Raw genomic sequence first — 72,089 nt, 5'->3', positions numbered from 1 at the left:
GGAATCTAAAACTGGACTCACAGGAGTGGTTCAAATCATAGAAAGTTAGAGTGTCAGCCCTCTCGTACTTAAGACGGCACTGTGCCTTTTGTATTAAAATCGTGTGCAATTTCTGTGTTTCATTGTCAATAAGAAGGTCCAAGGGATTCAGTAAACCTGAAGTGAAGCATCGGAAACTAAAACCTGACTCACAGAAGAGGTTCAAATCATAGAGTGTTAGTCCTCTTGTACTTAAGTCGGTATTGTGCCTTTTGTATTAAATTCGGATGCAATTTCTGTGTTTCATCGTCAACAAGAAGGTCCAAGGGATACAGTAAACCTGAAGTGATGCAACGGAATCTAAAACTGGAATCACAGGAGAGGTTCAAATCATAGAAAGTTAGAGTGTCAGTCCTCTTGTACTTAAAACGGCATTGTGCCTTTTGTATTAAATTCGGATGCAATTTCTGTGTTTCATCGTCAATAAGAAGGGCCAAGGGATACAGTAAACCTGAAGTAAAGCATCGGAATCTAAAACTGGACTCACAGGAGAGGTTCAAATCATAGAAAGTTAGAGTGTCAGTCCTCTTGTACTTAAGTCGGCATTGTGCCTTTTGTATTAAATTCGGATGCAATTTCTGTGTTTCATCGTCAATAACAAGGTCCAAGGGATACAGTAAACCTGAAGTGAAGCATCTGAATCTAAAACTGGCCTCACAGGAGTGGTTCAAATCATAGAAAGTAAGAGTGTCTGTCTTCTTGTACTTAAGTCGGCATTGTGCCTTTTGTATTAATTACAGATGCAATTTCTGTGTTTCATCGTCAATAAGATGCTCTAAGGGATACAGTAAATTTGAAGTGAAGCATCGGAATCTAAAGCTGGACTCACAGGTGAGGTTCAAATCATAGAAATTTAGAGTCTCGGTCCTCTTGTACTTAAGTCGGCATTGTGCCTTTTGTATTAAATTCGGATGCAATTTCTGTGTTTCATCGTCAATAAGAAGGTCCAAAGGAATACAGAAAACCTGAAGTGAAGCATCGGAATCTAAAAGTGGAATCACAGGAGAGGTTCAAATCAAAGGAAGTTAGAGTGTCAGTCCTCTTGTACTTAAGTCGGCATTGTGCCTTTTGTATTAAATTCGGATGCAATTTCTGTGTTTCATCGTCAATAAGAAGGTCCAAGGGATACCGTAAACCTGAAGTGAAGCATCGGAATCTAAAACTGGACTCACAGGAAAGGTTCATATCATAGAAAGTTAGGGTGTCAGTCCTCTTGTACTTAAGTCGGCATTGTGCCTTTTGTATTAAATTCGTATGCAATTTCTGTGTTTCATTGTCAATAAGAAGGTCCAAGGGATTCAGTAAACCTGAAGGGCAGCATCGGAAACTAAAACCTGACTCACAGGAGAGGTTCAAATCATAGAAACTTAGAGTGTCAGTCCTCTTGTACTTAAGTCGGCATTGTGCGTTTTGTATTAAATTCGGATACAATTTCTGTGTTACATCGTCAATAAGAAAGTCCAAGGGATACAGTAAACCTAAAGTGAAGCATCGGAACCTAAAACTGGACTCACAGAAGAGGTTCAAATCATAGAAAGTTAGAGTGTCAGTCCTCTTGTACTTAAGTCGGCATTGTGCCTTTTGTATTAAATTCGGATTCAATTTCTGTGTTTCATTGTCATTAAGAAGGTCCAAGGGATACAGTAAACCTGAAGTGAAGCATCGGAATCTAAAACTGGACTCACAGGTGAGGTTCAAATCATAGAAAGTTAGAGTATCGGTCCTCTTGTACTTAAGTCGGCATTGTGCATTTAGAATTAAATTCGGATGCAATTTCTGTGTTTCATCGTCAATAAGATGGTCCAAGGGATACAGTAAACCTGAAGTGAAGCATCGGAATCTAAAACTGGACTCACAGGAGAGGTTCAAATAATAGAAAGTTAGAGTGTCAGTCCTCTTGTACTTAAGTCGGCATTTTGCCTTTTGTATTAAATTCGGATGCAATTTCTGTGTTTCATCGTCAGTAAGAAAGTCCAAAGGAATACAGAAAACCTGAAGTGAAGCATCGGAATCAAAAAGTGGTATCACAGGAGAGGTTCAAATCAAAGAAAGTTAGAGTGTCAGTCCGCTTGTCCTTAAGTCGGCATTGTGCCTTTTGTATTAAATTCGGATGCAATTTCTGTGTTTCATCGTCAATAAGAAGGTCCAAGGGATACAGTAAACCTGAAGTGAAGCATCGGAATTAAAACTGGACTCACAGAAGTGGTTCAAATCATAGAAAGTTAGGGTGTCAGTCCTCTTGTACTTAAGTCGGCACTGTGCCGTTTGTATTAAATTCGTATGCAATTTCTGTGTTCCATCGTCAATAAGAAGGTCCAAGGGATATAGTAAACCTGAAGTGAAGCCTCAGCAACAAAAACTGGACTCACAGGAGAGGTTCAAATCATAGAAAGTTAAGGTGTAAGTCCTCTTGTACTTAAGTCGGCATTGTGCCTTTTGTATTAATTTTGGATGTAATTTCTGTGTTTCATCGTTTATAAGAAGGTCCAAGGGACACAGTAAACCTGAAGTGAAGCATCGGAATCTAACACGGGACTCACAGGAGTGGTTCAAATCATAGAAAGGTATAGTGTCAGTCCTCTTGTACTTAAGTCAGCATTGTGCCTTTTGCAATAAATTCGGATGCAATTTCTGTGTTTCATCGTCAATAAGAAGGTCCAAGGGATACTGTAAACCTGAAGTGAAGCATCAGAATCTAAAACTGGACTCACAGGAGAGGTTCAAATCAGAGAAACTTAGAGTGTCAGTCCGCTTGTACTTAAGTCGGCATTGTGCCTTTTGTATTAAATTAGGATGGAATTTCTGTGTTTGATCGTCAATAAGAAGGTCCAAGGGATTCAGTAAACCTGAAGTGAAGCATCGAAATCTAAAACTGGAATCACAGGTGAGGTTCAAATCATAGAAAGTTAGAGAGTCAGCCCTCTTGTACTTAAGTCGGCATTGTGCCTTTTGTATTAAATTCGGATGCATTTCTGTGTTTCATCGTCAATACGAAGGTCCAAGGGATACAGAAAACCTGACGTGAAGCATCGGAATCTAAATCTGGAATAACAGGTGAGGTTCAAATCAAAGAAAGTTAGAGTGTCAGTCCTCTTGTACTTCGGTCGGCATTGTGCCGTTTGTATTAAATTCGGATGCAATTTCTGTGTTTCATCGTCAAAAAGATGTTCCAAGGGATACAGTAAACCTGAAGTGAAGCATCGGAATCTAAAACTGGACTTACAGGAGAGGTTCAAATCATAGAAAGCTAGGGTGTCATTCCTCTTGTACTTAAGTCGGCATTGTGCCTTTTGTATTAAATTCGGATGCAATTTCTGTGTTTCATCGTCAATAAGAAGGTCCAAGGGATACAGTAAACCTGAAGTGAAGCATCGGAGTCTAAAACTGGACTCACAGGAGTGGTTCAAATCATAGAAAGTTAGAGTGTCAGCCCTCTCGTACTTAAGACGGCACTGTGCCTTTTGTATTAAATTCGTGTGTAATTTCTGTGTTTCATTGTCAATAAGAAGGTCCAAGGGATTCAGTAAACCTGAAGTGAAGCATCGGAAACTAAAACCTGACTCACAGGAGAGGTTCAAATCATAGAAACTTAAAGTGTCAGTCCTCTTGTACTTAAGTCGGCATTGTGCCTTTTGTATTAATTTCGGATGCAATTTCTGTGTTTCATCGTCAATAAGAGGGTCCAAGGGATATAGTAAACCTGAAGTGAAGCCTCGGCAACAAAAACTGGACTCACAGGAGAGGTTCAAATCATAGAAAGTAAGAGTGTCAGTCCTCTTGTACTTAAGTCGGCATTGTGCATTTTGTATTAAATTCGGATGCAATTCTCTGTGTTTCATCGTCAATAAGAAGGTCCAAGGGATTCAGTAAACCTGAAGTGAAGCATCGAAATCTAAAACTGGAATCACAGGTGAGGTTCAAATCATAGAAAGTTAGAGTGTCAGTCCTCTTGTACTTAAGTCGGCATTGTGCCTTTTTTTATTAAATTCGGATGCAATTTCTGTGTTTCATCGTCAATAAGAAGGTCCAAGGGATTCAGAAAACATGACGTGAAGCATCGGAATCTAAAACTGGAATCACAGGAGAGGTTCAAATCAAAGAAAGTTAGAGTGTCAGTCCTCTTGTACTTAGGTCGGCATTGTGCCTTTTGTATTAAATTCGGATGCAATTTCTGTGTTTCATCGTCAAAAAGAAGGTCCAAGGGATACAGTAAACCTGAAGTGAAGCATCGGAATCTAAAACTGGACTCACAGGAGAGGGTCAAATCATAGAAAGTTAGGGTGTCAGTCCTCTTGTACTTAAGTCGGCATTGTGCCTTTTGTATTAAATTCGGATGCTATTTCTGTGTTTCATCGTCAATAAGAAAGTCCAAGGGATGCAGTGAACCTGAAGTGAAGCATCGGAATCTAAAACTGGACTCACAGGAGTGGTTCAAATCATAGTAGGTTAGAGTGTCAGCCCTCTTGTACTTAAGTCGGCACTGTGCCTTTTGTATTAAATTCGGATGCAATTTCTATGTTTCATCGTCAATATGAAGGTCCAAGGGATACAGTAAACCTGAAGTGAAGCATCGGAATCTAAAACTGGCCTCATAGGAGTGGTTCAAATCATAGAAAGTTAAAGTGTCAGTCCTCTTGTACTTAAGTTGGCATTGTGCCTTTTGTATTGATTTCGGATGCAATTTCTGTGTTTCATCGTCAATAAGAAGGTCCAAGGGATACAGAAAACCTGAAGTGAAGCATCGGAATCTAAAACTGGACTCACAGGTGAGGTTCAAATCATAGAATGTTAGAGTGTCGGTTCTCTTGTACTTAAGTCGGCATTGTGCATTTTGAATTAAATTCGGATACAATTTCTGTGTTTCATCGTCAATAAGAAGGTCCAAGGGATACAGTAAACCTGAAAAAAGCATCGGAATCTAAAACTGGACTCACAGGAGTGGTTCAAATCATAGAAAGTTAGAGCGCCAGTCCTCTTGTACTTAAGTCGGCACTGTGCCGTTTGTATTAAATTCGTATGCAATTTCTGTGTTTCATTGTCAATAAGAAGGTCCAAGCGATTCAGTAAACCTGAAGTGAAGCATCGGAAACTAAAACCTGAGTCACAGGAGAGGTTCAAATCGTAGAAACTTAGAGTGTCAGTCCTCTTGTACTTAAGTCGGCATTGTGCCTATTGTATTAATTTCGGGTGCAATTTCTGTGTTTCATCGTCAATAAGAGGGTCCAAGGGATATAGTAAACCTGAAGTGAAGCCTCGGCAACAAAAACTGGACTCACAGGAGAGGTTCAAATCATAGAAAGTTAGAGTGTCAGTCCTCTTGTTCTTAAGTCGGCATTGTTCCTTTTGTAATAAAATAGGATGTAATTTCTGTGTTTCATCATCAATAAGAAGGTCCAAGGGATACAGTAAACCTGAAGTGAAGCATCGGAATCTAAAACTGGACTCACAGGAGAGGTTCAAATCATAGAAAGTTAAGGTGTCAGTCCTCTTGTACTTAAGTCGGCATTGTGCCTTTTGTATTAATTTTGGATGTAATTTCTGTGTTTCATCGTTTATAAGAAGGTCCAAGGGATACAGTAAACCTGAAGTGAAGCATCGGAATCTAACACGGGACTCACAGGAGTGGTTCAAATCATAGAAAGGTATAGTGTCAGTCCTCTTGTACTTAAGTCGCCATTGTGCCTTTTGTATTAATATCGGATGCAATGTCTGTGCTCCATCGTCAATAAGAAGGTCCATGGGATACAGTAAACCTGAAGTGAAGCATCAGAATCTAAAACTGGACTCGCAGGAGAGGTTCAAATTAGAGAAACTTAAAGTGTCAGTCCTCTTGTACTTAAGTCGGCATTGTGCCTTTTGTATTAAATTCGGATGCTATTTCTGTGTTTCATCGTCAATAAGAAGGTCCAAGGGATACAGTAAACCTGAAGTGAAGCATTGGAATCTAAAACTAGACTCACAGGAGTGGTTCAAATCATAGAAAGAGTGTCAGTCCTCTTGTACTTAAGTCGGCATTGTGACTTTTGTATTAAATTCGTATGCAATTTCTGTGTTTCATCGTCAATAAGATGGTCCAAGGGATACTGTAAACCTGAAGTGAAGCATCGGAATCTAAAACTGGACTCACAGGAGAGGTTCAAATCATAGAAAGTTAGAGTGTCAGTCCTCTTGTACTTAAGTTGGCATTGTGCATTTTGTATTTAATTCGGATGCAATTCTCTGTGTTTCATCGTCAATAAGAAGGTCCAAGGGATTCAGTAAACCTGAAGTGAAGCATCGAAATCTAAAACTGGAATTACAGGTGAGGTTCAAATCATAGATAGTTAGAGTGTCAGTCCCCTTGTACTTAAGTCGGCATTGTGCCTTTTGTATTAAATTCGGATGCAATTTCTGTGTTTCATCGTCAATAAGAAGGTCCAAGGGATTCAGAAAACCTGACGTGAAGCATCGGAATCTAAAACTGGAATCACAGGAGAGGTTCAAATCAAAGAAAGTTAGAGTGCCAGTCCTCTTGTACTTAGGTCGGAATTGTGCCTTTTGTATTAAATTCGGATGCAATTTCTGTGTTTCATCGTCAAAAAGAAGGTCCAAGGGATACAGTAAACCTGAAGTGAAGCATCGGAATCTAAAACTGGACTCACAGGAGAGGGTCAAATAATAGAAAGTTATTGTGTCAGTCCTCTTGTACTTAAGTCGGCATTGTGCCTTTTGTATTAAATTCGGATGCTATTTCTGTGTTTCATCGTCAATAAGAAAGTCCAAGGGATACAGTAAACCTGAAGTGAAGCATCGGAATCTAAAACTGGACTCACAGGAGTGGTTCAAATCATAGAAAGTTAGAGAGTCAGCCCTCTTGTACTTAAGTCGGCACTGTGCCTTTTGTATTAAATTAGGATGCAATTTCTGTGTTTCATCGTCAATATGAAGGTCCAAGGGATACAGTAAACCTGAAGTGAAGCATCGGAATCTAAAACTGGCCTCATAGGAGTGGTTCAAATCATAGAAAGTTAGAGCGTCAGTCCTCTTGTACTTAAGACGGCACTGTGCCGTTTGTATTAAATTCGTATGCAATTTCTGTGTTTCATTGTCAATAAGAAGGTCCAAGCGATTCAGTAAACCTGAAGTGACGCATCGGAAACTAAAACCTGAGTCACAGGAAAGGTTCAAATCGTAGAAACTTAGAGTGTCGGTCCTCTTGAACTTAAGTCGGCATTGTGCCTTTTGTATTAATATCGGATGCAATTTCTGTGCTCCATCGTCAATAAGAAGGTCCATGGGATACAGTAAACCTGAAGTGAAGCATCGGAATCTAACACGGGACTCACAGGAGTGGTTCAAATCATAGAAAGGTATAGTGTCAGTCCTCTTGTACTTTAGTCGCCATTGTGCCTTTTGTATTAATATCGGATGCAATTTCTGTGCTCCATCGTCAATAAGAAGGTCCATGGGATACAGTAAACCTGAAGTGAAGCATCAGAATCTAAAACTGGACTCGCAGGAGAGGTTCAAATCAGAGAAACTTAAAGTGTCAGTCCTCTTGTACTTAAGTCGGCATTGTGCCTTTTGTATTAAATTCGGATGCTATTTCTGTGTTTCATCGTCAATAAGAAAGTCCAAGGGATACAGTGAACCTGAAGTGAAGCATCGGAATCTAAAACTGGACTCACAGGAGTGGTTCAAATCATAGAAGGTTAGAGTGTCAGCCCTCTTGTACTTAAGTCGGCACTGTGCCTTTTGTATTAAATTCGGATGCAATTTCTATGTTTCATCGTCAATATCAAGGTCCAAGGGATACAGTAAACCTGAAGTGAAGCATCGGAATCTAAAACTGGCCTCATAGGAGTGGTTCAAATCATAGAAAGTTAAAGTGTCTGTCCTCTTGTACTTAAGTTGGCATTGTGCCTTTTGTATTGATTTCGGATGCAATTTCTGTGTTTCATCGTCAATAAGAAGGTCCAAGGGATACAGAAAACCTGAAGTGAAGCATCGGAATCTAAAACTGGACTCACAGGTGAGGTTCAAATCATAGAATGTTAGAGTGTCGGTTCTCTTGTACTTAAGTCGGCATTGTGCATTTTGAATTAAATTCGGATACAATTTCTGTGTATCATCGTCAATAAGAAGGTCCAAGGGATACAGTAAACCTGAAGTGAAGCATTGGAATCTAAAACTAGACTCACAGGAGTGGTTCAAATCATAGAAAGAGTGTCAGTCCTCTTGTACTTAAGTCGGCATTGTGCATTTTTTATTAAATTCGTATGCAATTTCTGTGTTTCATCGCCAATAAGAAGGTCCAAGGGATACTGTAAACCTGAAGTGAAGCATCGGAATCTAGAACTGGACTCACAGGAGAGGTTCAAATCATAGAAAGTTAGAGTGTCAGTCCTCTTGTACTTAAGTTGGCATTGTGCATTTTGTATTAAATTCGGATGCAATTCTTTGTGTTTCATCGTCAATAAGAAGGTCCAAGGGATTCAGTAAACCTGAAGTGAAGCATCGAAATCTAAAACTGGAATTACAGGTGAGGTTCAAATCATGGATAGTTAGAGTGTCAGTCCCCTTGTACTTAAGTCGGCATTGTGCCTTTTGTATTAAATTCGGATGCAATTTCTGTGTTTCATCGTCAATAAGAAGGTCCAAGGGATTCAGAAAACCTGACGTGAAGCATCGGAATCTAAAACTGGAATCACAGGAGAGGTTCAAATCAAAGAAAGTTAGAGTGTCAGTCCTCTTGTACTTAGGTCGGAATTGTGCCTTTTGTATTAAATTCGGATGCAATTTCTGTGTTTCATCGTCAAAAAGAAGGTCCAAGGGATACAGTAAACCTGAAGTGAAGCATCGGAATCTAAAACTGGACTCACAGGAGAGGGTCAAATAATAGAAAGTTAGGGTGTCAGTCCTCTTGTACTTAAGTCGGCATTGTGCCTTTTGTATTAAATTCGGATGCTATTTCTGTGTTTCATCGTCAATAAGAAAGTCCAAGGGATACAGTAAACCTGAAGTGAAGCATCGGAATCTAAAACTGGACTCACAGGAGTGGTTCAAATCATAGAAAGTTAGAGAGTCAGCCCTCTTGTACTTAAGTCGGCACTGTGCCTTTTGTATTAAATTAGGATGCAATTTCTGTGTTTCATCGTCAATATGAAGGTCCAAGGGATACAGTAAACCTGAAGTGAAGCATCGGAATCTAAAACTGGCCTCACAGGAGTGGTTCAAATCATAGAAAGTTAGAGCGTCAGTCCTCTTGTACTTAAGTCGGCACTGTGCCGTTTGTATTAAATTCGTATGCAATTTCTGTGTTTCATTGTCAATAAGAAGGTCCAAGCGATTCAGTAAACCTGAAGTGACGCATCGGAAACTAAAACCTGAGTCACAGGAAAGGTTCAAATCGTAGAAACTTAGAGTGTCGGTCCTCTTGTACTTAAGTCGGCATTGTGCCTTTTGTATTAATTTCGGATGCAATTTCTGTGTTCCATCGTCAATAAGAAGGTCCAAGGGATATAGTAAACCAGAAGTGAAGTCTCAGCAACAAAAACTGGACTCTCAGGAGAGGGTCAAATCAGAGAAAGTTAGAGTGTCAGTCCTCTTGTACTTAAGTCGGCATTGTGCCTTTTGTATTAAATTCGTTTGCAATTTCTGTGTTTCATCGTCAATAAGAAGGTCCAAGGGATACTGTAAACCTGAAGTGAAGCATCGGAATCTAAAACTGGACTCACAGGAGAGGTTCAAATCATGGAAAGTTAGAGCGTCAGCCCTCCTGTACTTAAGTCGGCATTGTGCATTTTGTATTAAATTCGGATGCAATTCTCTGTGTTTCATCGTCAATAAGAAGGTCCAAGGGATTCAGTAAACCTGAAGTGAAGCATCGAAATCTAAAACTGGAATCACAGGTGAGGTTCAAATCATAGATAGTTCGAGTGTCAGTCCTCTTGTACTTAAGTCGGCATTGTGCCTTTTGTATTAAATTCGGATGCAATTTCTGTGTTTCATCGTCAATAAGAAGGTCCAAGGGATACAGAAAACCTGACGTGAAGCATCGGAATCTAAATCTGGAATCTCAGGAGAGGTTCAAATCAAAGAAAGTTAGATTGTCAGTCCTCTTGTACTTAGGTCGGCATTGTGCCGTTTGCATAAAATTCGGATGCAATTTCTGTGTTTCATCGTCAATAAGAAGGTCCAAGGGATACAGTAAACCTGAAGTGAAGCATCGGAATCTAAAACTGGACCCACAGGTGAGGTTCAAATCATAGAAAGTTAGAGTGTCTGTCCTCTTGTACTTAAGTCGGCATTGTGCCTTTTGTATTAAATTCGGATGCAATTTCTGTGCTTCATTGTCAATAAGAAGGTCCAAGGGATACAGTAAACCTGAAGTGAAGCATCGGAATCTAAAACTGGACTCACAGGAGTGGTTCAAATCATAGAAAGTTAGAGTGTCAGCCCTCTTGTACTTAAGTCGGCACTGTGCCTTTTGTATTAAATTCGTATGCAATTTCTGTGTTTCATTGTCAATAAGAAGGTCCAAGGGATTCAGTAAACCTGAAGTGAAGCAATGGAAACTAGAACCTGACTCACAGGAGAGGTTCAAATCATAGAAACTTAAAGTGTCAGTCCTCTTGTACTTAAGTCGGCATTGTGCCATTTGTATTAATTTCGGATGCAATTTCTGTGTTTCATCGTCAATAAGAGGGTCCAAGGGATACAGTAAACCTGAAGTGATGCCTCGGCAACAAAAACTGGACTCACAGGAGAGGTTGAAATCAGAGAAACTTAGAGTGTCAGTCCTCTTGTACTTAAGTCGGCATTGTGCCTTTTGTACTAAATTCGGATGCAATTTCTGTGTTTCATCGTCAATAAGAAGGTCCAAGGGATACAGTACACCTGAATTGAAGCATCGGAATCTAAAACTGGACTCACAGGAGAGGTTCAAATCATAGAAATTTAGAGTGTCAGTCCTCTTGTACTTAAGTCAGCATTGTGCTTTTTGTATTAAATTCGGATGCAATTTCTGTGTTTCATCATCAGTAAGAAAGTCCAAGGGATACAGTAAAACTGAAGTGAAATATCGGAATCTAAAACTGGCCTCACAGGAGTGGTTCAAATCATAGAAAGTTAGAGTGTCAGTCCTCTTGTACTTAAGTCGGCATTGTGCCTTTTGTATTAAATTCGGATGCAATTTCTGTGTTTCATCGTCAATAAGAAGGTCCAAGGGATACAGAAAACCTGACGTGAAGCATCGGAATCTAAATCTGGAATCACAGGAGAGGTTCAAATCAAAGAAAGTTAGATTGTCAGTCCTCTTGTACTTAGGTCGGCATTGTGCCGTTTGCATTAAATTCGGATGCAATTTCTGTGTTTCATCGTCAAAAAGAAGTTCCAAGGGATACAGTAAACCTGAAGTGAAGCATCGGAATCTAAAACTGGACTCTCAGGAGAGGTTCAAATCATAGAAAGCTAGGGTGTCAGTCCTCTTGTACTTCAGTCGGCATTGTGCCTTTTGTATTAAATTCGGATGCAATTTCTGTGTTTCATCGTCAATAAGAAGGTCCAAGGGATACAGTAAACCTGAAGTGAAGCATCGGAATCTAAAACTGGACTCACAGGAGTGGTTCAAATCATAGAAAGTTAGAGTGTCAGCCCTCTCGTTCTTAAGGCGGCACTGTGCCTTTTGTATTAAATTCGTATGCAATTTCTGTGTTTCATTGTCAATAAGAAGGTCCAGGGGATTCAGTTAACCTGAAGTGAAGCATCGGAAACTAAAACCTGACTCACAGTAGAGGTTCAAATCATAGAAACTTAAAGTGTCAGTCGTCTTGTACTTAAGTCGGCATTGTGCCTTTTGTATTAATTTCGGATTCAATTTCTGTGTTTCATCGTCAATAAGAGGGTCCAAGGGATACAGTAAACCTGAAGTGAAGCCTCGGCAACCAAAACTGGACTCACAGGAGTGGTTCAAATCATAGAAAGTTAGAGTGTCAGTCCTCTTGTACTTAAGTCGGAATTGTGCCTTTTGTATTAAAATCGGATGCAATTTCTGTGCATCATCGTCAATAAGAAAGTCCAAGGGATACAGTAAACCTGGAGTGAAGCATCAGAATCTAAAACTGGACTCACAGGAGAGGTTCAAATCAGAGAAACTTAGAGTGTCAGTCCTCTTGAACTTAAGTCGGCATTGTGCCTTTTGTATAAAATTCGGATGCAATTTCTGTGTTTCATCGTCAATAAGAAGGTCCAAGGGATACAGTAAACCTGAAGTGAAGCATCGGAATCTAAAACTGGACCCACAGGTGAGGTTCAAATCATAGAAAGTTAGAGTGTCTGTCCTCTTGTACTTAAGTCGGCATTGTGCCTTTTGTATTAAATTCGGATGCAATTTCTGTGCTTCATTGTCAATAAGAAGGTCCAAGGGATACAGTAAACCTGAAGTGAAGCATCGGAATCTAAAACTGGACTCACAGGAGTGGTTCAAATCATAGAAAGTTAGAGTGTCAGCCCTCTTGTACTTAAGTCGGCACTGTGCCTTTTGTATTAAATTCGTATGCAATTTCTGTGTTTCATTGTCAATAAGAAGGTCCAAGGGATTCAGTAAACCTGAAGTGAAGCAATGGAAACTAGAACCTGACTCACAGGAGAGGTTCAAATCATGGAAACTTAAAGTGTCAGTCCTCTTGTACTTAAGTCGGCATTGTGCCATTTGTATTAATTTCGGATGCAATTTCTGTGTTTCATCGTCAATAAGAGGGTCCAAGGGATACAGTAAACCTGAAGTGATGCCTCGGCAACAAAAACTGGACTCACAGGAGAGGTTGAAATCAGAGAAACTTAGAGTGTCAGTCCTCTTGTACTTAAGTCGGCATTGTGCCTTTTGTACTAAATTCGGATGCAATTTCTGTGTTTCATCGTCAATAAGAAGGTCCAAGGGATACAGTACACCTGAATTGAAGCATCGGAATCTAAAACTGGACTCACAGGAGAGGTTCAAATCATAGAAATTTAGAGTGTCAGTCCTCTTGTACTTAAGTCGGCATTGTGCTTTTTGTATTAAATTCGGATGCAATTTCTGTGTTTCATCATCAGTAAGAAAGTCCAAGGGATACAGTAAAACTGAAGTGAAATATCGGAATCTAAAACTGGCCTCACAGGAGTGGTTCAAATCATAGAAAGTTAGAGTGTTAGTCCTCTTGTACTTAAGTCGGCATTGTGCCTTTTGTATTAAATTCGTATGCAATTTCTGTGTTTCATCGTCAATAAGAAGGTCCAAGGGATACAGTAAATCTGAAGTGAAGCATCGGAATCTAAAACTGGACTCACAGGAGAGGTTCAAATCATAGAAAGTTAGAGTGTCAGTCCTTTTGTACTTAAGTCGGCATTGTGCCTTTTGTATTAAATTCGGATGCAATTTCTGTGTTTCATCGTCAATAAGAAGGTCCAAGGGATACAGTAAACTTGAAGTGAAACATCGGAATCTGAAACTGGAATCACAGGAGATGTTCAAATCATAGAAAGTTAGAGTGTCAGTAATCTTGTACTTAAGCCGGCATTGTGAATTTTGTATTAAATTCGGATGCAATTTCTGGGTTTCATCGTCTATAAGAAGGTCCAGGAGATACAGTAAACCTGAAGTGAAGCATCGGAATCTTAAACTGCACTCACAGGAGACGTTCAAATCATAGAAAGTTAGAGTGTCAGTCCTCGTGTACTTAAGTCGTCATTCTGCCTTTTGTATTAAATTCGGACGCAATTTCTGTGTTTCATCGTCAATAAGAAGGTCCAAGGGATACAGTAAATCTGAAGTGAAGCCTCGGCTTCTAAAACTGGACTCACAGGGGAGGTTCAAATCAGAGAAACTTAGAGTGTCAGTCCTCTTGTACTTAAGTCGGTATTGTGCCTTTTGTATTAAATTCGGATGCAATTTCTGTGTTTCATCGTCAATAAGAAGGTCCAAGGGATATCCAAGGGATACAGAAAACCTGAAGTGAAGCATCGGAAACTAAAACTGGAATCACAGGAGAGGTTCAAATCAAAGAAAGTTAGAGTGTCAGTCCTCTTGTACTTAGGTCGGCATTGTGCCTTTTGTATTAAATTCGGATGCAATTTCTGTGTTTCATCGTCAATAAGAGGGTCTAAGGGATACAGTAAACCTGAAGTGAAGCCTCGGCAACAAAAACTGGACTCACAGGAGAGGTTCAATCATAGAAAGTTAGAGTGTCAGTCCTCTTGTACTTAAGTCAGCATTGTGCCTTTTCTATTAAATTCGGACGCAATTTCTGTGTATCATCGTCAATAAGAAGGTCCAAGGGATACAGTAAACTTAAAGTGAAGCATCGGAATCTGGAATCACAGGAGAGGTTCAAATCATAGAAAGTTATAGTGTCAGTAATCTCGTACTTAAGCCGGCATTGTGCATTTTGTAATTAATTCGGATGCAATTTCTGGGTTTCATCGTCTATAAGAAGGTCCAGGGGATACAGTAAACCTGAAGTGAAGCATCGGAATCTAAAACTGCACTCACAGGAGAGGTTCAAATCATAGAAAGTTAGAGTGTCAGTATTCTTGTACTTAAGTCGTCATTCTGCCTTTTGTATTAAATTCGGATGCAATTTCTGTGTTTCATCGTCAATAAGAAGATCCAAGCGATACAGTAAACCTGAAGTGAAGCATCGGAATCTAAAACTGGCCTCACAGGAGAGGTACAAATCATAGAAAGTTAGAGTGTCAGTCCTCTTGTACTTAAGTCGGCATTGTGCCTTTTGTATTAATTTCGGATGCAATATCTGTGTTTCATCGTCAATAAGAAGGTCCAAGGGATACAGTAAACCTGGAGTGAAGCATCGGAATCTAAAAGTGGACTCGCAGGTTAAGTTCAAATCATAGAAAGTTAGAGTGTCAGTGCTCTTGTACTTAAGTCGGCATTATGCCTTTTGTATTAAAATCGGATGCAATTTCTGTGCTTCATCGTCAATAAGAAGGTCCAAGTGATACAGTAAACCTGAAGTGAAGCATCGGAATCTAAAACTGGACTCACAGGAGAGGTTCACATCAGAGGAACTTAGAGTGTCAGTCCTCTTGTACTTAAGTCGGCATTGTGCCATTTGTAGTAAATTCGGATGCAATTTCTGTGTTTCATTGTCAATAAGAATGTCCCAGGGATACAGTAAACCTGAAGTGAAGCATCGGAATCCAAAACTAGACTCACAGGAGAGGTTCAAATCATAGAAAGTTAGAGTGTCAGTCCTCTAGTACTTAAGTTGGCATTGTGCCTTTTGTATTAAATTCGGATGCAATTTCTGTGTTTCATCATCAACAAGAAAGTCCAAGGGATACAGTAAAACTGAAGTGAAGCATCAGAATCTAAAACTCGGCTCACAGGAGTGGTTCAAATCATAGAAAGTTAGAGTGTCAGTCCTCTTGTACTTAAGTCGGCATTATGCCTTTTGTATTAAATTCGTATGTAATTTCTGTGTCTCATCGTCAATAAGAAGGTCCAATTGATACAGTAAACCTGAAGTGAAGTATCGGAATCTAAAACTGGACTCACAGGAGAGGTTCTAAGCATAGAAAGTTAGAGTGTCAGTCCTCTTGTACTTAAGTCGGCATTGTGCATTTTGTATTAAATTCGGATGCAATTTCTGTGTTTCATCGTCAATAAGAAGGTCCAAGGGATTCAGTAAACCTGAAGTGAAGCATCGAAATCTAAAACTGGAATCACAGGTGAGGTTCAAATCAGAGAAAGTTAGAGTGTCAGTATTCTTGTACTTAAGTCGTCATTCTGCCTTTTATATTAAATTCGGATGCAATTTCTGTGTTTCATTGTCAATAAGAAGGTCCAAGGGATACAGTAAACCTGAAGTGAAGCATCGGAATCTAAAACTGGACTTACAGGAAAGGTTCTAATAATAGACAGTTAGAGTGTCAGTCCTCTTGTACTTAAGTCGGCATTGTGCATTTTGTATTAAATTCGGATGCAATTTCTGTGTTTCATCGTCAATAAGAAGGTCCAAGGGATACAGTAAACCTGAAGTGAAGCCTCGGCATCTAAAACTGGACTCACAGGAGGAGTTCAAATCATAGAAAATTAGAGTGTCAGTGCTCTTGTACTTAAGTCGGCATTATGCCTTTTGTATTAAAATCGGATGCAATTTCTGTGCTTCATCGTCAATAAGAAGGTCCAAGTGATACAGTAAACCTGAAGTGAAGCATCGGAATCTAAAACTGGACTCACAGAAGAGGTTCACATCAGAGGAACTTAGAGTGTCAGTCCTCTTGTACTTAAGTCGGCATTGTGCCATTTGTAGTAAATTCGGATGCAATTTCTGTGTTTCATTGTCAATAAGAATGTCCCAGGGATACAGTAAACCTGAAGTGAAGCGTCGGAATCCAAAACTAGACTCACAGGAGAGGTTCAAATCATAGAAAGTTAGAGTGTCAGTCCTCTTGTACTTAAGTTGGCATTGTGCCTTTTGTATTAAATTCGGATGCAATTTCTGTGTTTCATCATCAACAAGAAAGTCCAAGGGATACAGTAAAACTGAAGTGAAGCATCAGAATCTAAAACTCGGCTCACAGGAGTGGTTCAAATCATAGAAAGTTAGAGTGTCAGTCCTCTTGTACTTAAGTCGGCATTATGCCTTTTGTATTAAATTCGTATGTAATTTCTGTGTTTCATCGTCAATAAGAAGGTCCAAGGGATACAGTAAACCTGAAGTGAAGTATCGGAATCTAAAACTGGACTCACAGGAGAGGTTCTAAGCATAGAAAGTTAGAGTGTCAGTCCTCTTGTACTTAAGTCGGCATTGTGCATTTTGTATTAAATTCGGATGCAATTTCTGTGTTTCATCGTCAATAAGAAGGTCCAAGGGATTCAGTAAACCTGAAGTGAAGCATCGAAATCTAAAACTGGAATCACAGGTGAGGTTCAAATCATAGAAAGTTAGAGTGTCAGTCCTCTTGTACTTAAATCGGCATTGTGCCTTTTGTATTAAATTCGGATGCAATTTCCGTGTTTCATCGTCAATAAGAAGGTCCAAGGGATACAGTAAACCTGAAGTCAAGCATCGGAATCTAAAGCTGGCCTCACAGGAGTGGTTCAAATCATAGAAAGTTAGAGTGTCTGTCCTCTTGTACTTAAGTCTGCATTGTGCCTTTTATATTAATTTCGGATGCAATTTCTGTGTTTCATCGTCAATAAGAAGGTCCAAGGGATACAGTAAACCTGAAGTGAAGCATCGGAATCTAAAACTGGACTCACAGAAGAGGTTCAAATCAGAGAAATTTAGAGTGTCAGTCCTCTTGTACTTAAGTCGGCATTGTGCCTTTTGTTTTAAATTCGGATGCAATTTCTGTGTTTCATCGTCAATAAGAAGGTCCAAGGGATACAGTAAATTTGAAGTGAAGCATCGGAATCTAAAACTGGAATCACAGGAGAGGCTCAAATCATAGAAAGTTAGAGTGTCAGTCCTCTTGTACTTAAGCCGGCATTGTGATTTTTGTATTAAATTCGGATGCAATGTCTTTGTTTCATCGTCAATAAGAAGGTCCAAGGGATACAGTAAACCTGAAGTGAAGCATCGGAATCTAAAACTGGACTCACAAGAGTGGTTCAAATCATAGAAAGTTAGAGTGTCAGTCCTCTTGTGCGTCAATCGGCATTCTGCATTTTGTATTAAATTAGGATGCAATTTCTGTGTTTCATCGTCAATAAGAAGGTCCAAGTGATTCAGTACACTTGAAGTGAAGCATCGGAATCTAAAACTGGAATCACAGGAGAGGTTCAAATCATAGAAAGCTAGAGTGTCAGTAATCTTGTACTTAAGCCGGCATTGTGCTTTTTGTATTAAATTCGGATGCAATTTCTGGGTTTCATCGTCAACAAGAAGGTCCAAGGGATACAGTAAACCTGAAGTGAAGCATCGGAATCTAAAACTGGACTCACAGGATAGGTTCAAATCATTGAAAGTTATAGTGTCAGTCCTCTTGTACTTAAGTCCCGCATTGTGCCTTTTGTATTAAATTTGGATGTAATTTCTGTGTTTCATCGTCAATAAGAAGGTCCAAGGGATACAGTAAACCTGAAGTGAAGCATCGGAATCTAAAACTGGCCTCACAGGAGAGGTTTAAATCATAGAAAGTTAGAGTGTCATTCCTCTTGTACTTAAGCCGGCATTGTTCCTTTTGTATTAAATTCGGATGCAATTTCTGTGCTTCATCGTCAATAAGAAGGTCCAAGGGATACAGAAAACCTGAAGTGAAGCATCGGAATCTAAAATTGGAATCACAGGAGATGTTCAAAGCAAAGAAAGTTAGAGTGTCAGTCCACTTGTACTTAAGTCGGCATTGTGCGTTTTGTATTAAATTCGGATGCAATTTCTGTGTTTCATCGTCAATAAGAACGCCCAAGGGATACAGTAAACCTGACGTGAAGCATCGGAATCAAAAACTGGACTCACAGGAGAGGTTCAAATCATAGAAAGTTAGGGTGTCAGTCCGCTTGTACTTAAGTCGGCATTGTGCCTTTTGTATTAAATTCGTATGCAATTTCTGTGTTCCATTGTCAATAAGAAGGTCCAAGGGTTTCAGTAAACCTAAAGTGAAGCATCGGAAACTAAAACCTGACTCACAGGAGAGGTTTAAATCATAGAAACTTGGAGTGTCAGTCCTCTTGTACTTATGTCGGCATTGTGCCTTTTGTATTAATTTCGGATGCAATTTCTGTGCTTCATCGTCAATTAGAAGGGCCAAAGGATACAGTAAACCTGAAGTGAAGCCTCGGCAACAAAAACTTGACTCACAGGACAGGTTCAAATCATAGAAAGTTAGAGTGTCAGTGATCTTGTACTTAAGCCGGCATTGTGCCTTTTGTATTAATTTCGGATGCAATTTCTGTGTTTCATCGTCAATAAGAAGGTCCCAGGGATACAGAAAACCTGAAGTGAAGCATCGGAATCTAAAACTGCAATCACAGGAGATGATCAAAGCAAAGAAAGATAGAGTGTCAGTCCTCTTGTACTTAAGTCGGCATTGTGCGTTTTGTATTAAATTCGGATGCAATTTCTGTGTTTCATCGTCAATAAGAAGGTCCAAGGGATACAGTAAACCTGAAGTGAAGCATCGGAATCTAAAACTGGACTCACAGGAGAGGTTCAAATCATAGAATTTTAGGGTGTCAGTCCGCTTGTACTTAAGTCGGCATTGTGCCATTTGTATTAAATTCGGATACAATTTCTGTGTTTCATCGTCAATAAGAAGGTCCAAGAGATACAGTAAACCTGAAGTGAAGCATCGGAGTCTCAAACTGGACTCACAGGAGTAGTTCAATTCGTAGAAAGTTAGAGTGTCTGTCCTCTTGTACTTAAGTCTTCACTGTGCCTTTTGTATTAAATTCGTATGCAATTTCTGTGTTCCATTGTCAATAAGAAGGTCCAAGGGATTCAGTAAACCTAAAGTGAAGCATCGGAAACTAAAACCTGACTCACAGGAGAGGTTTAAATCATAGAAACTTAGAGTGTCAGTCCTCTTGTACTTATGTCGGCATTGTGCCTTTTGTATAAATTTCGGATGCAATTTCTGTGTTTCATCGTCAATAAGAAGGGCCAAGGGATACAGTAAACCTGAAGTGAAGCCTCGGCAACAAAAACTGGACTCACAGGACAGGTTCAAATCATAGAATGTAAGAGTGTCAGTCCTCTTGTACTTAAGTCGGCATTGTGATTTTTGTATTAAATTCGGACGCAATTTCTGTGTTTGACGTCAATAAGGAGGTCCAAGGCATACAGTAAACCTGAAGTGAAGCATCGGAATCTAAAACTGGACTCACAGAAGAGGTTGAAACCAGAGAAAGTTAGAGTGTCTGTCCTCTTGTACTTAAGTCGGCATTGTGCCTTTTGTATTAATTTCGGATGCAATTTCTGTGTTTCACCGTCAATAAGAAGGGCCAAGGGAATCAGTAAACCTGAAGTGAAGCATCGGAATCTAAAACTGGACTCACAGGAGAGGTTCAAATCATAGAAAGTTAGAGTGTCAGTGATCTTGTACTTAAGCCGGCATTGTGCCTTTTGTATTAAATTGGGATGCAATTTCTGGGTTTCATCGTCAATAAGAAGGTCCAAGGGATACAGTAAACCTGAAGTGAAGCATCGGAATCTAAAACTGGACTCACAGGAGAGGTTCAAATCATAGAAAGTTAGAGTGTCAGTCCTCTTGTACTTAAGTCCGGCATTGTGCTTTTTGTATTAAATTGGGATGCAATTTCTGTGTTTCATCGTCAATAAGAAGGTCCAAGGGATACAGTAAACCTGAAGTGAAGCATCGGAATCTAAAACTGGCCCCACAGGAGTGGTTCAAATCATAGAAAGTTAGAGTGTCTGTCCTCTTGTACTTAAGACGGCATTGTGCCATTTGTATTAATTTCGGATGCAATTTCAGTGTTTCATCGTCAATAAGAAGGTCCAATGGATACAGTAAACCATAAGTGAAGCATCGGAATCTATAACTGGACTCACGGAAGAGGTTCAAATCAGAGAAAGTTAGAGTGTCAGTCCTCTTGTACTTAAGTCGGCATTGTGCCTTTTGTATTAAATTCGGATGCAATTTCTGTGTTTCATCGTCAATAAGAAGGTCCATGGGATACAGTATACTTGAAGTGAAGCATCGGAATCTAAAACTGGAATCACAGGAGAGGTTCAAATCATAGAAAGTTAGAGTGTCAGTCCTCTTGTACTTAAGCCAGCATTGTGCCTTTTGTATTAAATTCGGATGCAATTTCTTTGTTTCATCGTCAATAAGAAGGTCCAAGGGATACAGTAAACCTGAAGTGAAGCATCGGAATCTAAAACTGGACTCACAGGAGAGGTTCAAATCATAGAAAGTTAGAGTGTCAGTCCTCTTGTACTTAAGTCTGTATTGTGCCTTTTGTATTAAATTCGGATGCAATTTCTGTGTTTCATCGTCAATAAGAAGATCCAAGGGATACAGTAAACCTGAAGTGGAGCATCGGAATCTAAAACTGGCCTCACAGGAGTGGTTCAAATCATAGAAAGTTAGAGTGTCTGTCCACTTGTACTTAAGTCGGCATTGTGCCTTTTGTATTAATTTCGGATGCAATTTCTGTGTTTCATCGCCAATAAGAAGGTCCAAGGGATACAGTAAACCTGAAGTGAAGAATCGGAATCTAAAACTGGAATCACAGGTGAGGTTCAAATCATAGAAATTTAGAGTGTCGGTCCTCTTGTACTTAAATCGGCATTGTGCATTTTGTATTAAATTCGGATGCAATTTCTGTGTTTCATCGTCAATAAGAAGGTCCAAGGGATACAGTAAACCTGAAGTGAAGCATCGGAATCTAAAACTGGACTCACAGGACAGGTTCTAATAATAGACAGTTAGAGTGTCAGTCCTCTTGTACTTAAGTTGGCATTGTGCATTTTGTATTAAATTCGGATGCAATTTCTGTGTTTCATCGTCAATAAGATGGTCCAAGGGATACAGAGAACCAGAAGTGAAGCATCGGAATCTAAAACTGGAATCACAGGAGAGGTTTAAATCAAAGAAAGTTAGAGTGTCAGTCCTCTTGTACTTAAGTCGACATTGATCCTTTTGTATTAATTTCGGATGCAATTTCTGTGTTTCATCGTCAATAAGAAGGTCCATGGGATACAGTAAACCTGAATGAAGCATCGGAATCTAAAACTGGACTCACAGGAGAGGTTCAAATCATAGAAAATTAGGGTGGCAGTCCTCTTGTACTTACGTCGGCATTGTGCCTTTTGTATTAAATTCGGATGCAATTTCTGTGTTTCATCGTCAATAAGATGGTCCAAGCTATACAGTAAACCTGAAGTTAAGCATCGGAATCTAAAACTGGACTCACAGGAGTGGTTCAAATCATAGAAAGTTAGAGTGTCGGTCCTCTTGTACTTAAGTCGGCACTGTGCCTTTTGTATTAAATTCGTATGCAATTTCTGTGTTTCATTGTCAATAAGAAGGTCCAAGGGATTCAGTAAACCTGAAGTGAAGCATCGGAAACTAAAACCTGACTCACAGGAGAGGTTCAAATTATAGAGAGTGTCAGTCCTCTTGTACTTAAGTCGGCATTGTGCCTTTTGTATTAATTTCGGAAGCAATTTCTGTGTTTCATCGTCAATAAGAAGGTCCAAGGGATACAGTAAACCTGAAGTGAAGCATCGGAATCTAAAACTGGACTCACAGGAGAGGTTCAAATCATAGAAAGTTAGAGTGTAAGTGATCTTGTACTTAAGCCGGCATTGTGCCTTTTGTATTAAATTGGGATGCAATTTCTGGGTTTCATCGTCAATAAGAAGGTCCAAGGGATACAGTAAACCTGAAGTGAAGCATCGGAATCTAAAACTGGACTCACAGGAGAGGTTCAAATCATAGAAAGTTAGAGTGTCAGTCCTCTTGTACTTAAGTCCGGCATTGTGCCTTTTGTATTAAATTCGGATGCATTTTCTGTGTTTCATCGTCAATAAGAAGGTCCAAGGGATACAGTAAACCTGAGGTGAAGCATCGGAATCTAAAACTGGCCTCACAGGAGTGGTCCAAATCATAGAGAGTTAGAGTGTCTGTCCTCTTGTACTGAAGTCGGCATTGTGCCTTTTGTATTAATTTCGGATGCAATTTCTGTGTTTCATCGTCAATAAGAAGGTCCAATGGATACAGTAAACCATAAGTGAAGCATCGGAATCTAAAACTGGACTCACAGAAGAGGTTCAAATCAGAGAAAGTTAGATTGTCAGTCCTCTTGTACTTAAGTCGGCATTGTGAATTTTGTATTAAATTCGGATGCAATTTCTGTGTTTCATCGTCAATAAGAAGGTCCATGGGATACAGTATACTTGAAGTGAAGCATCGGAATCTAAAACTGGAATCACAGGAGAGGTTCAAATCATAGAAAGTTAGAGTGTCAGTCCTCTTGTACTTAAGCCGGCATTGTGCCTTTTGTATTAAATTCGGATGCAATTTCTTTGTTTCATCGTCAATAAGTAGGTCCAAGGGATACAGTAAACCTGAAGTGAAGCATCGGAATCTAAAACTGGACTCACAGCAAAGGTTCAAATCATAGAAAGTTAGAGTGTCAGTCCTTTTGTACTTAAGTCTGCATTGTGCCTTTTGTATTAAATTCGGATGCAATTTCTGTGTTTCATCGTCAATAAGATGGTCCAAGGGATACAGAAAACCAGAAGTGAAGCATCGGAATCTAAAACTGGTATCACAGGAGAGGTTCAAATCAAAGGAAGTTAGAGTGTCAGTCCTCTTGTACTTAAGTCGGCATTGATCCTGTTGTATTAATTTCGGATGCAATTTCTGTGTTTCATCGTCAATAAGAAGGTCCAAGGGATACAGTAAACCTGAAGTGAAGCATCGGAGTCTAAAACTGGACTCCCAGGAGAGGTTCAAATCATAGAAAGTTAGGGTGTCAGTCCTCTTGTACTTACGTCGGCATTGTGCCTTTTGTATTAAATTCGGATGCAATTTCTGTGTTTCATCGTCAATAAGAAGGTCCAAGCGATACAGTAAACCTGAAGTGAAGCCTCGGCAAAAAAAACTGGACTCACAGGAGAGGTTCACATCATAGAAAGTTAGAGTGTCAGTCCTCTTGTACTTAAGTCGGCATTGTGCCTTTTGTATTAATTTCGGACGCAATTTCTGTGTTTCATCGTCAATAAGAAGGTCCAAGGGATACAGTAAACCTGAAGTGAAGCAGCGGAATCTAAAACTGGACTCACAGGAGATGTTCAAATCATAGAAAGTTAGAGTGTCAGTCCTCTTGTACTTAAGTCGGCATTGTGCCTTTTGTATTTAATTCGGATGCAACTTCTGTGTTTCATCGTCAATAAGAAGGTCCAAGGGATACAGTAAAGTTGAAGTAAAGCATCGGAATCTAAAACTGGAATCACAGGAGAGGTTCAAATCATAGAGAGTTAGAGTGTCAGTCCTCTTGTACTTAAGTCGGCACTGTGCTTTTTGTATTAAATTCGTATGCAATTTCTGTGTTTCATCGTCAATAAGAAGGTCCAAGGGATACAGTAAACCTGAAGTGAAGCCTCGGCAACAAAAACTGGACTCACAGGACAGGTTCAAATCATAGAAAGTTAGAGCGTCAGTCCTCTTGTACTTAAGTCGGCATTGTGCCTTTTGTATTAAATTCGGACGCAATTTCTATGTTTCATCGTCAATAAGAAGGTCCAAGGGATACAGTAAACCTGAAGTGAAGCCTCGGCAACAAAAACTGGACTCACAGGACAGGTTCAAATCATAGAAAGTTAGAGCGTCAGTGATCTTGTACTTAAGCCGGCATTGTGCCTTTTGTGTTAAATTGGGATGCAATTTCTGGGTTTCATCGTCAATAAGAAGGTCCAAGGGATACAGTAAACCTGAAGTGAAGCATCGGAATCTAAAACTGGACTCACAGGAGAGGATCAAATCATAGAAAATTAGAGTGTCAGTCCTCTTGTACTTAAGTCCGGCATTGTGCCTTTTGTATTAAATTCGGATGCAATTTCTGTGTTTCATCGTCAATAAGAAGGTCGAAAGGATACAGTAAACCTGAAGTGAAGCATCGGAATCTAAAACTGGCCTCACAGGAGTGGTTCAAATCATAGAAAGTTAGAGTGTCTGTCCTCTTGTACTTAAGTCGGCATTGTGCCTTTTGTATTATCTTCGGATGAAATTTCTGTGTTTCATCGTCAATAACAAGGTCCAATGGATACAGTAAACCATAAGTGAAGCATCGGAATCTAAAACTGGACTCACAGAAGAGGTTCAAATCAGAGAAAGTTAGAGTGTCAGTCCTCTTGTACTTAAGTCGGCATTGTGTCTTTTGTATTAAATTCGGATGCTATTTCTGTGTTTCATCGTCAATAAGAAGGTCCATGGGATACAGTATACTTGAAGTGAAGCATCGGAATCTAAAACTGGAATCACAGGTGAGGTTCAAATCATAGACATTTAGAGTGTCGGTCCTCTTGTACTTAAGTCGGCATTGTGCATTTTGTATTAAATTCGGATGCAATTTCTGTGTTTCATCGTCAATAAGAAGGTCCAAGGGATACAGTAAACCTGAAGTGAAGCATCGGAATCTAAAACTGGACTCACAGGACAGGTTCTAATAATAGACAGTTAGAGTGTCAGTCCTCTTGTACTTAAGTTGGCATTGTGCTTTTTGTATTCAATTCGGATGCAATTTCTGTGTTTCATCGTCAACAAGATGGTCCAAGGGATACAGAAAACCAGAAGTGAAGCATCGGAATCTAAAACTGGAATCACAGGAGAGGTTCAAATCAAAGAAAGTTAGAGTGTCAGTCCTCTTGTACTTAAGTCGGCATTGATCCTTTTGTATTAATTTCTGATGCAATTTCTGTGTTTCATCGTCAATAAGAAGGTCCAAGGGATACAGTAAACCTGAAGTGAAGCATCGGAATCTAAAACTGGACTCACAGGAGAGGTTCAAATCATAGAAAGTTAGGGTGTCAGTCCTCTTGTACTTACGTCGGCATTGTGCCTTTTGTATTAAATTCGGATGCAATTTCTGTGTTTCATCGTCAATAAGAAGGTCCAGGCGATACAGTAAACATGAAGTGAAGCATCGGAATCTAAAACTGGACTCACAGGAGTGGTTCAAATCATGGAAAGTTAGAGTATCAGTCCTCTTGTACTTAAGTCGGCACTGTGCCTTTTGTATTAAATTCGTATGCAATTTCTGTGTTTCATTGTCAATAACAAGGGTCAAGGGATTCAGTAAACCTGAAGTGAAGCATCGGAAACTAAAACCTGACTCACAGGAGAGGTTCAAATTATAGAGAGTGTCAGTCCTCTTGTACTTAAGTCGGCATTGTGCCTTTTTTTATTATTTCGGATGATATTTCTGTGTTTCATCGTCAATAAGAAGGTCCAAGGGATACAGTAAACCTGAAGTGAAGCCTCGGCAAAAAAAACTGGACTCACAGGAGAGGTTCACATCATAGAAAGTTAGAGTGTCAGTCCTCTTGTACTTAAGCCGGCATTGTGCCATTTGCATTAAATTCGGATGCAATTTCTGTGTTTCATCGTCAATAAGAAGGTCCAAGTGATACCATAAACACGAAGTGAAGCATCGGAATCTAAAACTGGACTCACAAGAGAGGTTCCAATCATAGAAACTTAGAGTGTCAGTCCTCTTGTACTTAAGTCGGCATTGTGCCTTTTGTATTAATGTCGGTTGCAATTCCTGTGTTTCATCGTCAATAAGAAGGTCCAAGGGATACAGTAAACCTGAAGTGAAGCCTCGGCAAAAAAAACTGGACTCACAGGAGAGGTTCACATCATAGAAAGGTAGAGTGTCAGTCCTCTTGTACTTAAGTCGGCATTGTGCCTTTTGTATTAATTTCGGACGCAATTTCTGTGTTTCATCGTCAATAAGAAGGTCCAAGGGATACAGTAAACCTGAAGTGAAGCATCGGAATCTAAAACTGGACTCACAGGAGATGTTCAAATCATAGAAAGTTAGAGTGTCAGTCCTCTTGTACTTAAGTCGGCATTGTACCTTTTGTATTAAATTCGGATGCAATTTCTGTGTTTCATCGTCAATAAGAAGGTCCAAGGGATACAGTAAACTTGAAGTGAAGCATCGGAATCTAAAACTGGAATCACAGGAGATGTTCAAATCATAGAAAATTAGAGTGTCAGTCCTCTTGTACTTATGCCGGCATTGTGCCTTTTGTATTAATTTCGGATGAAATTTCTGTGTTTCATCGTCAATAACAAGGTCCAATGGATACAGTAAACCATAAGTGAAGCATCGGAATCTAAAACTGGACTCACAGAAGAGGTTCAAATCAGAGAAAGTTAGAGTGTCAGTCCTCTTGTACTTAAGTCGGCATTGTGTCTTTTGTATTAAATTCGGATGCAATTTCTGTGTTTCATCGTCAATAAGAAGGTCCAAGGAATACATTATACTTGAAGTGAAGCATCGGAATCTAAAACTGGAATCACAGGAAAGGTTCAAATCATAGAAAGTTAGAGTGTCAGTCCTCTTGTACTTAAGCCGGCATTGTGCCTTTTGTATTAAATTCGGATGCAATTTCTTTGTTTCATCGTCAATAAGAAAGTCCAAGGGATACAGTAAACCTGAAGTGAAGCATCGGAATCTAAAACTGGACTCACAGGAGAGGTTCAAATCATAGAAAGTTAGATTGTCAGTCCTCTTGTACTAAAGTCTGCATTGTGCCTTTTGTATTAAATTCGGATGCAATTTCTGTGTTTCATCGTCAATAAGAAGATCCAAGGGATGCAGTAAACCTGAAGTGGAGCATCGGAATCTAAAACTGGCCTCACAGGAGTGGTTCAAATCACAGAAAGTTAGAGTGTCTGTCCTCTTGTACTTAAGTCGGCATTGTGCCTTTTGTATTAATTTCGGATGCAATTTCTGTGTTTCATCGTCAATAAGAAGGTCCAAGGGATACAGTAAACCTGAAGTGAAGAATCGGAATCTAAAACTGGAATCACAGGTGAGGTTCAAATCATAGAAATTTAGAGTGTCGGTCCTCTTGTACTTAAGTCGGCATTGTGCATTTTGTATTAAATTCGGATGCAATTTCTGTGTTTCATCGTCAATAAGAAGGTCCAAGGGATACAGTAAACCTGAAGTGAAGCATCGGAATCTAAAACTGGACTCACAGGACAGGTTCTAATAATAGACAGTTAGAGTGTCAGTCCTCTTGTACTTAAGTTGGCATTGTGCTTTTTGTATTCAATTCGGATGCAATATCTGTGTTTCATCGTCAATAAGATGGTCCAAGGGATACAGAAAACCAGAAGTGAAGCATCGGAATCTAAAACTGGAATCACAGGAGAGGTTCAAATCAAAGAAAGTTAGAGTGTCAGTCCTCTTGTACTTAAGTCGGCATTGTGCCTTTTGTATTAATTTCGGACGCAATTTCTGTGTTTCATCGTCGATAAGAGGGTTCAAGGGATACAGTAAACCTGAAGTGAAGCATCGGAATCTAAAACTGGACTCACAGGAGAGGTTCAAATCATAGAAAGTTAGGGTGTCAGTCCTCTTGTACTTACGTCGGCATTGTGCCTTTTGTATTAAATTCGGATGCAATTTCTGTGTTTCATCGTCAATAAGAAGGTCCAGGCGATACAGTAAACATGAAGCATCGGAATCTAAAACTGGACTCACAGGAGTGGTTCAAATCATAGAAAGTTAGAGTATCAGTCCTCTTGTACTTAAGTCGGCACTGTGCCTTTTGTATTAAATTCGGTTGCAATTTCTGTGTTTCATTGTTAATAACAAGGTCCAAGGGATTCAGTAAACCTGAAGTGAAGCAACGGAAACTAAAACCTGACTCACAGGAGAGGTTCAAATTATAGAGAGTGTCAGTCCTCTTGTACTTAAGTCGGCATTGTGCCTTTTTTTATTATTTTGGATGCAATTTCTGTGTTTCATCGTCAATAAGAAGGTCCAAGGGATAAAGTAAACCTGAAGTGAAGCCACGGCAACAAAAACTGGACTCACAGGAGAGGTTCACATCATAGAAAGTTAGAGTGTCAGTCCTCTTGTACTTAAGCTGGCATTGTGCCATTTGCATTAAATTCGGATGCAATTTCTGTGTTTCATCGTCAATAAGAAGGTCCAAGTGATACAGTAAACATGAAGTGAAGCATCGGAATCTAAAACTGGACTCACAAGAGAGGTTCAAATCATAGAAACTTAGAGTGTCAGTCCTCTTGTACTTAAGTCGGCATTGTGCCTTATGTATTAATGTCGGTTGCAATTTCTGTGTTTCATCGTCAATAAGAAGGTCCAAGGGATACAGTAAACCTGAAGTGAAGCCTCGGCAAAAAAAACTGGACTCACAGGAGAGGTTCACGTCATAGAAAGTTAGAGTGTCAGTCTTCTTGTACTTAAGTCGGCATTGTGCCTTTTGTATTAATTTCGGACGCAATTTCTGTGTTTCATCGTCAATAAGAAGGTCCAAGGGATACAGTAAACCTGAAGTGAAGCATCGGAATCTAAAACTGGACTCACAGGAGATGTTCAAATCATAGAAAGTTAGAGTGTCAGTCCTCTTGTACTTAAGTCGGCATTGTGCCTTTTGTATTAAATTCGGATGCAATTTCTGTGTTTCATCGTCAATAAGAAGGTCCAAGGGATACAGTAAACTTGAAGTGAAGCATCGGAATCTAAAACTGGAATTACAGGAGAGGTTCAAATCATAGAAAATTAGAGTGTCAGTCCTCTTGTACTTATGCCGGCATTGTGCCTTTTGTATTAAATTCGGATGCAATTTCTGTGTTTCATCGTCAATAAGAAGGTCCAAGGGATTCAGTAAACCTGAAGTGAAGCATCGAAATCTAAAACTGGAATCACAGGTGAGGTTCAAATCATAGAAAGTTAGAGTGTCAGTCCTCTTGTACTTAAGTCGGCATTGTGCCTTTTGTATATAAATTCGGATGCAATTTCTGTGTTTCATCGTCAATAAGAAGGTCCAAGGGATACAGAAAACCTGACGTGAAGCATCGGAATCTAAATCTGGAATCACAGGAGAGGTTCAAATCAAAGAAAGTTAGAGTGTCTGTCCTCTTGTACTTAGGTCGGCATTGTGCCGTTTGTATTAAATTCGGATGCAATTTCTGTGTTTCATCGTCAAAAAGAAGTTCCAAGGGATACAGTAAACCTGAAGTGAAGCATCGGAATCTGAAACTAGACTCACAGGAGAGGTTCAAATCATAGAAAGTTAGGGTCTCAGTCCTCTTGTACTTAAGTCGGCATTGTGCCTTTTGTATTAAATTCGGATGCAATTTCTGTGTTTCATCGTCAATAAGAAGGTCCAAGGGATACAGTAAACCTGAAGTGAAGCATCGGAATCTAAAACTGGACTCACAGGAGTGGTTCAAATCATAGAAAGTTAGAGTGTCAGCCCTCTCGTACTTAAGGCGGCACTGTGCCTTTTGTGTTATATTCGTATGCAATTTCTGTGTTTCATCGTCAATAAGAAGGTCCAAGGGATTCAGTAAACCTGAAGTGAAGCATCGGAAACTAAAACCTGACTCACAGGAGAGGTTCAAATCTTAGAAACTTAAAGTGTCAGTCCTCTTGTACTTAAGTCGGCATTGTGCCTTTTGTATTAATTTCGGATGCAATCTCTGTGTTTCATCGTCAATAAGAGGGTCCAAGGGATGCAGTAAACCTGAAGTGAAGCCTCGGCAACAAAAACTGGACTCACAGGAGAGGTTCAAATCATAGAAAGTTAGAGTGTCAGTCCTCTTGTACTTTAGTCATCATTGTGCATTTTGTATTAAAATCGGATGCAATTTCTGTGCTTCATCGTCAATAAGAAGGTCCAAAAGATACAGTAAACCTGGAGTAAAGCATCAGAATCTAAAACTGGACTCACAGGAGCGGTTCAAATCAGAGAAACTTAGAGTGTCAGTCCTCTTGAACTTAAGTCGGCATTGTGCCTTTTGTATAAAATTCGGATGCAATTTCTGTGTTTCATCGTCAATAAGAAGGTCCAAGGGATACAGTAAACCTGAAGTGAAGCATCGGAATCTAAAACTGGACTCACAGGTGAGGTTCAAATCATAGAAAGTTAGAGTGTCTGTCCTATTGTACTTAAGTCGGCATTGTGCCTTTTGTATTAAATTCGGATGCAATTTCTGTGTTTCATCGTCAATAAGAAAGTCCAAGAGATAAAGTAAAACTGAAGTGAAGCATCGGAATCTAAAACTGGCGTCATAGGAGTGGTTCAAATCATAGAAGGTTAGAGTGTCTGTCCTCTTGTACTTAAGTCGGTATTGTGCGTTTTGTATTAAATTCGTAAGCAATTTCTGTGTTTCATCGTCAATAAGAAGGTCCAAGGGATACAGTAAACCTGAAGTTAAGCATCGGAATCTAAAACTGGACTCACAGGAGAGGTTCAAGTCATAGAAAGTTAGAGTGCCAGTCCTCTTGTACTTAAGCCGGCATTGTGCATTTTGTATTAAATTCGGATGCAATTCTCTGTGTTTCATCGTCAATAAGAAGGTCCAAGGGATTCAGTAAACCTGAAGTGAAGCATCGAAATCTAAAACTGGAATCACAGGTGAGGTTCAAATCATAGAAAGTTAGAGTGTCAGTCCTCTTGTACTTAAGTCGGCATTGTGCCTTTTGTATTAAATTCGGATGCAATTTCTGTGTTTCATCGTCAATAACAAGGTCCAAGGGATACAGAAAACCTGACGTGAACCATCGGAATCTAAAACTGGAATCACAAGAGAGGTTCAAATCAAAGAAAGTTAGAGTGTCAGTCCTCTTGTACTTAGGTCGGCATTGTGCCTTTTGTATTAAATTCGGATGCAATTTCTGTGTTTCATCGTCAAAAAGAAGGTCCAAGGGATACAGTATACCTGAAGTGAAGCATCGGAATCTAAAACTGGACTCACAGGAGAGGTTCAAATCATAGAAGTTAGGGTGTCAGTCCTCTTGTACTTAAGTCGGCATTGCGCCTTTTGTATTAAATTCGGATGCAATTTCTGTGTTTCATCGTCAATAAGAAAGTCCAAGGGATACAGTAAACCTGAAGTGAAGCATCGGAATCTAAAACTGGACTCACAGGAGTGGTTCAAATCATAGAAAGTTAGAGTGTCAGCCCTCTTGTACTTAAGTCGGCACTGTGAATTTTGTATTAAATTCGTATGCAATTTCTGTAATTCATTGTCAATAAGAAGGTCCAAGGGGTTCAGTAAACCTGAAGTGAAGCATCGGAAACTAAAACCTGACTCACAGGAGAGGTTCAAATCATAGAAACTTAAAGTGTCAGTCCTCTTGTACTTATGTCGGCATTGTGCCATTTGTATTAAATTCGGACGCAATTTCTGTGTTTCATCGTCAATAAGAAGGTCCAAGGGATACAGTAAATCTGAAGTGAAGCATCGGAATCTAAAACTGGACTCACAGGAGAGGTTCAAATCATAGAAAGTTAGAGTGTCAGTCCTCTTGTACTTAAGTCGGCATTGTGCCTTTTGTATTAAATTCGGATGCAATTTCTGTGTTTCATCGTCAGTAAGAAGGTCCAAGGGATACAGTAAACTTGAAGTGAAGCATCGGAATCTAAAACTGGAATCACAGGAGAGGGTCAAATCATAGAAAGTTAGAGTGTCAGTAATCTTGTACTTCAGCCGGCCTTGTGCCTTTTGTATTAAATTCGGATACAATTTCTGGGTTTCATCGTCTATAAGAAGGTCCAGGGGATACAGTAAACCTGAAGTAAGGCATCGGAATCTAAAACTGCACTCACAGGAGAGGTTCAAATCAGAGAAACTTAGAGTGTCCGTCCTCTTGTACTTAAGTCGGCATTGTGCCTTTTGTACTAAATTGCTATGCAATTTCTGTGTTTCATCGTCAATAAGAAGGTCCAAGGGATACAGTCCACCTGAAGTGAAGCATCGGAATCTCAAACTGGACTCACAGGAGAGGTTCAAATCATAGAAAGTTAGAGGGTCACTCCTCTTGTACTTAAGTCGGCATTGTGCTTTTTGTATTAAATTCGGATGCAATTTCTGTGTTTCATCGTCAAAAAGAAGGTCCAAGGGATACAGTAAACCTGAAGTGAAGCATCGGAATCTAAAACTGGACTCACAGGAGAGGTTCAAATCATAGAAGTTAGGGTGTCAGTCCTCTTGTACTTAAGTCGGCATTGTGCCTTTTGTATTAAATTCGGATGCAATTTCTGTGTTTCATCGTCAATACGAAAGTCCAAGGGATACAGTAAACCTGAAGTGAAGCATCGGAATCTAAAACTGGACTCACAGGAGTGGTTCAATTCATAGAAAGTTAGAGTGTCAGTCCTCTTGTACTTAAGTCGGCATTGTGCCTTTAGTATTAAATTCGAATGCAATTTCTGTGTTTCATCGTCAATAGGAAGGTCCAATGGATACAGTAAACTTGAAGTGAAGAAGCGGAATCTAAAACTGGAATCACAGGAGAGGGTTAAATCATAGAAAGTTAGAGTGTCAGTAATCTTGTACTTCAGCCGGCCTTGTGCCTTTTGTATTAAATTCGGATACAATTTCTGGGTTTCATCGTCTATAAGAAGGTCCAGGGGATACAGTAAACCTGAAGTAAGGCATCGGAATCTAAAACTGCACTCACAGGAGAGGTTCAAATCATAGAAAGTTAGAGTGTCAGTCCTCTTGTACTTAAGTCGTCATTCTGCCTTTTGTATTAAATTCGGATGCAATTTCTGTGTTTCATCGTCAATAAGAAGATCCAAGGGATACAGTAAACCTGAAGTGAAGCATCGGAATCTAAAACTGGCCTCACAGGAGTGGTTCAAATCATAGAAAGTTAGAGTGTCTGTCCTCTTGTACTTAAGTCGGCATTGTGACTTTTGTATTAAATTCGTATGCAATTTCTGTGTTTCATCGTCAATAAGAGGGTCCAGGGGATACATTAAACCTGAAGTGAAGGATCGGTATCTAAAACTGGACTCACAGGAGAGGTTCAAATCATAGAAAGTCAGAGTGTCAGTCCTCTTGTACTTAAGTCGGCATTGTGCCTTTTGTATTAAATTCGGATGCAATTTCTGTGTTTCATCGTCAAAAAGAGGGTCTAAGGGATACAGTAAACCTGAAGTGAAGCCTCGGCAACAAAAACTGGACTCACAGTAGAGGTTCAATCATAGAAAGTTAGAGTGTCAGTCCTCTTGTACTTAAGTCGGCATTGTGCCTATTGTATTAAATTCGGACGCAATTTCTGTGTTTCATCGTCAATAAGAAGGTCCAAGGGATACAGTAAATCTGAAATGAAGCATCGGAATCTAAAACTGGACTCACAGGAGAGGTTCAAATCACAGAAAGTCAGAGTGTCAGTCCTCTTGTACTTAAGTCGGCATTGTGCCTTTTGTATTAAATTCGGATGCAATTTCTGTGTTTCATCGTCAATAAGAAGGTCCAAGGGAAACAGTAAACTTGAAGTGAAGCATCGGAATCTAAGTCTGGAATCACAGGAGAGGGTCAAATCATAGACAGTTAGAGTGTCAGTAATCTTGTACTTCAGCCGGCCTTGTGCCTTTTGTATTAAATTCGGATACAATTTCTGGGTTTCATCGTCTATAAGAAGGTCCAGGGGATACAGTAAACCTGAAGTAAGGCATCGGAATCTAAAACTGCACTCACAGGAGAGGTTCAAATCATAGAAAGTTAGAGTGTCAGTCCTCTTGTACTTAAGTCGTCATTCTGCCTTTTGTATTAAATTCGGATGCAATTTCTGTGTTTCATCGTCAATAAGAAGATCCAAGGGATAAAGTAAACCTGAAGTGAAGCATCGGAATCTAAAACTGGCCTCACAGGAGTGGTTCAAATCATAGAAAGTTAGAGTGTCTGTCCTCTTGTACTTAAGTCGGCATTGTGCCTTTTGTATTAATTTCGGAAGCAATTTCTGTGTTTCATCGTCAGTAAGAAGGCCCAAGGGATACAGTAAACCTGAAGTGAAGCATCGGAATCTAAAACTGGACTCGCAGGTGAGGTTCAAATCATAGAAAGTTAGAATGTCGGTCCTCTTGTACTTAAGTCGGCATTGTGCATTTTATATTAAATTCGGATGCAATTTCTGTGTTTCATCGTCAATAAGAAGGTCCAAGGGATACAGTAAACCTGAAGTGAAGCATCGGAATCTAAAACTGGACTCACAGGAGAGGTTCTAATAATAGACAGTTAGAGTGTCAGTCCTCTTGTACTTAAGTCGGCATTGTGCCTTTTGTATTAATTTCGGATGCAATTTCTGTGTTTCATCGTCAATAAGAAAGTATAAGGGAACAGTAAACCTGAAGTGAAGCCTCGGCATCTAAAACTGGACTCAATGGAGAGGTTCAAATCATAGAAAATTGGAGTGTCAGTCCTCTTGTACTTAAGTCGGCATTATGCCTTTTGTATTAAAATCGGATGCAATTTCTGTGCTTCATCATCAATACGATGGTCCAAGGGATACAGTAAACCTGAAGTGAAGCATCGGAATCTAAAACTGGACTCACAGGAGAGGTTCAAATCAGAGAAACTTAGAGTGTCAGTCCTCTTGTACTTAAGTCGGCGTTGTGCCATTTGTATTAAATTCGGATGCAATTTCTGTGTTTCATCGTCAATAAGAAGGTCCAAGGGATACAGTAAACCTGAAGTGAAGCATCGGAATCCAAAACTGGACTCACAGGAGAGGTTCAAATCATAGAAAGTTAGAGTGTCAGTCCTCTTGTACTTAAGTTGGCATTGTGCCTTTTGTATTAAATTCAGATGCAATTTCTGTGTTTCATCGTCAATAAGAAAGTCCAAGGGATACAGTAAAACTGAAGTGAAGCATCGGAATCTAAAACTCACCTCACAGGAGTGGTTCAAATCATAGAAAGTTAGAGTGTCAGTCCTCTTGTACTTAAGTCGGCATTATGCCTTTTGTATTAAATTCGTATGCAATTTCTGTGTTTTATCGTCAATAAGAAGGTCTAAGGGATACAGTAAACCTGAAGTGAAGTATCGGAATCTAAAACTGGACTCACAGGAGAGGTTCAAAGCATAGAAAGTTAGAGTGTCAGTCCCCTTGTACGTAAGTCGGCATTGTGCATTTTGTATTAAATTCGGATGCAATTTCTGTGTTTTATCGTCAATAAGAAGGTCCAAGGGATTCAGTAAACCTGAATTGAAGCATCGAAATCTAAAACTGGAATCACAGGTGAGTTTCAAATCATAGAAAGTTAGAGTGTCAGTCCTCTTGTACTTAAGACGGCATTGTGCCTTTTGTATTAAATTCGGATGCAATATCTGTGTTTCAATGTCAATAATAAGGTCCAAGGGATACAGAAAACCTGACGTGAAGCATCGGAATCTAAAATTGGAATCACAGGAGAGGTCAGTCCTCTTTCACTTAGGTCGGCATTGTGCCTTTTGTATTAAATTCGGATGCAATTTCTGGGTTCCATCGTCAATAAGAGGGTCCAAGGGATACAGTAAACCTGATGTGAAGCCTCCGCAACAAAAACTGGTCTCACAGGAGAGGTTCAATCATAGAAAGTTAGAGTGTCAGTCCTCTTGTACTTAAGTCGGCATTGTGCCTATTGTATTAAATTCGGACGCAATTTCTGTGTTTCATCGTCAATAAGAAGGTCCAAGGGATACAGTAAATCTGAAGTGAAGCATCGGAATCTAAAACTGGACTCACAGGAGAGGTTCAAATCATGGAAAGCTTGAGTGTCAGTCCTCTTGTACTTAAGTCGGCATTGTGCCTTTTGTATTAAATTCGGATGCAATTTCTGTGTTTCATCGTCAATAAGAAGGTCCAAGGGATACAGTAAACTTGAAGTGAAGCATCGGAATCTAAAACTGGAATCACAGGAGAGGTTCAAATCATAGAAAGTTTGAGTGTCAGTAATCTTGTACTTCAGCCGGCATTGTGCCTTTTGTATTAAATTCGGATACAATTTCTGGGTTTCATCGTCTATAAGAAGGTCCAGGGGATACCGTAAACCTCTAGTGAGGCATCGGAAACTAAAACTGCACTCACAGGAGAGGTTCAAATCATAGAAAGTTAGAGTGTCAGTCCTCTTGTACTTAAGTCGTCATTCTGCTTTTTGTATTAAATTCGGATGCAATTTCTGTGTTTCATCGTCAATAAGAAGATCCAAGGGATACAGTAAACCTGAAGTGAAGCATCGGAATCTAAAACTGGCCTCACAGGAGTGGTTCAAATCATAGAAAGTTAGAGTGTCTGTCCCCTTGTACTTGAGTCGGCATTGTGCCTTTTGTATTAAATTCGGATGCAATTTCTGTGTTTCATCGTCAATAAGAAGGTCCAAGGATACAGTAAACCTGAAGTGAAGCATCGGAATCTAAAAGTGGACTCGCAGGTGAGGTTCAAATCATAGAAAGTTAGAATGTCGGTCCTCTTGTACTTAAGTCGGCATTGTGCATTTTATATTAAATTCGGATGCAATTTCTGTGTTTCATCGTCAATAAGAAGGTCCAAGTGATACAGTAAACCTTAAGTGAAGCATCGGAATCTAAAACTGGACTCACAGGAGAGCTTCTAATAATAGACAGTTAGAGTGTCAGTCCTCTTGTACTTAAGTCGGCATTGTGCATTTTGTATTAAATTCGGATGCAATTTCTGTGTTTCATCGTCAATAAGAAGGTCCAAGGGATACAGTAAACCTAAAGTGAAGCCTCGGCATCTAAAACTGGACTCACAGGAGAGGTTCAAATCATAGAAAATTAGTGTGTCAGTCCTCTTGTACTTAAGTCGGCATTATGCCTTTTGTATTAATTTCGGATGCAATTTCTGTGTTTCATCGTTTATAAGAAGGTCCAAGGGATACAGTAAACCTGAAGTGAAGCATCGGAATCTAAAACTGGACTCGCAGGTGAGGTTCAAATCATAGAAAGTTAGAATGTCGGTCCTCTTGTACTTAAGTCGGCATTGTGCATTTTATATTAAATTCGGATGCAATTTCTGTGTTTCATCGTCAATAAGAAGGTTCAAGGGATACAGTAAACCTGAAGTGAAGCATCGGAATCTAAAACTGGACTCACAGGAGAGGTTCTAATAATAGACAGTTAGAGTGTCAGTCCTCTTGTACTTAAGTTGGCATTGTGCCTTTTGCATTAAATTCAGATGCAATTTCTTTGTTTCATCGTCAATAAGAAATTCCAAGGGATACAGTAAAACTGAAGTGAAGCATCGGAATCTAAAACTCGCCTCACAGGAGTGGTTCAAATCATAGAAAGTTAGAGTGTCAGTCCTCTTGTACTTAAGTCGGCATTATGCCTTTTGTATTAAATTCGTATGCAATTTCTGTGTTTCATCGTCAATAAGAAGGAACAACGGATACAGTAAACCTGAAGTGAAGTATCGGAATCTAAAACTGGACTCACAGGAGAGGTTCAAAGCATAGAAAGTTAGAGTGTCAGTCCTCTTGTACTTAAGTCCGGCATTGTGCCTTTTGTATTAAATTCGGATGCAATTTCTTTGTTTCATCGTCAATAAGAAGGTCAAAGGGAAACAGTAAACCTGAAGTGAAGCATCTGAATCTAAAACTGAACTCACAGGAGAGGTTCAAATCATAGAATGTTAGAGTGTCAGTCCTCTTGTACTTAAGTCGTCATTCTGCCTTTTGTATTAAATTCGGATGCAATTTCTGTGTTTCATCGTCAATAAGAAGATCCAAGGGATACAGTAAACCTGAAGTGAAGCATCAGAATCTAAAACTGGCCTCACAGGAGTGGTTCAAATCATAGACAGTTGGAGTGTCTGTCCTCTTGTATTTAAGTCGGCAATGTGCCTTTTGTTTTAATTTCGGATGCAATTTCTGTGTTTCATCGTCAATAAGAAGGTCCAAGGGATACAGTAAACCTGAAGTGAAGCATCGGAATCTAAAACTGGACTCACAGGTGAGGTTCAATTCATAGAAAGTTAGAGTGTCGGTCCTCTTGTACTTATGTCGGCATTGTGCATTTTATATTAAATTTGGATGCAGTTTCTGTGTTTCATCGTCAATAAGAAGGTCCAAGGGATACAGTAAACCTGAAGTGAAGCCTCGGCATCTAAAACTGGACTCACAGGAGAGGTTCAAATCATAGAAAATTAGAGTGTCAGTCCTCTTGTACTTAAGTCGGCATTATGCCTTTTGTATTAAAATCGGATGCAATTTCTGTGCTACATCGTCAATAAGAAGGTCCAAGGGATAGAGTAAACATGAACTGAAGCATCGGAATCTAAAACTGGACTCACACGAGAGGTTCAAATCAGAGGAGCTTAGAGTGTCAGTCCTCCTGTACTTAAGACGGCATTGTGCCTTTTGTATTAAATTCGGATGCAATTTCTGTGTCTCATCGTCAATAAGAAGGTCCAAGGGATACAGTAAACCTGAAGTGAAGCATCGGAATCTAAAACTGGACTCACAGGAGAGGTTCTAATAATAGGCAGTTAGAGTGTCAGTCCTCTTGTACTTAAGTCGCCATTGTGCATTTTGTATTAAATTCGGATGTAATTTCTGTGTTTCATCGTCAATAAGAAGGTCCAAGTGATACAGTAAACCTGAAGTGAAGCCTCGGCATCTAAAACTGGACTCACAGGAGAGGTTCAAATCATAGAAAATTAGAGTGTCAGTCCTCTTGTACTTAAGACGGCATTATGCCTTTTGCATTAAAATCGGATGCAATTTCTGTGCTTCATCGTCAATAAGAAGGTCCAAGGGATAGAGTAAACCTGCAGTGAAGCATCGGAATCTAAAACAGGACTCACAGGAGAGGTTCAAATCTGAGGAACTTAGAGTGTCAGTCCTCTTGTACTTAAGTCGGCGTTGTGCCATTTGTATTAAATTCGGATGCAATTTCTGTGTTTCATCGTCAATAAGAAGGTCCAAGGGATACAGTATACCTGAAGTGAAGCATCGGAATCCAAAACTGGACTCACAGGAGACGTTCAAATCATAGAAAGTTAGAGTGGTGGTCCTCTTGTACTTAAGTTGGCATTGTGCCTTTTGTATTAAATTCAGATGCAATTTCTGTGTTTCATCGTCAATAAGAAGGTCCAAGGGATTCAGTAAACCTGAATTAAAGCATCGAAATCTAAAACTGGAATCACAGGTGAGGTTAAAATCATAGAAAGTTAGAGTGTCAGTCCTCTTGTACTTAAGTCGGCATTGTGCCTTTTGTATTAAATTCGGATGCAATATCTGTGTTTCATCGTCAATAAGAAGGTCCAAGGGATACAGAAAACCTGACGTGAAGCATCGGAATCTAAAATTGGAATCACAGGAGAGGTCAGTCCTCTTGCACTTAGGTCGACATTGTGCCTTTTGTATTAAATTCGGATGCAATTTCTTTGTTTCATCGTCAATAAGAAGGTCAAAGGGATACAGTAAACCTGAAGTGAAGCATCTGAATCTAAAACTGAACTCACAGGAGAGGTTCAAATCATAGGAAGTTAGAGTGTCAGTCCTCTTGTACTTAAGTCGTCATTCTGCCTTTTGTATTAAATTCGGATGCAATTTCTGTGTTTCATCGTCAATAAGAAGATCCAAGGGATACAGTAAACCTGAAGTGAAGCATCGGAATCTAAAACTGGCCTCACAGGAGTGGTTCAAATCATAGACAGTTAGAGTGTCTGTCCTCTTGTATTTAAGTCGGCATTGTGCCTTTTGTATTAATTTCGGATGCAATTTTTGTGTTTCATCGTCAATAAGAAGGTCCAAGGGATACAGTAAACCTGAAGTGAAGCATCGGAATCTAAAACTGGACTCACAGGTGAGGTTCAATTCATAGAAAGTTAGAGTGTCGGTCCTCTTGTACTTATGTCGCCATTGTGCATTTTATATTAAATTCGGATACAATTTCTGTGTTTCATCGTCAATAAGAAGGTCCAGGGGATACAGTAAACCTGAAGTGAAGCATCGGAATCTAGAACTGGACTCACAGGAGAGGTTCTAATAATTGACAGTCAGAGTGTCAGTCCTCTTGTACTTAAGTCGGCATTGTGCCTTTTGTATTAATTTCGGATGCAATTTCTGTGTTTCATCGTCAATAAGAAGGTCCAAGGGATACAGTAAACCTGAAGTGAAGCCTCGGCATCTAAAACTGGACTCACAGGAGAGGTTCAAATCATAGAAAATTAGAGTGTCAGTCCTCTTGTACTTAAGTCGGCATTATGCCTTTGTATTAAAATCGGATGCAATTTCTGTGCTACATCGTCAATAAGAAGGTCCAAGGGATACAGTAAACCTGAACTGAAGCATCGGAATCTAAAACTGAACTCACACGAGAGGTTCAAATCAGAGGAACTTAGAGTGTCAGTCCTCTTGTACTTAAGTCGGCATTGTGCCTTTTGTATTAAATTCGGATGCAATTTCTGTGGTTCATCGTCAATAGGAAGGTCCAAGGGATACAGTAAACCTGAAGTGAAGCATCGGAATCTAAAACTGGACTCACAGGTGAGGTTCTAATAATAGGCAGTTAGAGTGTCAGTCCTCTTGTACTTAAGTCGGCATTGTGCATTTTGTATTAATTTCGGATGCAATTTCTGTGTTTCATCGTCAATAAGAAAGTCCAAGGGATACAGTAAAACTGAAGTGAAGCATCGGAATCTAAAACTCGCCTCACAGGAGTGGTTCAAATCATAGAAAGTTAGAGTGTCAGTCCTCTTGTACTTTAGTCGGCATTATGCCTTTTGTATTAAATTCGTATTCAATTTCTGTGTTTCATCGTCAATAAGAAGGAACAACGGATACAGTAAACCTGAAGTGAAGTATCGGAATCTAAAACTGGACTCACAGGAGAGGTTCAAATCATGGAAAGCTTGAGTGTCAGTCCTCTTGTACTTAAGTCGGCATTGTGCCTTTTGTATTAAATTCGGATGCAATTTCTTTGTTTCATCGTCAATAAGAGGGTCAAAGGGATACAGTAAACCTGAAGTGAAGCATCTGAATCTAAAACTGAACTCACAGGAGAGGTTCAAATCATAGAAAGTTAGAGTGTCAGTCCTCTTGTACTTAAGTCGTCATTCTGCCTTTTGTATTAAATTCGGATGCAATTTCTGTGTTTCATCGTCAATAAGAAGATCCAAGGGATACAGTAAACCTGAAGTGAAGCATCGGAATCTAAAACTGGCCTCACAGGAGTGGTTCAAATCATAGACAGTTAGAATGTCTGTCCTCTTGTATTTAAGTCGGCATTGTGCCTTTTGTATTAATTTCGGATGCGATTTCTGTGTTTCATCGTCAATAAGAAGGTCCAAGGGATACAGTAAACCTGAAGTGAAGCATCGGAATCTAAAACTGGACTCACAGGTGAGGTTCAAATCATAGAAAGTTAGAGTGTCGGTCCTCTTGTACTTATGTCGGCATTGTGCATTTTATATTAAATTCGGATACAATTTCTGTGTTTCATCGTCAATAAGAAGGTCCAAGGGATACAGTAAACCTCAACTGAAGCATCGGAATCTAAAACTGGACTCACACGGGAGGTTCAAATCAGAGGAACTTAGAGTGTCAGTCCTCTTGTACTTAAGTCGGCATTTTGCCTTTTGTATTAAATTCGGATGCAATTTCTGTGTTTCATCGTCAATAAGAAGGTCCAAGGGATACAGTAAACCTAAAGTGAAGCATCGGAATCTAAAACTGGACTCACAGGAGAGGTTCTAATAATAGGCAGTTAGAGTGTCAGTCCTCTTGTACTTAAGTCGGCATTGTGCATTTTGTATTAAATTCGGATGCAATTTCTGTGTTTCATCGTCAATAAGAAGGTCCAAGGGATACAGTAAACCTGAAGTGAAGCCTCGGCATCTAAAACTGGACTCACAGGAGAGGTTCAAATCATAGAAAATTAGAGTGTCAGTCCTCTTGTACTTAAGACGGCATTATGCCTTTTGTATTAAAATCGGATGCAATATCTGTGCTTCATCGTCAATAAGAAGGTCCAAGGGATACAGTAAACCTGAAGTGAAGCATCGGAATCTAAAACTGGACTCACAGGAGAGGTTCAAATCTGAGGAACTTAGAGTGTCAGTCCTCTTGTACTTAAGTCGGCGTTGTGCCATTTGTATTAAATTCGGATGCAATTTCTGTGTTTCATCGTCAATAAGAAGGTCCAAGGGATACAGTAAACCTGAAGTGAAGCATCGGAATCCAAAACTGAACTCACAGGAGAGGTTCAAATCATAGAAAGTTAGAGTGTCAGTCCTCTTGTACTTAAGTTGGCATTGTGCCTTTTGTATTAAATTCAGATGCAATTTCTGTGTTTCATCGTCAATAAGAAAGTCCAAGGTATACAGTAAAACTGAAGTGAAGCATCGGAATCTAAAACTCGCCTCACAGGAGTGGTTCAAATCATAGAAAGTTAGAGTGTCAGTCCTCTTGTACTTAAGTCGGCATTATGCCTTTTGTATTAAATTCGTATGCAATTTCTGTGTTTCATCGGCAATAAGAAGGAACAACGGATACAGTAAACCTGAAGTGAAGTATCGGAATCTAAAACTGGACTCACAGGAGAGGTTCAAAGCATAGAAAGTTAGAGTGTCAGTCCTCTTGTACTTAAGTCGGCATTGTGCATTTTGTATTAAAATCGGATGCAATTTCTGTGCTTCATCGTCAATAAGAAGGTCCAAGGGATACAGTAAACCTGAACTGAAGCATCGGAATCTAAAACTGGACTCACACGACAGGTTCAAATCAGAGGAACTTAGAGTGTCAGTCCTCTTGTACTTAAGTCGGCATTGTGCCTTTTGTCTTAAATTCGGATGCAATTTCTGTGTTACATCGTTAATAAGAAGGTCCAAGGAATACAGTGAACCTGAAGTGAAGCATCGGAATCTAAAACTGGACTCACAGGAGAGGTTCTAATAATAGGCAGTTAGAGTGTCAGTCCTCTTGTACTTAAGTCGGCATTGTGCATTTTGTATTAAATTCGGATGCAATTTCTGTGTTTCATCGTCAATAAGAAGGTCCAAGGGATACAGTAACCCTGAAGTGAAGCCTCTGCATCTAAAACTGGACTCACAGGAGAGGTTCAAATCATAGAAAATTAGAGTGTCAGTCCTCTTGTACTTAAGACGGCATTATGCCTTTTGTATTAAAATCGGATGCAATTTCTGTGCTTCATCGTCAATAAGAAGGTCCAAGGGATACAGTAAACCTGAAGTGAAGCATCGGAATCTAAAACTGGACTCACAGGAGAGGTTCAAATCTGAGGAACTTAGAGTGTCAGTCCTCTTGTACTTAAGTCGGCGTTGTGCCATTTGTATTAAATTCGGATGCAATTTCTGTGTTTCATCGTCAATAAGAAGGTCCAAGGGATACAGTAAACCTGAAGTGAAGCATCGGAATCCAAAACTGGACTCACAGGAGAGGTTCAAATCATAGAAAGTTAGAGTATCAGTCCTCTTGTACTTAAGTTGGCATTGTGCCTTTTGTATTAAATTCAGATGCAATTTCTGTGTTTCATCGTCAATAAGAAAGTCCAAGGTATACAGTAAAACTGAAGTGAAGCATCGGAATCTAAAACTCGACTCACAGGAGTGGTTCAAATCATAGAAAGTTAGAGTGTCAGTCCTCTTGTACTTAAGTCGGCATTATGCCTTTTGTATTAAATTCGTATGCAATTTCTGTGTTTCATCGTCAATAAGAAGGAACAACGGATACAGTAAACCTGAAGTGAAGTATCGGAATCTAAAACTGGGCTCACAGGAGTGGTTCAAAGCATAGAAAGTTAGAGTGTCAGTCCTCTTGTACTTAAGTCGGCATTGTGCATTTTGTATTAAATTCGGATGCAAATTCTGTGTTTCATCGTCAATAAGAAGGTCCAAGGGATTCAGTAAACCTGAATTAAAGCATCGAAATCTAAAACTGGAATCACAGGTGAGGTTCAAATCATAGAAAGTTAGAGTGTCAGTCCTCTTGTACTTAAGTCGGCATTGTGCCTTTTGTATTAAATTCGGATGCAATATCTGTGTTTCATCGTCAATTAGATGGTCCAAGGGATACAGAAAACCTGACGTGAAGCATCGGAATCTAAAATTGGAATCACAGGAGAGGTCAGTACTCTTGCACTTAGGTCGGCATTGTGCCTTTTGTATTAAATTCGGATGCAATTTCTGTGTTTCATCGTCAATAAGAAGGTCCAAGGGATACAGTAAATCTGAAGTGAAGCATCGGAATCTAAAACTGGACTCACAGGAGAGGTTCAAATCATGGAAAGCTTGAGTGTCAGTCCTCTTGTACTTAAGTCGGCATTGTGCCTTTTGTATTAAATTCGGATGCAATTTCTGTGTTTCATCGTCAATAAGAAGGTCCAAGGGATACAGTAAACTTGAAGTCAAGCATCGGAATCTAAAACTGGAATCACAGGAGAGGTTCAAATCATAGAAAGTTAGAGTGTCAGTAATCTTGTACTTAAGCCGGCATTGTGCCTTTTGTATTAAATTCGGATGCAAATTCTGGGATTCATTGTCAATAAGAAGGTCCAGGGGATACAGTAAACCTGAAGTGAAGCATCGGAATCTAAAACTGGACTCACACGAGAGGTTCAAATCATAGAAAGTTAGAGTTTCAGTCCTCTTGTACTTAAGTCCGGCATTGTGCCTTTTGTATTAAATTCGGATGCATTTTCTGTGTTTCATCGTCAATAAGAAGGTCCAAGGGATACAGTAAACTTGAAGTGAAGCATCGGAATCTAAAACTGGAATCACAGAAAGTTAGAGTGTCGGTCCTCTTGTACTTAAGCCGGCATTATGCCTTTTGTATTAAATTCGGATGCAATTTCTTTGTTTCATCGTCATTAAGAAGGTCAAAGGGATACAGTAAACCTGAAGTGAAGCATCTGAATCTAAAACTGAACTCACAGGAGAGGTTCAAATCATAGAAAGTTAGAGTTTCAGTCCTCTTGTACTTAAGTCCGGCATTGTGCCTTTTGTATTAAATTCGGATGCATTTTCTGTGTTTCATCGTCAATAAGATGGTCCAATGGATACAGAAAACCTGACGTGAAGCATCGGAATCTAAAATTGGAATCACAGGAGAGGTCAGTACTCTTGCACTTAGGTCGGCATTGTGCCTTTTATATTAAATTCGGATGCAATTTCTGTGTTTCATCGTCAATAAGAGGGTCCAAGGGATACGGTAAACCTGAAGTGAAGCCTCGACAACAAAAACTGGACTCACAGGAGAGGTTCAATCATAGAAAGTTAGAGTGTCAGTCCTCTTGTACTTAAGTCGGCATTGTGCCTTTTGTATTAAATTCGGACGCAATTTCTGTGTTTCATCGTCAATAAGAAGGTCCAAGGGATACAGTAAATCTGAAGTGAAGCATCGGAATCTAGAACTGGACTCACAGGAGAGGGTTAAATAATAGACAGTCAGAGTGTCAGTCCTCTTGTACTTAAGTCGGCATTGTGCCTTTTGTATTAAATTCGGATGCAATTTCTGTGTTTCATCGTCAATAAGAAGGTCCAAGGGATACAGTAAACCTGAAGTGAAGCCTCGGCATCTAAAACTGCCTCACAGGAGAGGTTCAAATCATAGAAAATTAGAGTGTCAGTCCTCTTGTACTTATGTCGGCATTATGCCTTTTGTATTAAAATCGGATGCAATTTCTGTGCTTCATCGTCAATAAGAAGGTCCAAGGGATACAGTAAACCTGAACTGAAGCATCGGAATCTAAAACTGGACTCACACGAGTGGTTAAAATCAGAGGAACTTAGAGTGTCAGTCCTCTTGTACTTAAGTCGGCATTGTGCCTTTTGTATTAAATTCGGATGCAATTTCTGTGTTTCATCGTCAATAAGATGGTCCAAGGGATACAGTAAACCTGAAGTGAAGCATCGGAATCCAAAACTGGACTCACAGGAGAGGTTCAAATCATAGAAAGTTAGAGTGTCAGTCCTCTTGTACTTAAGTTGGTATTGTGCCTTTTGTATTAAATTCGGATGCAATTTCTGTGTTTCATCGTCAATAAGAAAGTCCAAGGGATACAGTAAAACTGAAGGGAAGCATCGGAATCTAAAAATCGCCTCACAGGTGTGGTTCAAATCATTGAAAGTTAGAGTGTCAGCCCTCTTGTACTTAAATCGGCACTGTGCCTTTTGTATTAAGTTCGTATGCAATTTCTGTGTTTCATTGTCAATAGGAAGGTCCAAGGGATTCAATAAACCTGAAGTGAAGCATCGGAAACTAAAACCTGATCACAGGAGAGGTTTAATTCATAGAAACTTAGAGTGTCAGTCCTCTTGTACTGAAGTCGGCATTGTGCCTTTTGTATTAATTTCGGATGCAATTTCTGTGTTTCGTCGTTAATAAGAGGGTCCAAGGGATACAGTAAACCTAAAGTGAAGCCTCGGCAACAAAAACTGGACTCACAGGAGAGGTTCAAATCATAGAAAATTAGAGTGTCAGTCCTCTTGTACTTAAGTCGGCATTGTGCCTTTTGTATTAATTTCGGATGCAATTTCTTTGTTTCATCGTCAATAAGAAGGTCCAAGGGACACAGTAAACCTGAAGTGAAGCACCGGAATCTAAAACTGGACTCACAGGTGAGGTTTAAATCATAGACAGTTACAGTGTCGGTCCTCTTGCACTTAAGTCGGCATTGTGCCTTTTGTATTAATTTCGGATGCAATTTCTTTGTTTCATCGTCAATAAGAAGGTCCAAGGGATACAGTAAACCTGAAGTGAAGCACCGGAATCTAAAACTGGACTCACAGGTGAGGTTCAAATCATAGACAGTTACAGTGTCGGTCCTCTTGTACTTAAGACGGCATTGTGCATTTTGTATTAAATTCGGATGCAATTTCTGTGTTTCATCGTCAATAAGAAGGTCCAAGGGATACAGTAAACCTGAAGTGAAGCATCGGAATCTAAAACTGGACTCACAGGAGTGGTTCAAATCATAGAAAGTTAGAGTGTCAGTCCTCTTTTACTTAAGCCTTCATTGTGCCTTTTGTATTAAATTCGGATGCAATTTCTGTGTTTCATCGTCAACAAGAAGGTCCAAGGGAAACAGTGAACCCGAAGTGAAGCATCGGAATCTAAAACTGGACTCACAAGAGAGGTTCAAATCATAGAAAGTTAGAGTGTCAGTCCTCATGTACTTAAGTCGGCATTGTGCCTTTTGTATTAATTTCGGTTGCAATTTCTGTGTTTCATCGTCAATAAGAAGGTCCAAGGGATACAGTAAACATGAAGTGAAGCCTCGGCGTCTAAAGCTGGACTCACAAGAGAGGTTCAAATCATAGAAAATTAGAGTGTCAGCCCTCTTGTACTTAAGTCGGCATTGTGCCTTTTGTTTTAAAATCGGATGCAATTTCTGTGCTTCATCGTCAATAAGAAGGTCCAAGGGATACAGTAAACCTGAAGTGAAGCATTGGAATCTAAAACTGGACTCACAGGAGAGGTTCAAATCATAGAAAGTTAGAGTGTCAGTCCTCTTGTACTTAAGTCGGCATTGTGCCTTTTGTATTAAATCCGGATGCAATTTCTGTGTTTCATCGTCAATAAGAAGGTCAAAGGGATACAGAAAACCTGACGTGAAGCATCGGAATCTAAAACTGGATTCACAGGAGAGGTTCAAATTAAAGGAAGTTAGAGTGTCAGTCCTCTTGTACTTAGGTGGGCATTGTGCCTTTTGTATTAAATCCGGATACAATTTCCGTGTTTCATCGTCAAAAAGAAGGTTCAAGGGATACACTGAACCTGAAGTGAAGCATCGGAATCTAAAACTGGACTCACAGGAGAGGTTCAAATCATAGATACTTAGAGTGTCAGTCCTCTTGTACTTAAGTCGGCATTGTGCCTTTTGTATTAAATCCGGATACAATGTCCGTGTTTCATCGTCAATAAGAGGGTTCAAGGGATACAGTAAACCTGATGTGAAGCATCGGAATCTAAAACTAGACTCACAGGAGAGGCTCAAATCATAGAAAGTTATTGTGTCAGTCCTCTTGTACTTAAGTCGGCATTGTGCCTTTTGTATTAATTTCGGATGCAATTTCTGTGTTTCATCGTCAATAAGAGGGTCCAAGGGATACAGTAAACCTAAAGTGAAGCCTCGGCAACAAAAACTGGACTCACAGGAGAGGTTCAAATCATAGAAAATTAGAGTGTCAGTCCTCTTGTACTTAAGTCGGCATTGTGCCTTTTGTATTAATTTCGGATGCAATTTCTTTGTTTCATCGTCAATAAGAAGGTCCAAGGGATACAGTAAACCTGAAGTGAAGCACTGGAATCTTAAACTGGACTCACAGGTGAGGTTCAAATCATAGACAGTTACAGTGTCGGTCCTCTTGTACTTAAGACGGCATTGTGCATTTTGTATTAAATTCGGATGCAATTTCTGTTTTTCATCGTCAATAAGAAGGTCCAAGGGATACAGTAAACCTGAAGTGAAGCATCGGAATCTAAAACTGGACTCACAGGACAGGTTCTAATAATAGACAGTTAGAGTGTCAGCCCTCTTGTACTTAAATCGGCACTGTGCCTTTTGTATTAAGTTCGTATGCAATTTCTGTGTTTCATTGTCAATAGGAAGGTCCAAGGGATTCTATAAACCTGAAGTGAAGCATCGGAAACTAAAACCTGACTCACAGGAGAGGTTCAAATCATAGAAACTTAGAGTGTCAGTCCTCTTGTACTTAAGTCGGCATTGTGCCTTTTGTATTAATTTCGGATGCAATTTCTGTGTTTCATCGTCAATAAGAAGGTCCAAGGGATACAGAAAAACCTGAAGTGAAGCCTCGGCAACAAAAACTGGACTCACAGGAGCGGTTCAAATCATAGAAAGTTAGAGTGTCCGTCCTCTTGTACTTATGTCGGCATTGTGCCTTTTGTATTAAATTCGGATGCAATTTCTGTGTTTCATCGTCAATAAGTAGGTCCAAGGGATACAGTAATCTAGAAGTGAAGCATCGGAATCTAAAACTGGAATCACAGGAGAGGTTCAAATCATAGAAAATTAGAGTGTCAGTAATCTTGTACTTAAGCCTGCATTGTGCCTTTTGTATTAAATTCGGATGCACTTTCTGTGCTTCATCGTCAATAAGAAGGTCCAAGGGATACAGAAAACTTGAAGTGAAGCATCGGAATCTAAAACTGGAAACACAGGAGAGGTTCAAATCAAAGAAAGTTAGAGTGTCAGTCTTCTTGTACTTAAGTCGGCATTGTTCCTTTTGTATTAAATTCGGATGCAATATCTGTGTTTCATCGTCAATAAGAAGGTCCAAGGGATACAGTAAACCTGAAGTGAAGCATCGGAATCCAAAACTGGACTCACAGGAGAGGTTCAAATCGTAGAAAGTTAGGGTGTCAGTCCTCTTGTACTTAAGTCGGCATTGTGCCTTTGGTATTAATTTCAGATGCAATTTCTGTGTTTCATCGTCAATAGGAAGGTCCAAGGGATACAGTAAACCTGAAGTGAAGCATCGGAATCCAAAACTGGATACACAGGAGTGGTTCAAATCATAGAAAGTTCGAGTGTCAGTCCTCTTGTACTTAAGTCGGCACTGTGCCTTTTGTATTAAATTGGTAGGCAATTTCTGTGTTTCATTGTCAATAAGAAGGTCCAAGGTATTCAGTAAACCTGAAGTGAAGCATCGGAAACTAAAACCTGACTCACAGGAGAGGTTCAAATTATAGAGAGTGTCAGTCCTCTTGTACTTAAGTCGGCATTGTGCCTTTTGTATTAATTTCGGATGTAATTTCTGTGTTTCATCGTCAATAAGAAGGTCCAAGGGATACAGTAAACCTGAAGTGAAGCCTCGGCAGCAAAAACTGGACTCACAGGAGACGTTCAAATCATTGAAAGTTTGAGTGTCAGTCCTCTTGTACTTAAGTCGGCATTGTGCCTTTTGTATTAAATTCAGACGCAATTCTTGCGTTTTATCGTCAATAAGAAGGTCCAAGGGGTACAGTAAACTTGAAGTGAAGCATCGGAATCTAAAACTGGACTCACAAGAGAGGTTCAAGTCATAGAAAGTTAGAGTGTCAGTCCTCTTGTACTTAAGTCGGCATTGTGCCTTTAGTATTAAATTCGGATGCAATTAATGTGTTTCATCGTCAATAAGAAGGTCCTAGGGATACAGTAAACTTGAAGTGAAGCATCGGAAACTAAAACTGGAATCACAGGAGAGGTTCAAATCATAGGAAATTAGAGTGACAGTCCTCTTGTACTTAAGCCGGCTTTGAGCCTTTTGTATTAATTTCGGATGCAGTTTCTGTGTCTCATCGTCAATAAGAAGGACCAAGGGATACAGTAAACCTGATGTGAAGCATCGGAATCTGAAACTGGACTCACAAGAGAGGTTCTAATCATAGTAACTTAGAGTGTCAGTCCTCTTGTACTTAAGTCGGCATTGTGCCTTTCGTATTAATTTCGGTTTCAATTTCTGTGTTTCATCGTCAATAAGAAGGTCCAAGGGATACAGTAAACCTGAAGTGAAGCCTCGGCATCTAAAACTGGACTCACAAGTAAGGTTCAAATCAGAGAAAGTTAGAGTGTCAGACCTCTTGTACTTAAGTCGGCATTGTGCATTTTGTATTAAATTCGGATGCAATTTCTGTGTTTCATCGTCAATAAGAAGGACCAAGGGATTCAGTTAACCTGAAGTGAAGCATCGAAATCTAAAACTGGAATCACAGGTGAGGTTCAAATCAAAGAAACTTAGAGTGTCAGTCCTCTTGTACTTAAGTCGGCATTGTGTCTTTTGTATTAATTTCGGATGCAATTTCTGTGTTTCATCGCCAATAAGAAGGTCCAAGGGATTCAGTAAACCTGATGTGAAGCATCGGAATCTAAAACTAGACTCACAGGAGAGGTTCAAATCATAGAAAGTTAGAGTGTCAGTCCTCTTGTACTTAAGTCGGCATTGTGCATTTTGTAATAATTCGGATGCAATTTCTAAGTTTCATCGTCATTAAGAAGGTCCAAGGGATACAGAAAACCTGACGTGAAGCATCGGAATCTAAAACTGGAATCACAGGAGAGATTCAAATCAAAGAAAGTTAGAGTGTCAGTCCTCTTGTACTTAAGTCGGCATTGTGCCTTTTGTATTAATTTCGGACGCAATTTCTGTGTTTCATCGTCAATAAGAGGGTTCAAGGGATACAGTAAACCTGATGTGAAGCATCGGAATCTGAAACTGGACTGACAAGAGAGGTTCTAATCATAGAAACTTAGAGTGTCAGTCCTCTTGTAATTAAGTCGGCATTGTGCCTTTTGTATTAATTTCGGTTTCCCTTTCTGTGTTTCATCGTCAATAAGAAGGTCCAAGGGATACAGTAAACCTGAAGTGAAGCCTCGGCATCTAAAACTGGACTCACAAGAGAGGTTCAAATTAGAGAAAATTAGAGTGTCAGTCCTCTTGTACTTAAGTCGGCATTGTGCCTTTTGTATTAAATTCTGATGCAATTTCTGTGTTTCATCGTCAATAAGAAGGTCCAAGGGATACAGTAAACCTGATGTGAAGCATCGGAATCTAAAACTAGACTCACAGGAGAGGTTCAAATCATAAAAAGTTAGAGTGTCAGTCCTCTTGTACTTAAGTCGGCATTGTGCCTTTTGTATTAAATTTGGATGCAATTTCTGTGTTTCATCGTCAATAAGAAGGTCCAAGGGATACAGAAAACCTGACGTGAAGCATCGGAATCTAAAACTGGAATCACAGGAGAGATTCAAACAAAGAAAGTTAGAGTGTCAGTCCTCTTGTACTTAGGTCGGCATTGTGCCTTTTGTATTAAATTCGGATGCAATTTCTGTGTTTCATCGTCAAAAAGAAGGTCCAAGGGATACAGTAAACCTGAAGTGAAGCATCGGAATCTAAAACTGGCCTCACAGGAGAGGTTCAAATAATAGAAAGTTAGGGTGTCAGTCCTCTTGTTCTTAAGTCGGCATTGTGCCTTTTGTATTAAATTCGGATGCAATTTCTGTGTTTCATCATCTATAAGAATGTTAAAGGGATACAGTAAACCTGAAGTGAAGCATCGGAATCTAAAACTGGACTCACAGGAGTGGTTCAAATCATAGAAAGTTAGAGTGTCAGTCCTCTTTTACTTAAGCCTTCATTGTGCCTTTTGTATTAAATTCGGATGCAATTTCTGTGTTTCATCGTCAACAAGAAGGTCCAAGGGATACAGTGAACCTGAAGTGAAGCATCGGAATCTAAAACTGGACTCACAAGAGAGGTTCAAATCATAGAAAGTTAGAGTGTCAGTCCTCATGTACTTAAGTCGGCATTGTGCATTTTGTATTAAATTCGGATGCAATTTCTGTGTTTCATCGTCAATAAGAGGGTCCAAGGGATTCAGTAAACCTGAAGTGAAGCATCGAAATCTAAAACTGGAATCACAGGTGAGGTTCAAATCATAGAAAGTTAGAGTGTCAGTCCTCTTGTACTTAAGTCGGCATTGTGCCTTTTGTATTAAATCCGGATGTAATTTCTGTGTTTCATCGTCAATAAGAAGGTCAAAGGGATACAGAAAACCTGACGTGAAGCATCGGAATCTAAAACTGGAATCACAGGAGAGGTTCAAATCAAAGGAAGTTAGAGTGTCAGTCCTCTTGTACTTAGGTCGGCATTGTGCCTTTTCTATTAAATTCGGATGCAATTTCTTTGTTTCATCGTTAAAAAGAAGGTCCAAGGGATACAGTAAACCTGAAGTGAAGCATCGGAATCTAAAACTGGACTCATAGGAGAGGTTCAAATCATAGAAAGGTAGGGTGTCAGTCCTCTTGTACATATGTCGGCATTGTGCCTTTTGTAATAAATTCGGATGCAATTTCTGCGTTTCATCGTCAATAAGAAGGTCCAAGGGATACAGTAAACTTGAAGTGAAGCATCGGAATCTAAAACTGGAATCACAGGAGAGGTTCAAATCATAGAAAGTTAGGGTGTCAGTCCTCTTGTACTTAAGACGGCATTGTGCCTTTTGTATTTAATTCGGATGCAATTTCTGTGTTTCATCGTCAACAAGAAGGTCCAAGGGATACAGTAAACCTGAAGTGAAGCATCGGAATCTAAAACTGGACTCACAAGAGAGGTTCAAATCATAGAAAGTTAGAGTGTCGGTCCTCATGTACTTAAGTCAGCATTGTGCATTTTGTATTAAATTCGATTGCAATTTCTGTGTTTTATCGTCAATAAGAAGGTCCAAGGAATTCAGTAAACCTGAAGTGAAGCATCAAAATCTAAAACTGGAATCACAGGTGTGGTTCAAATCATAAAGAGTTAGAGTGTCAGTCCCCTTGTACTTGAGTCGGCATTGTGCGTTTTGTATTAAATCCGGATGTAATTTCTGTGTTTCATCGTCAATAAGAAGGTCAAAGGGATACAGAAAACCTGACGTGAAGCATCGGAATCTAAAACTGGAATCACAGGAGAGGTTCAAATCAAAGGAAGTTAGAGTGTCAGTCCTCTTGTACATAAGTCGGCATTGTGCCTTTTGTAATAAATTCAGATGCAATTTCTGTGTTTCATCGTCAATAAGAAGGTCCAAGGGATACAGTAAACATTAAGTGAAGCATCGGAATCTAAAACTGGAATCACAGGAGAGGTTCAAATCATAGAAAGTTAGGGTGTCAGTCCTCTTGTACTTAAGTCGGCATTGTGCCTTTTGTATTAAATTCGGATGCTATTTCTGTGCTTCATCGTCAATAAGAAGGTCCAAGGGATACAGTAAACCTGAAGTGAAGCCTCGGCAACAAAAACTGGACTCACAGGAGAGGTTCAAATCATAGAAAGTTAGGGTGTCAGTCCTCTTGTTCTTAAGTCGGCATTGTGCCTTTTGTATTAAATTCGGATGCAATTTCTGTGTTTCATCATCTATAAGAATGTTAAAGGGATACAGTAAACCTGAAGTGAAGCATCGGAATCTAAAACTGGACTCACAGGAGTGGTTCAAATCATAGAAAGTTAGAGTGTCAGTTCTCTTTTACTTAAGCCTTCATTGTGCCTTTTGTATTAAATTCGGATGCAATTTCTGTGTTTCATCGTCAACAAGAAGGTCCAAGGGATACAGTGAACCTGAAGTGAAGCATCGGAATCTAAAACTGGACTCACAAGAGAGGTTCAAATCATAGAAAGTTAGAGTGTCAGTCCTCATGTACTTAAGTCGGCATTGTGCATTTTGTATTAAATTCGGATGCAATTTCTGTGTTTCATCGTCAATAAGAGGGTCCAAGGGATTCAGTAAACCTGAAGTGAAGCATCGAAATCTAAAACTGGAATCACAGGTGAGGTTCAAATCATAGAAAGTTAGAGTGTCAGTCCTCTTGTACTTAAGTCGGCATTGTGCCTTTTGTATTAAATCCGGATGTAATTTCTGTGTTTCATCGTCAATAAGAAGGTCAAAGGGATACAGAAAACCTGACGTGAAGCATCGGAATCTAAAACTGGAATCACAGGAGAGGTTCAAATCAAAGGAAGTTAGAGTGTCAGTCCTCTTGTACTTAGGTCGGCATTGTGCCTTTTCTATTAAATTCGGATGCAATTTCTTTGTTTCATCGTTAAAAAGAAGGTCCAAGGGATACAGTAAACCTGAAGTGAAGCATCGGAATCTAAAACTGGACTCATAGGAGAGGTTCAAATCATAGAAAAGTAGGGTGTCAGTCCTCTTGTACATATGTCGGCATTGTGCCTTTTGTAATAAATTCGGATGCAATTTCTGTGTTTCATCGTCAATAAGAAGGTCCAAGGGATACAGTAAACTTGAAGTGAAGCATCGGAATCTAAAACTGGAATCACAGGAGAGGTTCAAATCATAGAAAGTTAGGGTGTCAGTCCTCTTGTACTTAAGACGGCATTGTGCCTTTTGTATTTAATTCGGATGCAATTTCTGTGTTTCATCGTCAACAAGAAGGTCCAAGGGATACAGTAAACCTGAAGTGAAGCATCGGAATCTAAAACTGGACTCACAAGAGAGGTTCAAATCATAGAAAGTTAGAGTGTCGGTCCTCATGTACTTAAGTCAGCATTGTGCATTTTGTATTAAATTCGATTGCAATTTCTGTGTTTTATCGTCAATAAGAAGGTCCAAGGAATTCAGTAAACCTGAAGTGAAGCATCAAAATCTAAAACTGGAATCACAGGTGTGGTTCAAATCATAAAGAGTTAGAGTGTCAGTCCCCTTGTACTTGAGTCGGCATTGTGCCTTTTGTATTAAATCCGGATGTAATTTCTGTGTTTCATCGTCAATAAGAAGGTCAAAGGGATACAGAAAACCTGACGTGAAGCATCGGAATCTAAAACTGGAATCACAGGAGAGGTTCAAATCAAAGGAAGTTAGAGTGTCAGTCCTCTTGTACATAAGTCGGCATTGTGCCTTTTGTAATAAATTCAGATGCAATTTCTGTGTTTCATCGTCAATAAGAAGGTCCAAGGGATACAGTAAACATTAAGTGAAGCATCGGAATCTAAAACTGGAATCACAGGAGAGGTTCAAATCATAGAAAGTTAGGGTGTCAGTCCTCTTGTACTTAAGTCGGCATTGTGCCTTTTGTATTAAATTCGGATGCTATTTCTGTGCTTCATCGTCAATAAGAAGGTCCAAGGGATACAGTAAACCTGAAGTGAAGCCTCGGCAACAAAAACTGGACTCACAGGAGAGGTTGAAATCATAGAAAGTTAGAGTGTCAGTCCTCTTGTACTTAAGTCGGCATTGTGCCTTTTGTATTAATTTCGGACGCAATTTCTGTGTTTCATCGTCAATAAGAGGGTCCAAGGGATACAGTAAATCTGAAGTGAAGCATCGGAATCTAAAACTGGACTCACAGGAGAAGTTCAAATCATAGAAAGTTAGAGTGTCAGTCCTCTTGTACATAAGTCGGCATTGTGCCTTTTGTATTAAATTCGGATGCAATTTCTGTGTTTCATCGTCAATGAGAAGGTCCAAGGGATACAGTAAACCTGAAGTGAAGCATCGGAATCTAAAGCTGGCCTCACAGGAGTGGTTCAAATCATAGAAAGTTAGAGTGTCTGTCCTCTTGTACTTAAGTCAGCATTGTGCCTATTATAATAATTTCGGATGCAATTTCTGTGTTTCATCGTCAATACGAAGGTCCAAGGGATACAGTAAACCTGAAGTGAAGCATCGGAATCTAAAACTGGACTCACAGAAGAGGTTCAAATCAGAGAAATTTAGAGTGTCAGACCTCTTGTACTTAAGTCGTCATTGTGCCTTTTGTTTTAAATTCGGATGCAATTTCTGTGTTTCATCGTCAATAAGAAGGTCCAAGGGATTCAGTAAACCTGAAGTTAAGCATTGGAAACTAAAACCTGACTCACAGGAGAGGTTCAAATTATAGAGAGTGTCAGTCCTCTTGTACTTAAGTCGGCGTTCTGCTTTTTGTATTAATTTCGGATGCAATTTCTGTGTTTCATCGTCAATAAGAAGGTCCAAGGGATACATTAAATCTGAAGTGAAGCATCGGAATCTAAAACTGGACTCACAGGAGAGGGTCAAATCATAGAAAGTTAGAGTGTCAGTCCTCTTGTACTTAATCCGGCATTGTGCCTTTTGTATTAAATTCGGATGCAATATCTTTGTTTCATCGTCAATAAGAAGGTCCAAGGGATACAGTAACCTTGAAGTGAAGCATCGGAATCTAAAACTGGAATCACAGGAGAGGTTCAAATCATAGAAAGTTAGAGTGTCAGTCCTCTTTTACTTAAGCCAGCATTGTGCCTTTTGTATTAAATTCGGATGCAATATCTTTGTTTCATCGTCAATAAGAAGGTCCAAGGGATACAGTAAACCTGAAGTGAAGCATCGGAATCTAAAACTGGACTCACAAGAGAGGTTCAAATCATAGAAAGTTAGAGTGTCAGTCCTTTTGTACTTAAGTCGGCATTCTGCCTTTTGTATTAAATTAGGATGCAATATCTGTGTTTCATCGTCAATAAGAAGGTCCAAGGGATACAGTAAACCTGAAGTGAAGCATCGGAATCTAAAACTGGACTCACAGTTGGGGTTCAAATCATAGAAAGTAAGAGTGTCGGTCCTCTTGTACTTAAGTCGGCATTGTGCATTTTGTATTAAATTCGGATGCAATTTCTGTGTTTCATCGTCAATAAGAAGGTCCAAGGGATACAGTAAACCTAAGGTGAAGCATCGGAATCTAAAACTGGACTCACAGGTGAGGTTCTAATAATAGACAGTTAGAGTGTCGGTCCTCTTGTACTTAAGTCGGCATTGTGCCTTTTGTATTAAATTCGGATGCAATTTCTGTGTTTCATCGTCAATAAGAAGGTCCAAGGGATACAGTAAACTTGAAGTGAAGCATCGGAATGTAAAACTGGACTCACAGGAGTGGTTCAAATCATAGAAAGTTAGAGTGTCAGTCCTCTTGTACTTAAATCGGCACTGTGCCTTTTGTATTAAATTCGTATTCAATTTCTGTGTTTCATTGTCAATAAGAAAGTCCAAGGGATTCAGTAAACCTGAAGTGAAGCATCGGAAACTAAAACCTGACTCACAGGAGAGGTTCAAATTATAGAGAGTGTCAGTCCTCTTGTACTTAAGCCGGCATTCTGCTTTTTGTATTAATTTCGGATGCAATTTCTGTGTTTCATCGTCATTAAGAAGGTCCAAGGGATACAGTTAAGCTGAAGTGAAGCCTCGGCAACAAAAACTGGACTCACAGGAGAGGTTCAAATCATAGAAAGTTAGAGTGTCAGTCCTCTTGTACTTAAGTCGGCATTGTGCCTTTTGTATTAAATTCGGACGCAATGTCTGTGTTTCATCGTCAATAAGAAGGTCCAAGGGATACAGTAAATCTGAAGTGAAGCATCGGAAGCTAAAACTGGACTCACAGGAGAGGTTCAAATCATAGAAAGTTAGAGTGTCAGTCCTCTTGTACTTAAGTCGGCGTTGTGCCATTTGTATTAAATTCGGATGCAATTTCTGTGTTTCATCGTCAATAAGAAGGTCCAAGGGATGCAGTAAACTTGAAGTGAAGCATCGGAATCTAGAACTGGAATCACAGGAGAGGTTCAAATCATAGAAAGTTAGAGTGTCGGTCCTCTTGTACTTAAGCCGGCATTGTGCCTTTTGTATTAAATACGGATGCAATTTCTGTGTTTCATTGTCAATAAGAAGGTCCAAGGGATACAGTAAACCTGAAGTGAAGCATCGGAATCTAAAACTGGACTCACCGGAGAGGTTCAAATCAAAGAAAGTTAGAGTGTCAGTCCTCTTGTATTTAAGTCGGCATTGTTCCTTTTGTATTAAATTCGGATGCAATTTCTGTGTTTCATCGTCAATAAGAAGGTGACAAGGGATACAGAAAACCTAAAGTGAAGCATCGGAATCTAAAACTGGAATCACAGGAGATGTTCAAATCAAAGAAAGATCGAGTGTCAGTCCTCTTGTACTTAAGTCGGCATTGTGCCTTTTGTATTAAATTCGGATGCAATTTCTGTGTTTCATCGTCGATAAGAAGGTCCAAGGGATACAGTAAAACTGAAGTGAAGCATCGCAATCTAAAACTGGACTCACAGGAGAGGATCAAATCATAGAAAGTTAGGTTGTCAGTCCTCTTGTACTTAAGTCGGCATTGTGCCTTTAGTATTAAATTCGGATGCAATTTCTGTGTTTCATCGTCAATAAGAAGGTCCAAGGGATGCAGTAAATTTGAAGTGAAGCATCGGAATCTAAAACTGGCCTCGCAGGAGAGGTTGAAATCATAGAAAGTTAGAGTGTCAGTCCTCTTGTACTTAAGTCGGCATTGTCCCCTTTGTATTAAATTCGGATGCAATTTCTGTGCTTCATCGTCAATAAGAAGGTCCAAGGGATACAGAAAACCTGAAGTGAAGCATCGGAATCTAAAACTGGAATCACAGGAGACGTTCAAAGCAAAGAAAGTTAGAGTGTCAGTCCTCTTGTACTTAAGTCGGCATTGTGCGTTTTGTATTAAATTCGGATGCAATTTCTGTGTTCCATAGTCAATAAGAAGGTCCAAGGGATTCAGTAAACCTAAAGTGAAGCATCGGAAACTAAAACCTGACTCACAGGAGAGGTTTAAATCATAGAATCTTAGAGTGTCAGTCCTCTTGTACTTATGTCGGCATTGTGCCTTTTGTATTAATTTCGGATACAATTTCTGTGTTTCATCGTCAATAAGAAGGTCCAAGGGATACAGTAAACCTGAAGTGAAGCATCGGAATCTAAAACTGGAATCACAGGAAAGGTTCAAATGATAGATAGTTAGAGTGTCAGTCCTCTTGTACTTAAGCCGGCATTGTGCCTTTTGTATTAAATTGGGATGCAATTTCTTTGTTTCACCGTCAATAAGAAGGTCCAAGGGATACAGTAAACCTGAAGTGAAGCATCGGAATCTGTAACTGGACTCACAGGAGAGGTTCCAATCAAAGAAATTTCGAGTGTCAGTCCTCTTGTACTTAAGTCGGCATTGTGCCTCTTGTATTAAATTCGGATGCAATCTCTGTGTTTCATCGTCATTAAGAAGATCCAAGGGATACAGTAAACCTGAAGTGGAGCATCGGAATCTAAAACTGGCCTCACAGAAGTGGTTCAAATCATAGAAAGTTAGAGTGTCTGTCCTCATGTACTTAAGTCGGCATTGTGCCTTTGTATTAATTTCGGATGCAATTTCTGTGTTTCATCGTGAATAAGAAGGTCCAAGGGGTACAGTAAACCTGAAGTGAAGAATCGGAATCTAAAACGGGACTCACAGGTGAGGTTCAAATCATAGAAATTTAGAGTGTCGGTCCTCTTGTACTTAAGTCGGCATTGTGCATTTTGTATTAATTTCGGATGCAATTTCTGTGTTTCATCGTCAATAAGAAGGTCCAAGGGATACAGTAAACCTGAAGTGAAGCATCGGAATCTAAAACTGGACTCACAGGAGAGGTTCAAATCATAGAAAGTTAGGGTGTCAGTCCTCTTGTACTTACGTCGGCATTGTGTCTTTTGTATTAAATTCGGATGCAATTTCTGTGTTTCATTGTCAATAAGAAGGTCCAAGGGATTCAGTAAACCTGAAGTGAAGCATCGGAAACTATTACCTGACTCACAGGAGAGGTTCAAATTATAGAGAGTGTCAGTCCTCTTGTACTTAAGTCGGCATTGTGCCTTTTGTATTAATTTCGGATGCAATTTCTGTGTTTCATCGTCATTAAGAAGGTCCAAGGGATACAGTAAACTTGAAGTGAAGCATCGGAATCTAAATCTGGACTCACAGGAGTGGTTCAAATCATAGAAATTTAGAGTGTCGGTCCTCTTGTACTTAAGTCGGCATTGTGCCTTTTGTATTAAATTCGGATGCAATTTCTGTGTTTGATCGTCAATAAGAAGGTCCAAGGGATACAGTAAACCTGAAGTGAAGCATCGGAATCTAAAACTGGACTCACATAAGAGGTTCAAATCAGAGAAAGTTAGAGTGTCAGTCCTCTTGTACTTAAGTCGGCATTCTGCTTCTTGTATTAATTTCGGATGCAATTTCTGTGTTTCATCGTCAATAAGAAGGTCCAAGGGATACAGTAAAGCTGAAGTGAAGCCTCGGCAACAAAAACTGGACTCACAGGAGAGGTTCAAATCATAGAAAGTTAGAGTGTCAGTCCTCTTGTACTTAAGTCGGCATTGTGCCTTTTGTATTAAATTCGGGCGCAATGTCTGTGTTTCATCGTCAATAAGAAGGTCCAAGGGATACAGTGAATCTGAAGTGAAGCATCGGAATCTAAAACTGGACTCACAGGAGAGGTTCAAATCATAGAAAGTTTGAGTGTCAGTCCTCTTGTACTTAAGTCGGCATTGTGCCATTTGTATTAAATTCGGATGCAATTTCTGTGTTTCATCGTCAATAAGAAGGTCCAAGGGATGCAGTAGACTTGAAGTGAAGCATCGGAATCTAAAACTGGAATCACAGGAGAGGTTCAAATCATAGAAAGTTAGAGTGTCGGTCCTCTTGTACTTAAGCCGGCATTGTGCCTTTTGTATTAAATACGGATGCAATTTCTGTGTTTCATCGTCAATAAGAAGGTCCAAGGGATACAGTAAACCTGAAGTGAAGCATCGGAATCTAAAACTGGACTCACAGGAGAGGTTCAAATCAAAGAAAGTTAGAGTGTCAGTCCTCTTGTATTTAAGTCGGCATTGTTCCTTTTGTATTAAATTCGGATGCAATTTCTGTGTTTCATCGTCAATAAGAAGGTGACAAGGGATACAGAAAACCTAAAGTGAAGCATCGGAATCTAAAACTGGAATCACAGGAGATGTTCAATTCAAAGAAAGATCGAGTGTCAGTCCTCTTGTACTTAAGTCGGCATTGTGCCTTTTGTATTAAATTCGGATGCAATTTCTGTGTTTCATCGTCAATAAGAAGGTCCAAAGGATACAGTAAAACTGAAGTGAAGCATCGCAATCTAAAACTGGACTCACAGGAGAGGTTCAAATCATAGAAAGTTTGGTTGTCAGTCCTCTTGTACTTAAGTCGGCATTGTGCCTCTTGTATTAAATTCGGATACAATTTCTGTGTTTCATCGTCAATAAGAAGGTCCAAGGGATACAGTAAACCTGAAGTGAAGCATCGGAATCTAAAACTGTACTCAAAGGAGTGGTTCAAATCATACAAAGTTAGAGTGTCAGTCCTCTTGTACTTAAGTCGGCAATGTGCTTTTTTATTAAATTCGTATGCAGTTTCTGTGTTTCATTGTCAATAAGAAGGTCCAAAGGATTCAGTAAACCTAAAGTGAGGCATCGGAAACTAAAACCTGACTCACAGGTGAGGTTCAAATCAAAGAAACTTAGAGTGTCAGTCCTCTTGTACTTAAGTCGGCATTGTGCCTTTAGTATTAAATTCGGATGCAATTTCTGTGTTTCATCGTCAATAAGAAGGTCCAAGGGATGCAGTAAATTTGAAGTGAAGCATCGGAATCTAAAACTGGACTCGCAGGAGAGGTTCAAATCATAGAAAGTTAGAGTGTCAGTCCTCTTGTACTTAAGTCGGCATTGTTCCCTTTGTATTAAATTCGGATGCAATTTCTGTGCTTCATCGTCAATAAGAAGGTCCAAGGGATACAGAAAACCTGAAGTGAAGCATCGGAATCTAAAACTGGAATCACAGGAGATGTTCAAAGCAAAGAAAGTTAGAGTGTCAGTCCTCTTGTACTTAAGTCGGCATTGTGCGTTTTGTATTAAATTCGGATGCAATTTCTGTGTTTCATCGTCAATAAGAAGGTCCAAGGGATACAGTAAACCTGAAGGGAAGCATCGGAATCTAAAACTGGACTCACAGGAGAGGTTCAAATCATAGAAATTTAGGATGTCAGTCCGCTTGTACTTAAGTCGGCATTGTGCCTTTTGTATTAAATTCAGATACAATTTCTGTGTTTCATCATCAATAAGAAGGTCCAAGGGATACAGTAAACCTGAAGTGAAGCATCGGAATCTCAAACTGGACTCACAGGAGTAGTTCAAATCATAGAAAGTTAGAGTGTCAGTCCTCTTGTACTTAAGTCGGCACTGTGCCTTTTGTATTAAATTCGTATGCAATTTCTGTGTTCCATTGTCAATAAGAAGGTCCAAGGGATTCAGTAAACCTAAAGTGAAGCATCGGAAACTAAAACCTGACTCACAGGAGAGGTTTAAATCATAGAAACTTAGAGTGTCAGTCCTCTTGTACTTATGTCGGCATTGTGCCTTTTGTATTAATTTCGGATGCAATTTCTGTGTTTCATCGTCAATAAGAAGGTCCAAGGGATACAGTAAACCTGAAGTGAAGAATCGGAATCTAAAACTGGACTCACAGAAGAGGTTCAAAGCAGAGAAAGTTAGAGTGTCAGTCCTTTTGTACTTAAGTCGGCATTGTGCCTTTTGTATTAAATTCGGATGCAATTTCTGTGTTTCATCGTCAATAAGAAGGTCCATGGGATACAGAATACTTGAAGTGAAGCATCGGAATCTAAAACTGGAATCACAGGAGAGGTTCAAATGATAGATAGTTAGAGTGTCAGTCCTCTTGTACTTATGCCGGCATTGTGCCTTTTGTATTAAATTTGGATGCAATTTCTTTGTTTCACCATCAATAAGAAGGTCCAAGGGATACAGTAAACCTGAAGTGAAGCATCGGAATCTAAAACTGGACTCACTGGAGAGGTTCCAATCGTAGAAATTTCGAGTGTCAGTCCTCTTGTACTTAAGTCGGCATTGTGCCTCTTGTATTAAATTCGGATGCAATCTCTGTGTTTCATCGTCAATAAGAAGATCCAAGGGATACAGTAAACCTGAAGTGGAGCATCGGAATCTAAAACTGGCCTCACACGAGTGGTTCAAATCATAGAAAGTTAGAGTGTCTGTCCTCTTGTACTTAAGTCGGCATTGTGCCTTTGTATTAATTTCGGATGCAATTTCTGTGTTTCATCGTCAGTAAGAAGGTCCAAGGGGTACAGTAAACCTGAAGTGAAGAATCGGAATCTAAAACGGGACTCACAGGTGAGGTTCAAATCATAGAAATTTAGAGTGTCGGTCCTCTTGTACTTAAGTCGGCATTGTGCATTTTGTATTAATTTCGGATGCAATTTCTGTGTTTCATCGTCAAAAAGAAGGTCCAAGGGATACAGTAAACCTGAAGTGAAGCATTGGAATCTAAAACTGGACTCACAGGAGAGGTTCAAATCATAGAAAGTTAGGGTGTCAGTCCTCTTGTACTTACGTCGGCATTGTGCCTTTTGTATTAAATTCGGATGCAATTACTGTGTTTCATTGTCAATAAGAAGGTCCAAGGGATTCAGTAAACCTGAAGTGAAGCATCGGAAACTATTACCTGACTCACAGGAGAGGTTCAAATTATAGGGAGTGTCAGTCCTCTTGTACTTAAGTCGGCATTGTGCCTTTTGTATTAGTTTCGGATGCAATTTCTGTGTTTCATCGTCATTAAGAAGGTCCAAGGGATACAGTAAACTTGAAGTGAAGCATCGGAATCTAAATCTGGACTCACAGGAGTGGTTCAAATCATAGAAATTTAGAGTGTCGGTCCTCTTGTACTTAAGTCGGCATTGTGCCTTTTGTATTAAATTCGGATGCAATTTCTGTGTTTCATCGTCAATAAGAAGGTCCAAGGGATACAGTAAACCTGAAGTGAAGCATCGGAATCTAAAACTGGACTCACATAAGAGGTTCAAATCAGAGAAAGTTAGAGTGTCAGTCCTCTTGTACTTAAGTCGGCATTGTGCCTTTTGTATTAAATTCGGATGCAATTTCTGTGTTTCATCGTCAATAAGAAGGTCCATGGGATACAGTATACTTGAAGTGAAGCATCGGAATCTAAAACTGGAATCACAGGAGAGGTTCAAATTATAGAAAGTTACAGTGTCAGTCCTCTTGTACTTAAGCCGGCATTGTGCCTTTTGTATTAAATTCGGATTCAATTTCTGTGTTACATCGTCAATAAGATGGTCCAAGAGATACAGAAAACCAGAAGTGAAGCATCGGAATCTAAAACTGGAATCACTGGAGAGGTTCAAATCAAAGAAAGTTAGAGTGTCAGTCCTCTTGTACTTAAGTCGGCATTGATCCTTTGTATTAATTTCGGATGCAATTTCTGTGTTTCATCGTCAATAAGAAGGTCCAAGGGATACAGTAAACCTGAAGTGAAGCATCGGAATCTAAAACTGGACTCATAGGAGAGGTTCAAATCATAGAATGTTAGGGTGTCAGTCCTCTTGTACTTACGTCGGCATTGTGCCTTTTGTATTAAATTCGGATGCAGTTTCTGTGTTTCATCGTCAATAAGAAGGTCCAAGGGATTCAGTAAACCTGAAGTGAAGCATCGGAAACTAACACCTGACTCACAGGAGAGGTTCAAATTATAGAGAGTGTCAGTCCTCTTGTACTTAGGTCGGCATTGATCCTTTTGTATTAATTTCGGATGCAATTTCTGTGTTTCATCGTCAATAAGAAGGTACAAGGGATACAGTAAACTTGAAGTAAAGCATCGGAATCTAAAACTGGACTCACAGGAGTGGTTCAAATCATAGAAATTTAGAGTGTCGGTCCCCTTGTACTTAAGTCGGCATTGTTCATTTTGTATTAAATTCGGATGCAATTTCTGTGTTTCATCGTCAATAAGAAGGTCCAAGGGATACAGTAAACCTGAAGTGAAGCATCGGAATTTAAAACTGGACTCACAGGACAGGTTCTAATAATAGACAGTTAGAGTGTCAGTCCTCTTGTACTTAAGTCAGCATTGTGCCTTTTGTATTAAATTCGGACGCAATTTCTGTGTTTCATCGTCAATAAGAAGGTCCAAGGGATACAGTAAACCTGAAGTGAAGCATCGGATTCTAAAACTGGACTCACAGGAGAGGTACAAATCATAGAAATTTAGAGTGTCAGTCCTCTTGTACTTAAGTCGGCATTGTGCCTTTTGTATTAAATTCGGATGCAATTTCTGTGTTTCATCGTCAATAAGAAGGTCCAAGGGATACAGTAAACTTGAAGTGAAGCATCGGAATCTAAAACTGGAATCACAGGACAGGTTCAAATCATAGAAAATTAGGGTGTCAGTCCTCTTGTACTTAAGCCGGCATTGTGCCATTTGCATTAAATTCGGATGCAATTTCTGTGTTTCTTCGTCAATAAGAAGGTCGAAGGGATACAGTAAACCTGAAGTGAAGCATCGGAATCTAAAACTGTACTCACAAGAGAGGTTCAAATCATAGAAACTTAGTGTGTCCGTCCTCTTGTACTTAAGTCGGCATTGTGCCTTTGTATTAATTTCGGATGCAATTTCTGTGTTTCATCGTCAATAAGAAGGTCCAAGGTATACAGTAAACCTGAAGTGAAGAATCGGAATCTAAAACTGGACTCACAGGTGAGGTTCAAATCATAGAAATTTAGAGTGTCGGTCCTCTTGTACTTAAGTCGGCATTGTGCATTTTGTATTAAATTCGGATGCAACTTCTGTGTTTCATCGTCAATAAGAAGGTCCAAGGGATACAGTAAACCTGAAGTGAAGCATCGGAATCTAAAACTGGACTCACAGGACAGGTTCTAATAATAGACAGTTAGAGTGTCAGTCCTCTTGTACTTAAGTTGGCATTGTGCCTATTGTATTAAATTCGGATGCAATTTCTGTCTTTCATCGTCAATAAGAAGGTCCAAGGTATACAGTAAACATGAAGTGAAGCATCGGAATCTAAAACTGGACTCACAGGACAGGTTCTAATAATAGACAGTTAGAGTGTCAGTCCTCTTGTACTTAAGTCAGCATTGTGCCTTTTGTATTAAATTCGGACGCAATTTCTGTGTTTCATCGTCAATAAGAAGGTCCAAGGGATACAGTAAACCTGAAGTGAAGCATCGGAATCTAAAACTGGACTCATAGGAGAGGTTCAAATCATGGAAAGTTAGGGTGTCAGTCCTCTTGTACTTACGTCGGCATTGTGCCTTTTGTATTAAATTCGGATGCAATTTCTGTGTTTCATTGTCAATAACAAGGTCCAAGGGATTCAGTAAACTTGAAGTGAAGCAACAGAAACTAAAACCTGACTCACAGGAGAGGTTCAAATCATAGAGAGTGTCAGTCCTCTTGGACTTAAGTCGGCATTGATCCTTTTGTATTAATTTCAGATGCAATTTCTGTGTTTCATCGTCAATAAGAAGGTCCTAGGTATACAGTAAACATGAAGTGACGCATCGGAATCTAAAACTGGACTCACAGGACAGGTTCTAGTAATAGACAGTTAGAGTGTCAGTCTTCTTGTACTTAAGTCGGCATTGTGCCTTTTGTATTAATTTCGGACGCAATTTCTGTGTTTCATCGTCAATGAGAAGGTCCAAGGGATACAGTAAACCTGAAGTGAAGCATCGGAATCTAAAACTGGACTCACAGGAGTGGTTCAAATCATAGAAAGTTAGAGTGTCAGTCCTCTTGTACTTAAGTCGGCATTGTGCCTTTTGTATTAAATTCGAATGCAATTTCTGTATTCCATCGTCAATAAGAAGGTCCAAGGGATACAGGAAACCTGAAGTGAAGCATCGGAATCTAAAACTGGACTCACAGGAGAGGTTCAAATCATAGAAATTTAGAGTGTCAGCCCTCTTGTACTTAAGTCGGCATTGTGCCTTTTGTATTAAATTCGGATGCAATTTCTGTGTTTTATCGTCAATAAGAACGTCCAAGGGATACAGTAAACTTGAAGTGAAGCATCGGAATCTAAAACTGGAATCACAGGAGAGGTTCAAATCATAGAAAATTAGAGTGTCAGTCCTCTTGTACTTAAGCCGGCATTGTGCCATTTGCATTAAATTCGGATGCAATTTCCGTGTTTCATCGTCAATAAGAAGGTCCAAGGGATACAGTAAACTTGAAGTGAAGCATCGGAATCTAAAACTGGAATCGCAGGAGAGGTTCAAATCATAGTAAATTAGAGTGTCAGTCCTCTTGTACTTAAGCCGGCATTGTGCCATTTGCATTAAATTCGGATGCAATTTCTGTGTTTCTTCGTCAATAAGAAGGTCCAAGGGATACAGTAAACCTGAAGTGAAGCATCGGAATCTAAAACTGGACTCACAAGAGAGGTTCAAATCATAGTAACTTAGAGTGTCAGTCCTCTTGTACTTAATTCGGCATTGTGCCTTTTGTATTAATGTCGGTTGCAATTTCTGTGTTTCATCGTCAATAAGAAGGTCCAAGGGAACAGTAAACCTGAAGTGAAGCCTAGGCAAAAAAAACTGGACTCACAGGGGAGGCTCACATCATAGAAAGTTAGAGTGTCAGTCTTCTTGTACTTAAGTCGGCATTGTGCCTTTTGTATTAATTTCGGACGCAATTTCTGTGTTTCATCGTCAATGAGAAGGTCCAAGGGATACAGTAAACCTGAAGTGAAGCATCGGAATCTAAAACTGGACTCACAGGAGTGGTTCAAATCATAGAAAGTTAGAGTGTCAGTCCTCTTGTACTTAAGTCGGCATTGTGCCTTTTGTATTAAATTCGAATGCAATTTCTGTATTCCATCGTCAATAAGAAGGTCCAAGGGATACAGTAAACTTGAAGTGAAGCATCGGAATCTAAAACTGGAATCACAGGAGAGGTTCAAATCATAGAAAATTAGAGTGTCAGTCCTCTTGTACTTAAGCCGGCATTGTGCCTTTTGTATTAAATTCGGATGCAAATAGTGTGTTTCATCGTCAATAAGAAGGTGCAAGGGATACAGTAAACCTGAAGTGAAGCATCGGAATCTAAAACTGGACTCACAAGAGAGGTTCAAATTATGGAAACTTAGAGAGTCAGTCCTCTTGTACTTAAGTCGGCATTGTGCCTTTTGTATTAAATTCGGACGCAATTTCTGTGTTTCATCGTCAATTTGAACGTCCAAGGGATACAGTAAACCTGAAGTGAAGCATCGGAATCTAAAACTGGACTCACAGAAGAGGTTCATATCAAAGAAAGTTAGAGTGTCAATCCTCTTGCATTTAAGTTGGCATTGTGCCTTTTGTATTACATTTTGAATGCAATTTCTGTGTTTCATCGTCAATAAGAAGGTCCAAGGGATACAGTAAACTTGAAGTGAAGCATCGGAATCTAAAACTGGAATCACAGAAGAGGTTCAAATCATAGAAAGTTAGAGTGTGAGTCCTCTTGTACTTAAGTCGGCATTGTGCCTTTTATATTAAATTGCGATGCAATTTCTGTGTTCCATCGTCAATAAGAAGGTCAAAGGGATACAGTAAACTTGAAGTGAAGCATCGGAATCTAAAACTGGAATCAGAGGGGAGGTTCAAATCATAGAAAGTTAGAGTGTCAGTCCTCTTGTACTTAAGCCGTCATTGTGCCTTTTGTATTAAATACGGATGCAATTTCTGTGTTTCATCGTCAATAAGAAGGTCCAAGGGATACAGAAAACCTGACGTGAAGCATCGGAATCTGAAACTGGAATCACAGGTGAGGTTCAAATCAAAGAAAGTTAGAGTGTCAGTCCTCTTGTACTTAGGTCGGCATTGTGCCTTTTGTATTAAATTCGGATGCAATTTCTGTGTTTCATCGTCAAAAAGAAGGTCCAAGGGATAGAGTAAACCTGAAGTGAAGAATCGGAATCTAAAATTGGACTCACAGGAGAGGTTAAAATCATAGAAAGTTAGAGTGTCAGTCCTCTTGTACTTAAGTCGGAATTGTGCCTTTTGTATTAAATTCGGATGCAATTTCTGTGTTTCATCGTCAGTAAGAAGGTCCAAGAGATACAGTAAACCTGAAGTGAAGTATCGGAATCTGAAACTTGACTCACAGGAGTGGTTCAAATCATTGAAAGTTAGAGTGTCAGCGTTCTTGTACTTAAGTCGGCACTGTGCCTTTTGTATTAAATTCGTATGCAATTTCTGTGTTTCATTGTCAATAGGAAGGTCCAAGGGATTCAATAAACCTGAAGTGAAGCATCGGAAACTAAAACCTGACTCACAGGAGAGGTTCAAATCATAGAAACTTAGAGTGTCAGTCCTCTTGTACTTAAGTCGGCATTGTGCCTTTTGTATTACTGTCGGTTGCAATTTCTGTGTTTCATCGTCAATAAGAAGGTCCAAGGGATACAGTAAACCTGAAGTGAAGCCTCGGCAAAAAAAAACTGGACTCATTGTAGAGGTTCACATCATAGAAAGTTAGAGTGTCAGTCCTCTTGTACTTAAGTCGGCATTGTGCCTTTTGTATTAACTTCGGACGCAATTTCTGTGTTTCATCGTCAATGAGAAGGTCCAAGGGATACAGTAAACCTGAAGTGAAGCAACGGAATCTAAAACTGGACTCACAGGACAGGTTCAAATCATAGAAAGTTAGAGTGTCAGTCCTCTTGTACTTAAGTCGGTATTGCGCCTTTTGTTTTAAATTCGGATGCAATTTCTGTGTTTCATCGTCAATAAGAAGGTCCAAGGGATACAGTTAACCTGAAGTGAAGCATCGGAATCTAAAACTGGACTCACAAGAGAGGTTCAAATCATAGAAACTTAGAGTGTCAGTCCTCTTGTACTTAAGTCGGCATTGTGCCATTTGTGTTAATGTCGGTTGCAATTTCTGTGTTTCATCGTCAATAAGAAGGTCCAAGGGATACAGTAAACATGAAGTGAAGCATCGGAATCTAAAACTGGAATCGCAGGAGAGGTTCAAATCATAGAAAGTTAGAGTGTCAGTCCTCTTGTACTTAAGCCGGCATTGTGCCTTTTGTATTAAATACGGATGCAATTTCTGTGTTTCATCGTCAATAAGAAGGTCCAAGGGATACAGTAAACCTGAAGTGAAGCAACGGAATCTAAAACTGGACTCACAGGACAGGTTCAAATCATAGAAAGTTAGAGTGTCAGTCCTCTTGTACTTAAGTCGGTATTGCGCCTTTTGTTTTAAATTCGGATGCAATTTCTGTGTTTCATCGTCAATAAGAAGGTCCAAGGGATACAGTTAACCTAAAGTGAAGCATCGGAATCTAAAACTGGCCTCACAGGTGTGGTTCAAATCATAGAAAGGTAGAGTGTCGGTCCTCATGTACTTAAGTCGGCATTGTGCCTTTTGCATTAATTTCGGAAGCAATTTCTGTGTTTCATCGTCAATAAGAAGGTCCAAGGGATACAGTAAACCTGAAGTGAAGCATCGGAATCTAAAACTGGACTCACAGAAGTGGTTCATATCAGAGAAAGTTAGAGTGTCAATCCTCTTGCATTTAAGTTTTCATTGTGCCTTTTGTATTAAATTTGGATGCAATTTCTTTCTGTGTTTCATCGTCAATAAGAAGGTCCAAGGGATACAGTAAACCTGAAGTGAAGCATCGGAATCTAAAACTGGACTCATAGGAGAGGTTCAAATCATGGAAAGTTAGGGTGTCAGTCCTCTTGTACTTACGTCGGCATTGTGCCTTTTGTATTAAATTCGGATGCAATTTCTGTGTTTCATTGTCAATAACAAGGTCCAAGGGATTCAGTAAACTTGAAGTGAAGCAACAGAAACTAAAACCTGACTCACAGGAGAGGTTCAAATCATAGAGAGTGTCAGTCCTCTTGGACTTAAGTCGGCATTGATCCTTTTGTATTAATTTCAGATGCAATTTCTGTGTTTCATCGTCAATAAGAAGGTCCTAGGTATACAGTAAACATGAAGTGACGCATCGGAATCTAAAACTGGACTCACAGGACAGGTTCTAGTAATAGACAGTTAGAGTGTCAGTCTTCTTGTACTTAAGTCGGCATTGTGCCTTTTGTATTAATTTCGGACGCAATTTCTGTGTTTCATCGTCAATGAGAAGGTCCAAGGGATACAGTAAACCTGAAGTGAAGCATCGGAATCTAAAACTGGACTCACAGGAGTGGTTCAAATCATAGAAAGTTAGAGTGTCAGTCCTCTTGTACTTAAGTCGGCATTGTGCCTTTTGTATTAAATTCGAATGCATTTTCTGTATTCCATCGTCAATAAGAAGGTCCAAGGGATACAGGAAACCTGAAGTGAAGCATCGGAATCTAAAACTGGACTCACAGGAGAGGTTCAAATCATAGAAATTTAGAGTGTCAGCCCTCTTGTACTTAAGTCGGCATTGTGCCTTTTGTATTAAATTCGGATGCAATTTCTGTGTTTTA

This window comes from Schistocerca americana, chromosome 10 (assembly GCF_021461395.2).
Source record: "Schistocerca americana isolate TAMUIC-IGC-003095 chromosome 10, iqSchAmer2.1, whole genome shotgun sequence".
Taxonomy (NCBI): Eukaryota; Metazoa; Arthropoda; class Insecta; order Orthoptera; family Acrididae; genus Schistocerca; species Schistocerca americana.
This window is presented reverse-complemented; position numbering follows the sequence as displayed.